Genomic DNA, 62,510 nt, shown 5'->3' on the forward strand with positions numbered 1-62,510 from the left:
TGCACAAAGCTTTACTGCACTGTAGATCAGTTGTTTGGACATAAAGAAAAGCTCCCTCTGGATGAAGCAGAACACTCTGGTGATTGTGTCTGCACAGCAAGCACCAGTGAAAGCAATTAATGTTCTACTGACCACCTATGAAGGCTATCTCAGGACACTATACTGACCATAAAACTGTCCCTACATATGTGACAGCACACATAACCAGAAAAAAAAAAAAAACCTTGTACATTCACAGTGTGACTGAACTGAGACGATGGGCAAAGAGAGGAAGAGAAGCCTGCTTGCAAACAGCGTGTCTAGTTTCTCTAGTAAGACAAGGATACCTGAAAACCCAGAATTCTTCTTGTTTCACTGTCAAGTGTGTATGTTTCCTGGACCAGGTGTTCCCTCTGCTATTTCCCAGCCATACATCATAGCCAGCATCTGCCAGCATAAAGCCGAGGCTGTTGTAATCCAAGTTTGTGATCCAGTTGCTGGCATCTGCAAGCACACCATGCTGCAGAAACACAGCAGGCCTTGCACCTGAAAAATAAAGCATTTATCATAGCTTCCTATTCATCTGGAATTGAATGCCTAAGAATAATTCAAGTGAGTTTAGTTTCAAGTTGCTTTAGATTTGCACTTTGAATATTTAATCTACTTGACTTAATCTACCAAGATTAGCAATCTGTATAATATTCATAGTGCCATGAAATCATGTGTTTTCACAAAAAGCTACTTTTTATCATTAAGAATTTTAAACTAGCAACTTGTTAGTTTCCTAACTAGAGCAAAAGACTCCTTGAAGTTCAAAACAGACAGAAAATATGCAATAAGCAAATATGAGAAAAGCAGGAGCTACAAGAAAAATACAGGTAGCCCTTACAACTGGTTCAAGCTCACAAATACTCAACAAAGCAGCTCAAACACAGAGACAGCTAAACTACTTATGACCCTTGCCCTGCCCCTAAACCTGAGGAAGGCAATCCCATGTATGTGCTACTGAGATCTTTGTTTTCCAGTTCATACAATGCCAAACTAGGGTGCTGAGCTGTGAAAATCTCTGTAACCGGTACTGATATTATCTCTATGCAACTCCCTTGCATTACCAAAGCTCTGGGAGAACCTGAAGAGCAGAACCTGAAGAGCAGAACCTGAAGAGCAGAACCTGAAGAGCAGAACTGGCAGCCAACAAGGGAATCTATGTTTCAAAGGACTTTCTCCCCTTGACTTAAGTAGTTAAAAGAATCACAGTTAAGACCCAGGTGGAATTTAGGAAGCCTCTCTCCTGACTTCCCCATCCTGAAAAGGGAAATGGCACCTTTACGTGGAATACAGATGAAAAAAATTGAAGGTTCTCATTTCTGCACAAAGAAAATGAAATAACATGTAATTCTCTAGAAGAAACATGAACTTCAGAAAATCCAAAGACCTGTCTGCCTCTGGATCTTGCAGTAGCACAGGTGATTTTTTTTTTTCTGCTTTAATATACTGAAGTCTGATAATGTAACTTCAGCTCAATGCCAGAGATTACACAGGAATTTACCTCCTCCAATCATTCTACTACAATACTAAACACATGCAATACTTCCTCCATTGACAATTTAGACTTGGATCTTTCAGCAGAAACAGCCATATCACAACTGTTTTGGTCACCTACACCCTCCTTCCAAGTCATGTCCATAAATGTTTGCTGTGGGTTCCAAAATCCAAATTAGCAATATTCCTCCCTGCTGGCAGCCTTTATACATGTGATGAGGAACCTTGTCGGTGCCTGCTTTTCCCATTTTGTTAAAAAGATCTTGTGGTATACTCTCCCTGCAACCAGAGCAAATCTCCAGCAGTGCCAAACTGGCGCTAGAGACAGTACAGTTCAACACTACTGTTTACTCTGGGCAGTAATACTTCATTGGCACATGAACAGTGGTGCAGGACTTTCAAGTCTAACACTAAATTTGTTTTCAGCAATGTTCACTTTTAGCTTTGGTACCTGCTTCCCTTTTACTAAACTCAGATCAACCAACTTCTGATTTTTTGAAGAACAGGCTCTCCTCAACCTGCTACTTGCATGTTTCATAACATAGGAAGGGGAAAACTGTTTAACCACTTTAATTCTGTCCTCCTATTAGTCTCCAATTTCTGCCAGTTCCTTTTTCACTTTACCAAGCAGTCACCAGATTTGCATGTGAATTGCACAGTCATATGACAAACTGACTTGGACAATAATAATTTTGTATCACCTCTGATACTAAAAACCCCAGAGGGGGAATAAGGTAGGTAGAACCTTAAACTATCCTTTCTGCTATAGTACATTTTGTTCCCTTCACTGCCCACCCCAAGAAGTTGATGAGGGAATTATTTCCGTACCCTTCTTGCCCTTGCTATGCAGTTTGTTTAGATTTTTAGTTAAACCAAAAATCATTCATGTTTTGCTTTAGGTTCTCCGGACATTTTCCTCTTCTTTTTTTTTTTTTTTTTTTTTTAAAGCTGAAGAACTGTAGGGTTTGCTCCAAAACAGCATGTGATATGTAACTCCAAGGGATCCTATTCACATTATGCAGGTATTGCAAAAGAATTATGGCATACATACGCTAAGTCAGCAGTAACACATCATTGGTATCTTTCTGAGAAAAGATATGAAGTCTATAAAAACTTAAGATCAACATGAACTTTGAAATCTTCATTCTTCTAGGAGATCATACTTCCCTAAATGTGCCCAGTAATCCTTGTTTTTAAAATTAAAACACTTTGCAAAACATGAACTTGGGGTCGAGGGTGTGGCTAGGGGAATGTGGAGAATTCCCACAGGTCAGGAAACTTCTGTTTGCTTATGTCATCGATGAGGGATTTGACAAAATCAACAGGTACAAAGGCAGCCTCTCTTTTTCCTATGGGCTTCTCTGAAATTCTTAAGTACAAAGACACCTGCCAGGTTTGACTGGCCTCGTCCATGCACTGATCTTTACACACCCATCTTGTGAGAGACAGCAGGCAGTGCAAACATCCTAACTCATACAAAACCAACAGATAAGGTCAGGAAGACTGTTGCTTGGCCTTTGGCAGAGGAGAGGGGTTTTTCCACAGGTCTTGTTCACACACAAGGCTATAGGACAATCACTAATGTTTTTTCTTTTTTGAGCTCCATGTTTTTACCTCTCATCCTAAGTTTTTTCAGTCTGAAGAGTTCTGATGCAGTCCTTAGAATACGTACAGTTTCTATGCAAACAGGCTGCTGTTGCATGCATGCGATTGTCTGTAGGATCTTTTTATAAGGGCTGGCAACATAATTGATACGAAATTCAGCCACTGCTGTTCAGATACTGTTATTTCTGCATGCAGTGTTCGAGGATAGCAAGTCAATGGCTACATGCCTCTCCCACACACTTTTGTCTCATTTTTAAAGCATCTCATCACTCAGCCCTTGCAAAAACCTTTGTCCATATTGCTCCCTTAAGCCTCAGCTTATTATTTCCTCTACCCTTCTTCTCCCCCACCTCCCCCTCTGTACACCCTCTGCATCCCTTCCATGGTTTTATACCAGCTTTCACAGTAATTCTTACAGCTTGTAACAGTGCTCTGTGGCACACGCCAATGCTCCTCCCAGTTCCCCAATCAAATCACATCCATAAAACAACCTAGTCTGGGCTGCTGTTGTCAACAACCTGTTATATATCCTAATCTGCAAAATATTTTTTAATGTATTGTACTCAAGATGTTCTGAAGGGATTTTCTCTTATTATGTACCTATCTAAGCAGCTGTGTAAAATATGACACATCAGTAGTACGCAGTATTGGTCTGGCTTGTACCTTACTACAAAGGGAGCTTCAGAGAGGTTAAAATTATCAAGCAAATTCTTATTTTATGCAGAAATCAGGCAATAATTATTTTGTGAACATTCTAGTGGGAACTCTTGTAGTTTAGTTATATTTCACCAAAAGAGGCATGTGATCTGCCCCTACTTTTGAAAATAGCCAGGTATTTTTAACAAACTTATTTGTTACAAAGAAGCATTTTTTAAAATGTGGTTTGAGATAACCTAATAACAGTAGAATCAATCTCTTTTTACGATACTTTACTACTAAAAAAAACCCAACAAATCTCAACCTCTATTTTCTACTTACTAGAAAATCCAAGCCCCCTCAAAACAAAACAAAAAAATCAAGCAACAATGAAGGGCTTTTATTAATGTCACAAAAAGGATACGCCAGGAAAATACAACTTTCTAACTCCTTCTCCTTTCTTTACTCAAGTCATTCTACATGTGCCTAATCTATTTCGGCCATAATATTCACCAATAAAACATTCTAACTGCATAGGCCATATAGTCTTTTAATATTTTTCTGGATTATTACAGGGGCAAAAGTTTTATAAATCAAAGAGAGCTTTTTCATTACTTTCCATTTTCCAAGCAGAAATAAATCTCACCTTTGCTCCTCTCAGGGCCTTTTCTGCCATAAGGAATTCTGTTAACAGAAAGGATATACCCGTCTTCTGTTGTCACTTCATATTCCTCACTAGGGTATCCCCTGAAGGTAATAATTTGACTCTGAAGAAAGAAAAGAAATCACCTCGAAGTCACACTTCCAGTCTCCTCAGTTCATTAATATGTGCAAAGCACTCCGAGTTCCTTACAAAGACAGTGATGTGAATAAAGTACGTGGTAGAAATGTGCCATACCACCCGCCTATTTGATGCAGAGAGGTTTTCTTATGAGACTTATCCTAGTACGAGTCAGGAACTAGCAAGAGCACAAACTTTAACCTAGGAATTTGGGAGGACTCCCCAGCCTGACCCCAGCCACTGTCATATTAGTTACTCACATGCTGCTTAGAGTGAGAAAGGAGATTAAAATGTTGAAAAGGAGATTACAGTAACAGGGCAAAACACCTAGATGTGGATTTGTCAAACAAAAATTGGAAGTGTTTGCTCCCAAGGGAAGCAGTATCTTCCGTAATAAACACGCAAGGACAGCAAAAAGCCACTGGCACCACAGCAGCATATGGAAGAAGAGAAGGAGGGAAGAGTTTATCTCTCCTGAAGGGAAAGCCTTCTTTAAAAGCATTTCATTTATATCTGAACTTTATGCCTAATTCTCTGTTATACCGCGAATCATGCTGATCATGTTTTGGCAATGTGCTGAAATGAACACAAACACAGCAGCTTTAAAACATTAAGGTCGCTCTCTTGACGTGTGAGCTGCTGACATTGCCACCTCAGCTCGTAGTTTCATGCGCCATTTCTAACTCACCTTTCTCCTCAAACCTTACATCTGTTGAATAGCTTTTAAGTGACTTTGCTGCCACGCCAAACGAGAAACTAGTAATAAAAACCCCACACATTTTAACACTACGATTTCATTAATAGGTTTATCTCCTATCTCTTATTTCTTGGGCTTTATGTTATTTTCATTTGATGCAACGCCATTAGGACAAAGAACTTGCTATTTAATTGGTTTTATGGCACCAGCCATGCCTTAAGAAAATGTAAGAAGTGCAAGATGTGATCAGAGTTCTATTCTCAGGTTGCTGGGCAAGGAAGAGAAGGAGCATTTAACTAAGCATGCTATTTCTTTTAAATATATCTTTAATCATGCACAGTGACACTGACATTCCAAAGTGATGTTAAGACTAAATTCCATTCAAATGCCATTAGCCTCAGGCTAAAAGACAATTTTCAGTCCTCAAAATTATATTTAGATGATACTTATGATTCTAGCATTTCTTTTCTTATACACCTCAAACATTTCTAGGTTGAAATACCTTCTCACGTGTGTGAAAAAATGGCACAGTTTAGATGGCACACAGGAAAGAGCAACTAATACCAGTTACTAACAGCAAATATATTTTCTGGAGTTGGCTATTGCAGCAGCAGGAGAATAAAGTTAAAAGAGTAAATGCCAAATGGGAAGAAAAGTAGCTGTGAGTAAGAACAAGGGAGCATCATGCTGGCAGCACAAGTATGCTTCATGAACATGCTCTTCTCTACCGGTTAAGAATGTGAGCGACCGGACTCTAGCAAAAAACAGAGGTCTGGATCAAAAAATATGTGAGAGAGATCAGCCGCAGGCAACGGGGGACCAAACAGGACCTGGAAGGAGGAGAAGAGAAAGACGGCGTGCGAACAGCGGGCTGTTAAGGCGCAGCGGGCTGAGCGCTGACCAGTGGCTGAAGTCTCCCCGGGCTTTCACGGCGGCTGCTGAGGGAAGCACCGGATTCGAGCCCGAGGAGCCAGAACGGGGCCGCAGGCCGCCCAGACCCCTCAGCTCCTCTCCTCGCCCCGCTACAACCTCGCGGCCACAGCCGGTGACAACTCTCGGGCACTTTTCCCGCCCCGCCGCGCCACTCACGATGTTCATGTTCGTTTCGGGGTCTACATTTCTCCTCCCTCTGGCGAACGCGCCCGAGCCGGTGATGCTCTGCAGCAGGAAAGCGGCGACCACCAGGCTCAACATCCTGGCCCGGCGGGAAGGCGGCGGGGAGGCCCCGATTCGCCGCGGCGGAGCAGGACCCGACGCCGGGGCTGCAGCGAGCGGGCTCCGCCGAGGTTTGTGTGCCGCCTCCGCCGGGCGCCGCGGCCGGCGCGGAACCGCGTGACAAGGGCGGGGGCGGCCGCCCGGCTGACAGGGCAAGGACGGGGGCGGCCGCGGTCTTGCCAGCAGCGGGGAGGCCGCCGCGGGCCGGAGGCGTCGCCCAGCCCCGAGCGAATGAACGGGCGGGGCCGGGCCGGGCGCCCGGGTGTGTCCCGCACCTCCTCCCGCCTCCCCCTTCGGGTGACTGCGGCCTGGCGGGGCTACCCGGCGGCGGGACGGCCCGCCCTCCGCGGAGAGCTGCTGCCGGGCCGGGACAGACCGGCGCCCCCGCTGCTCCCAGCGCGGATGAGCGCGGCGCGGCGGGAGGAGGGCACTAGGCCGGCGGCGCCGCTCAGGCCATGCGGCGCGGCCTATCGGCGGCGGCAGCGGCCGCCCGGCCCACCCCGCCGCGCCCCGCGGGGCCGGGGGTGCGCGGCCTTGGGCGGCTTGCGCCGGCGTGATTCAGCGTTTCTTAATAATACCTGTGTGGATCCACCCCCCCGGACTCCATTTTCGGAAATCTTTGAGCCCCGAGAGCGGCCCCCATGATCTTCGCTTCCCAGCCCTCCGCGTCTTCTGCGTCTGCGCCTGATCGGAACTCGCCATAATGCTGATAGTGCCGCGCTGCGCTGTCAGGGTGCGTTTCATTGTCTGCCCCGACTCCTGCCGCAGAGCCCGCAGCGGGCCCCGGCGGGAAGCAGCAGCAGCAGCAAGGCGGGACGAAGCTCGGCCCAGCACGGCCTCTCCCCACAGCGGGGGCATCCCCGGGGGACGCCGGCCCGATGTGCTGCGCACCTGCACCTCGGGAAGAGCCCGTCCTTCGTGAGGACTATATAGCGTTGCCGGCGATCACTGTTATTCTTAAACAAATAGATCATGTGTCCAGCATCTTTGAGCATAGTCTCAATATATAAAATCTAATACAAATGGGCTTAAGTTACATGCAGGCACACAGTTCCAGCAGAGTTACCATCTCCTGCAAACCTGTTTTGTCTTCATGCTCTGAGGAAACTAATTGTCACTGTATTTCATATCTATAATTTCCCAGAGAAGCGTATTAATGGTCAGGGGACGTGTGACCAGGCTTGCAAAAACTTGGACCAAATTCAATCCTATGATAAAAATACTCATGTTACTACACCCATAGTAATACAGAAACCTGATATAAAACACACAATGGTAAAGCAGGAGTGTGTCAAGAACAGAAACATTGCTGTTTACTTAGAAAGCGTTAAGGACTTGTGGGTACTGGTGAATGAAAAGCCGGACGTGAGCCGGCGGTGTGCGCTCACAGCCTGGAAGGCCAACCATGTCCTGGGCTGCACCAAAACCAGCGTGACCAGCAGGTCGAGGGAGGGGATTTGGTCCCTCTACACCGCTCTGGTGAGACCCCACCTGGAGTACTGTGTCCAGCTCTGGAGCCCTCAGCACAGGAAAGACAGGGACCTGTTGGAGCAGGTCCAGACAAGGGACACAAAAATGACCAGAGGGATGGAACACCTCTCCTGTGAAGAAAGGCTGAGAGAGTTGGGAGTGTTCAGCCTGGAGAAGAGAAGGCTCTGTGAAGACCTTACTGCAGCCTTCCAGTACTTAAAAGGGCTTATAAGAAAGATGAGGACAGACTTTTTAGCAGGGCCTTTTGAGATATGACAAGGGGTACTGGTTTTAAACTAAAAGAGGGCAGATCTTTTGCATTTGCCGCTGTGCAATGCAGCTCTCCCTGATACCAGTCAGCCCTGCTGCAGCTTTCCCAAAAGTGAAAGCAGCAGGGCTGTAGAGGTATTTCTGAATTTTCCCGTGTTGTGCCAAGCGAGTTACAAAGATGGCTACACAAAGGCATTGCATAACTATTCTCTTACTTTCACTTACTCTGTTTTAAGCACTTTCATGCACTTATTTTATCTAGTAGGCATTTGTGTCAAACCAAAGCATATAGGTGCAACTAAATTTGTAAAAATATGGATACTAGGGCAAATTTCTGCATTCCAGAAGAAAAACTGTCACATTTTCCCATATGTACCAAGCTAGGTACCAAGCAATGTACCAAGGAAAACAGACACCCAGGACAGAGGAAAGAAACCCATAAATGCTTAGTAGCATAGTAAATGGTTAGTGTCCACATTTGATTTTGGCCTTGCAGAAACCTTTCAAATTAATTTTTCTACAACTACCTGCAACATTTATTTTCCATAAAATACGTGAATCTGTGTAGATACCCTAGTCCTTTTTCCTTCCCTATTTGCTGCCTCTTTTCATCACTTACCAAATACCTGATTGCTAGAAGGTTGCATGCTACTCAGGGTAGTAGCTTTACTAACCCTTATCTTGAGCTCTGAAACATCAGCTCCAACAAAAAAAAAAAGCCCATACACACACAAAAAAAATCACTTAAATGAGACACAAGGTGTGTGCGGTACTAAGGCTCTCCAACTTCTTGTAGAAACCATAAGCTTTCATATGTGAGACTGTTCGTTTTGTTTTATTTTTAGAAGTTAAAAGTGAAAGGAAGAGGGACAGGAAGGAAAGGATGGTGGAGATACCAACTGTTCATACCACAGAAGATAAATTTGTATAAGCCAGAGCCGAAAATTCTTGAAAACATACAAATTGGCAGTCAGAGATTATATAAATTTATAAACAAAAACATGGAATACTGTTACATCTTGTCTCTGATTGCAGAGACTGAACATGATGGCAGCAGCACTAGCTCTGAGGTGACAGTGAGGTTTGACATAAATGACCTTCTGTTTTGTTAGGACAGAGGGACAACCTTGTGCATCCTCCACTAAAAACGTCACAAAATGAGGAGACCTGATACTGTCATATACCAGGAACAATGAGACGCCTCGTGAGGCACCCTTACATGCATTTTTATTTGCTTATTCTTTTTGGGGGGACACACACATCAAATTCCACAGATATTAATTATGAAAGGACATTAAACAGTATCTAATTAAACGTATTTCTTAACAAGATGCTCTCATTTTAAAATTGAATGTATTCAAGAATGGAGACAGTTTCTGTGATGTTAATTTTAAAATCTTGTTTATAGGTAAAGAAGCAGCAAACCTTATATAGATAAGTAAAGATAAGAATCTATTAGGATAATGAAAATCGTAGTCTAATGAAGGAATCATTATTAGTCTAGATCTAATTATTACCAAAAAAAGAAAGAATAATAATAATGCAGTTAGAGTACTTATTTGCAAGAAAAAACCCCACAATAATAGTAATATTATAGTTAAAATTGTTAACACACACACTTCTTAGTTTCTATTCCTTCCCCTAGAGATTGCTCCTCTGGGCATTCAGATCAGCAGCTTCAGGCTGCTGGAGAGGATAAGACAGTCAGTCACCAGCCACTGCCATCCTTTCTTGGAAGAAATATGATGCTAATGGTGGTGGTTTCTTTTTCCTCTCCCTAGGATCCACTTTGGGTCATTTTTATATGTGTGCTAACACGCATTTACACCTTTCTTTTTCTTCACTGGTCTGCAGCTTCAGGTTACATCTGAATTTACTGTGTATAGTGAGTGCCATTTACATATGTTAGATACTATTTCTTTGACCTCTCTGTTACCCGTAAAATCAAATTGATCAAGCCAGGTCTGCATTTTATTTTTTTTTTAGCTAAGCATCAGTGAATTATTTATATTCATAGGTGCTCCAGTACACAACTCGTGCTCCATATCTTTGTTAACATGTAGCTTTGTAATAAGGTATTGCTGTTGCTAGCAACAGGCCATAAACTTTGCACTGAGTTTGCATGGCCTCGGGACCGAGGCTGTTGTCCTGACCTGCCTGCAGCTTTGTTTTGCTTAGCACGAATTTCTTCAACTGACTGTCTGTATCTAATTTGTTTTACTTTCGTTTGTCTTTGCACAGTACAACTGCAGTTTCATGCAGAGAGCAAGCAACAAGCAGCTGTTCTAGGTGGAACGAGAGATTTAGGACTCTAACACAATAACATAGCGCGGAGAAATACAGGCCTGTTACAGCAGCAGAGGCACTGTGGTGTGGAGACGCGGGATGGGGCGTAGAAGAGTGCAGGCACAGGGCGATAAGACGTGCAAATGTTATGTGGATGACACAATACCAATAAAACAGGAGCCTAAAGCATGGTGCAAAATTGTGCAAAGATGCATCAGCAGAGGCAGGAGGGGAAAATGACCCTTCCCGAATCTATACAAGATAACCAGGTCAGCCTATACTAGCCTGAAATATTCTCCTTATCATAGGTGCCTCTGGATTTGAACAAAGTAAACACTGGGAGCTATTAGGAGCTGTTGCCACATTCTCCACACCACAATACAATGCATGGCACAGAGCCAGGCTGAAAAAAGCAGCTTAGCGACTCATAAATTTCTATTCCCCTACTGGCGGCTGCTCCAGTTTCTTTTGCAGATTCAGACATAAGCTGAAGTTTCACTTTCTGGTTCACAGTAAATTAGTCACAGACTACGTGAGGGCTGGACCACATAAAAGGGAAGTAATAACAACAGTGAGCAGCACTCCTTTGGTTTTGAAGCTACCTTAAGACAAGTGAGCAGATAAGGAAAATTATGAGGTAAGCAAGCAACCCGATCTCTGAAAGATGCTTTTTTGCTATGCTATGGGAAAATAGGGCTTATTATTTACATAAACATAAGAGGTGAGGGACTTTGGGGATCCAAACAGCAGAAAATATTTTACAGAATATTTACTGGAAGAATCAAAATAAAATAAGAATGCTGTTGAATATTGTAATGTTATTGCTTCTCTGACAAGGGCCAGTCTCTGTGAACAGAACCAACAATCAGAAGAACTGTGTGCATGCAGTTCAGGGATGAAATCCAGGCTGCAGCTGTAGCTGGTGCCTAGCCAAATGGGTGACTGGCATTGATGTATTTGAGAATTTACCTTCTGATCTCTACTACTGCAAGGACCAGCAAACAGGGTAGTGCAGGTTCTGGGCTGCAGCTTGGAGCGTGAGATGAGGGGGTAACATTTTCTGAAGACTGTCATACATACACAGAGGTGCGCACACACACACACTCTTTCTCAAACAGGGCAAAGCCAAGATGTTTATGACAACTTTTGAAATTGCATTTACCAGTTTTGTGTTGAACTAAGCTAAACTGTATTTAATCTGCATCACAATTTTGGTTTTGTGACATTCATGGATATTCATTTTCCACGAATGTCTTTTCATTAATTACTCTCCAGTGTTGTTTTCAGCCACGGACATTTTCATGTTTTTTATTGCCTCAGCTGAGAACCAACACACATTTCATTTGGAATGGGACTACTGAAATTCTTCAAGCTCCTTCTGCTGATTTGGGAGCCAATATCTGTTCCACGGTATTCCCTGTAGCCAAACATTTCTAACAAGATAGTGACAATAGGAACTTGCTCTCACTTCCCCTTCATCCCAGAAGAACTGTAATTACCTCACATACAGCTTTCTAATTAGGAACTGTTGTTAATACCAATGAAAAACATCAGTTTAGGCAGAGGAGATTATTTGAGAAAGACAAAGTCTGTAAGACAAACTTATGCATTAACAGCACTTACAAATACCTTTTCGTCTGACGAATACCTCTGTTATAAAGTCGTGTATAATTCCTTCTTTTTAGTCCACAACGTGAACTAAAGCGTTATCTCCTCTGCGTTGTAAATGTTTGTCCGTGGTAGGTTGTGTGTTAAAAGCTGGTCTGCAGACCCACACGGAGACACAGGCAGGCGATGGCAGGAGGGGGAACCCAAATAACACCCTGCCCCGGCTGCTCCCAGGCCCATCCCAGGAGCCATCAGCCCATCCCCATGCACATGGAGGAGCATAGAGGCACAAGGGCAGGTGGGGGCACCCCAGTGTCCCAGTCAGCGACACGAGCCCCCACCCGGCCCTCCCAGGGCTGCCCCAGGGGACCCTCAGCCCCACGGGCCGGGCGGACACCCAGCACCAGGGGTCCACGGGAGGGCCTTGCAGTCTGAACTGCCTGGGGACATGGGACACGTCATGGGACGCAGGGAAAAGCATTTGGGGATCACGCAAGGCTACGGTACGTTTGGGGAGGAGACCAAAGGCAGAGACACCAGGGATCCGGTTGATTTGGGAAGGGACAAACGTTGAAAAATAGAGAGGGATAAAGGGGCATTAAGGACCAGTTGCATGTAAACCGGGCCTGGTCAGTGTGCGTGGTGCGTGTGTCATGGGGCGAGGCTGCTGGATGTCCAGAGCGAGCTTCTGGGGGTCCGTAGGGCTCGTGGGTGAGTGTGTGGTCTGTACCAGCAAGTGGAGTGGGGTTGCACCCTCGGAGACCTGGACACCCGAGTACCAGCAACTGGGGAGACTGGTGGGATCTCCGACCCAGCTACTGGATATGTCAGTATAATCATAACATTAAAATGGTGCCATGACCTAACAAACAAGGATTTACAAATGCAGGAAATTCAAAATGAAATTTATAATCTAAACCATAAAATATAGGAAAGGGACTGTATCACTTTCTCTATATTTTGGGGGAAGATTTTTATTTGATTACGTCTTCTGGGTAAGTTTCAGCAATTGTTCCCGGGACAGGAAATATATTCCTGAGGCCCAGAGGTGTGCCAGCTTTACCATAGAGACTAGCCCTCCTCTTTGACATCCAGACCACCAGCTCTGTTGGGTGTAAGTGGTGTCCTCATACACTGGAGAACTACTAAAATAACTACTCAGCTCTTTAGACCTGTGGCTTCCCACAACTTTGGCTTGTTTGAAGTATTGTTGACTAGTGGCACTAGGTGAGGTATTGCCTGCTTTTGAAGTACACCATGCCTGGTTGAAAAGCAAGAGTAGCAAAAAGCAAATGGAGTATAAGTAAGCTTTTCTTTGATTTCTTCTAGTACCATTTCCAAGAATTCCTTGAAGAGATGTCTGCTGCAGCTAGAATGTCATTTTACATGGACTTTGCTGAGGCAGGATGTGGATCTCGATGAGCTAGAGGAAACAACAGGCAATCAGATTGAGTTTTTCATAAAATCCAACACCGCAAATTATAATCTACTATCTTATATTTGCCACTTAAAGAATTCAAATGAGGAAGCCCTGAGAAATCTCCAAAAAGCTGAAGAGGAAGTTAAAAAAAATCATCCAGATGAAATTGCCAGGAGAAGTCTTGTTACCTGGGGGAACTATGCCTGGGTCTATTACCACATGGAGAGATACGAAGAAGCTCAAACTTACATAAGCAAAGTGGAAAACAGCTGCAAAAAGCTTTCAAGTCCTGCTCAGTGGAAGATTCAGCTTCCAGAGATCTATGCTGAGCAAGGATGGGCATTACTAAAGTTTGGGAGAAAATACTACGAGAGAGCAAAGGATTGCTTTGAAAATGCTCTGAAGAATGAACCCAATAACCCAGAATTTAGTGCTGGCTATGCAATAGCAATATATCGTTTGGAATCATTTTCTCACAGACAATGCAAAGATGCAAGCCTGTCCCTCGAGCCCCTGAAGCGTGCAGTGGAACTGAATCCAAAGGATACTTTCATTATGGCATTACTTGCATTAAAATTTCAGGACTTAAAGCAAGTTGATGAAGGGGAGAGGTACATTGAAGAAGCAATGCAGAAAACTCCTGATCTTCCTTATTTGCTGCGATATGCTGCTAAATTTTACAGAAGGAAAGGAGAAGTAGACAAGGCACTGGAGATTTTGAAAAAGGCCTTAGCAGCGACACCAAAATCTTCCTTTTTGCATCACCAACTAGGACTCTGCTACAGAGATAAGCTGTTTCAGCTGAGAAAGGCTACAAGATATCCACCTCAAGAGCAAGTGGAGGAACTCATCCGACTTTCCATTTTTCATTTTAAAACAGTGATTGATCAAAAGACAAAATTTTTTTCTGCCCATACTGACCTAGCAAACATGTATGCAGAAGGAAAGAGGTATGAAGAAGCAGAAGAGACATTTCAGAAAGCGTTTCAAATAAATATTTTATTGAATGATGATAAACAAAATTTCTACTACTATTATGGCAATTTTCAGCGTTTTCATATGAAATCGAAATCTGAAGCCATTAGGTGTTACCTAGAAGGGCTGAAAATTGAAGAAGATTCTTATGGAAGAAGTAGGTGCATAAATGCTCTGAAACAAATGTTGGAACAGAAAACTCAAAGAGGTTTAGGAGATGCAACAGATTTTGGTACACTTGGACTCGTTCATAATCTAAACGGTGAGAAACAGAAAGCAATTGAGTGCTATGAGAAAGCCCTTGCATTGTATCCTGACAATGAAGAATATCTGAATGCATTATGTGAGCTACGACTTTCCATCTCAAGCTAAAGCTCCCAAAAATCCTTCACACAAAAAAACCCAACCTCAAATCCAGCGACACTTTAACAGACTCTCAAAAGTTTTTTTTCTTTTTTTTTTTTTTAAGGTTGAAGCTATAACCAGATGAAACATCTGTTGGCATCACCTTCTGGTGATAATGTAGAAACTGCATGTAATGATTGTTCATTTGTTTATTCACCAACAGAGAGCATGCTTGGAAAGACTAAATAATTGCTAAGCTATCTTAGTGTTCAGTGCTAACGCTGGTATAAAGTTTGTGTTTAAGTGATGATCTCTAGAACACAGAACTTCTAAGCTGGAAATCAGATCTTACCTTCTACTGAGAAAAAGATAAGGGAATCGTACTGTAATATTTCATCTATCCACTTGAAAGGCATGCTTATACACAAATGGAATTTCTGATGCTTTTTGAAATATTATAAAAATTTCCTTTTTTCTGTGTTATTTAGAAGAAACATTTTTTGAAGACTTGTTCAGTTTACTACCTTGTATGTTGTTTAACTATGAAAAATAACCACTGTTTGGCTAGTTCAATGGAAAGTTTACAAAACATGTATTATTGTTGCAAACTATTAAAGAGCATTGCATCCATCAACTGTTGCTTCTGGTATCTCTCTGCTGACCAATCCTCATGCTAAGAGATGAAAGAAAGGAAAACAGCCATTTGAAAAAGTAACAGGGTTAAAGTTTTGGCAGGATATGAAAGGGTCAGGAGATAGCCACATTTATTTTCCCCGAATTCTCAGCAAAGTTGGCTTCAGAGGTGTTGTACCAAATAATCTGTGTACCAAACAACATCTGTCTAGTTTACCCAAAACCATGCTCTCAGGAACCGCTACAGCAAACATCTGGAGAGGAAGGAAAGGCAGTCTTTGAGATACCAAAGAAATGGCTATCTGCCTCCATGCTTGTGAAACAAGCCAGGGATAGAAGACACACACAAAAAGTGTACTGAACTGGACATGGAGGGCAGAGCGCGGCTAGAGCAAAGAGCTGCATCAACACTGGAGAAAAGGGCAGCGGAATGCACGAAGCATGTGGGGAAAGGGGTGGGTGCACAAAGAGCCTACACGAGTGGAAGAAAGGGCTGGAAGGACAGAGAGGACGAGTGGAGGAGGTGACTATCTTTAGATATTCAACTGAAAGTCAGTATTGTTTATAACAGGCCAGCCTAATTCCACAGTATTGTACTATTGCTGCATAATAGGTCATGGTACTCAGGGAAAACTAACACTGCGATTCCAAAACACCCGTGAGCCCTAGCCAGTAGCACAGAATGAAGCAAACTGGTGACAGAGCCCATCAGGAAGGATGCACACTTTTGTTCCTGGCCAACCTGGAGCATTCCTGCCCCCGCAACGGCAGTCACCTGTACAGACAGGGTGACAGGCCTGAAAGAGTGTAAAATATGATGACAGATCATGAAACATCATGAAACATCTCCCCTCTTGGCTATCCCTCGAAGAATCTTTCATAATGCAAGCAAAAGCGATCAGGAGTATAACATTGTACATAACACAACCACTCCTTCTTCCTAAGAAAGACTGGGGCAAAATCCATCCTTCTTTTCCAGCCACCTGCCAGCCTCTCTCTTACAAACAAAGGTGGCCTACCTAGGGAAAGAGCAGGGAGGGAAGAGAACAGGAAGGACTCGGAGCAGGACTGTTACACCACTCCTAAAAGCTGGTAGGAACAACAGTAGGGTTGAAGTCAGGTTGACCACCTATGATGTTGAGCTCAGTTATGCGGGCTGAAGGGTACGTTAGGCAACCTCACTGCCCTTCTCAATCTTGAGGCTTCTAGCGTCAGCATCGTTCCATCCAGACCCTCCTGAGGGCGTGGAAGGCAGCAGGGAAGGATTCAAGGAAGAAGTGGTGCAGGTTCCCAAAACCGTGGCACACCCTGCCACCAAAGACTCACCTGCCTCTCTCCTGGAAAATGAACCGTGCAGAAATAAGGAGAAGCAGTAAAGTATTTTCAGAAAAATGTGCGCCTGAAATTTTATGAAGAGTCAGAGCAGCTAAATCTTTTCCACAGCAAAGAAACATGGCTGCGAGGCGTAGCGATGCAAGAAACCTATTTATTGTGACATACCTTCTTTGGGCTGTGGAGGATTGTTCTGGACCGCTGTGCTACCCGGGGATGCTCTGTGCAAACAATGCCTTCTAGTTCCTGCCTAGTGCCTTGTAAATGAGGAGGAATGTTATTTCCCACAGGGTGGTGCTGCTGTAGTGCCTGGCGTAGCGGCGCAGGGAAGAGGCTGCGCTTGGGCTTCGGGAAGTGGACAAAACAAAACCACACTTTTCGCAGTGTCCAGGGCCAATGGGCAAAACCAGAACGCCACAGAAGCTGAACACCTCTCAGTTCGCACCCAAGGATGGATATATCACCGGGGCCTATGCTAGCAGTTCAAGGAAAAAAAAAGGAGTGAAGATAACCCTTCAGGAAGTATTCATTTATGAATCAAAAGCACCTCCTAAATTATATAGAAAACTCTACAGGAATACACCAGAATAGTCACTTGGAAGAAGGTATTATTTATTGAGGCGATCCCAGCTGAGGATTTCATTGTGCTGACCACGAAGTACTGCTACAGCTTAACTTAAACAAGTTCTTCCTTCTCACATAAATTTGTAGCACTTTAGAAAGCAAACAAGAAATTGTTGTTGCAATATAAAATATATTCACCATATAGCAGCACATACAACCTTCATTTTTCAGGAGATAAATTATCATCCAAGTTGGCAGAAATCTTTCAGGCTCAAGGTTTTCTCTTTGTTTCTGAAAACAGGGTTATTTTTCATCAGAAGGTACTTGGCTTTTCCCATGCTGTTTTCACGCAATTTTTCAAGGTACAATTACATGTTCCAAAGCTGATCTGATAAAAACTCTCACTAGAACTTCAGCAACTTCAAAAGAATGATGCTTTCCCATTTCAAACCTCACAGAATGGAAACAGATGGGATAACAAGTTGTGAGCAGTTTCGCTTACTTCCACGTAATTCCTGTTCACTGCACAGAATACAGTGTTACCCCAGGCAGGATTCACCTGAGGTGGGATCCGTCTGTTTCTGTCTCGGACAGATGCTACCCCAGCCACGTCAGACCACGCTGTCGCGGGAAGCCAGGCAGGCTCAGCCGTGCAGTGCTCCGTTCAAGCTCGTATCCATCGGTGCTCAACAGGGCTGGTGGGAACAGGCACTGCTAGCCCGGGAAATTGTTCGCAGCTAGCCCAGGTATCTCTGCCTACCGCTGCGCCGTGCCGTGCCAGGAAATATCCTCTATGGGCAACAGCCTGAATATTAGCATCTCTGAAAAAAACATTGCAGATACAATAAATGGGGTTTTTTTAGAATAGCAGAATCCGGACAATTCTATAATGCACCCCCTGAAACACTTCACATGGCAGGAGTAAGATGAGCTGTTCAGTTTGGGTTGTGTGGACCAGGGGGTAGAAGTTCGGCATAAGGCTTCGTGAACCTGGATGGTATTCCCATTTCTTCCACTTGCAGGCCATTTCTTGTTAAGCTTCCTTCTTCCTCTGTTTCTTAATGGGGAGATTCGTGTTAGGGCTGGTATTTCACAGTGTGTTTTATGCACAGAAAGCATCATTCTGGAATGTAAGCTTTTGTCCATTGGCTTAAGTCAGAGCAGAAACAGTGTTATAAAATCTTGAAATAATTGTACCGTTTTCTACAAAAGGTCTGTGTATAAAACCAGTTGAATGTTTTCTGCTGAAGTAGATATTTAAAACACGAAATGCTGCCTTAATTATAAGTTAAATACAAAATAGAAAAGCCTATGAAAAAATATCTTGAAATAAAAAAAAAAAGCTAATAATGTATTACACAGTATTATTTACTAGGATAAAAATGCATATAGTATTATTCCAACAGGCTTTTAGAATATGCAGTTCTGTCATGAACAACTGCTGGCATGTCATGATGTGGTAAAAAAAGTAGTTAATTTTTTGTAAAGTAAATGACAGTGGTAACTTATACTTTTTTGAAATAGCTTAACTTCCTTATAGACCACACAATTCCCTACTTTCTGATGTGAAACTTTTGCATTAAGATCTAAAACAATATCTTCATCACTACTGATTAATAAAGCCACCTTTTTTTGCCAAATGTGCATATTTTTCCTAACTCATTAAGAAACACTCATAGGTAATTTTTTTATGAACGCATGTTAAAACCAAAATTAGGGCCCAGGACTCAATTGCTACACAGAGCTGAAAAAAAGGTTACGTCATTAGTTTTAAGCAATTTTTGCACTCCTATCTCTTATTCTGTGGTCTGTGCACATAGATCATGCTACTGGCTCTGACCGCATTTCTGAACGTGGCGAGAAATGCTTTGCTTAAGCACGGACAACTGAAGTCAAACAATTTTAATATGTTATATTTGAAATATGCATGAATAATAGAACTACTTGATACACATACGACTCATATATATATAAAAATGCATTATACCCCTATGGCTGTACTCTTGATCTAAATCAAATTTGTGAACATCAGTCTAGGTTGCTTTCCCTTCTGAGGCACAGGGTGGAATAGGACACCATGAGCAACTATGTACACTGCAGGTGATTAACAAAACTACTAGTTCAGCATTGATGAAAATTACTTGGATTCTGAACAATTTGCTAACGAACAGAATGCAGCTTTATACAGCATCAAACCACAGAAATTATCTGCATTGCAGAATGTGAAGTTCCTCCATCGCGGACAACAGTTTCACTCTGGAAATGTAGAAACATCCGATTATTTACCAGACCATCACATCAGCGATTTACCCCATGAGCTACATTCGGTCCATCGCGCCTGTGAAGCAGCCAGCTGTAGTATATTCCTCGCAAGTAGCGGGAGACCAGCAAATCGCAGCTGTTGTGCTCTGGCCATCCAGGACAAGTGACCTGATCGGCTGTTCCGTTGGCACAAACCAATAATTTGCACCACCCTTTACAGCTTCTGGGTCCACAAAGCGACAGACTCACCGCTGCGATACGCAGGAACAGCTTTGTCCACCAGCGTCCTCTTTGCTGCGGAGTGGGCAGTCTCTCAGTCATCTGCTTGCACAGGCTCTGAATTTCTTCAAGAGCAGCTAATTTCAAAGGAGAGCGAGGCTCTGTATTTGGAAAAACACAAGCGTCTCCTCTGGTCTCCTGGGTTGCCTTTGGACATCTTCCAACTCATGCAGCTAAAGCAGGTTTGTCTATCAGCATGCCTAGTGTCATGGCACAAATTTACTCGTCTTCAGACAGCAGAGCAGCCACAGCACCTCTTCCACCCTCCCAGACAAGGATCTGCTGGAGGATCACACCTAGAATGTCCATGTTTAGAAATGCTTTAAAGATATCCAGGAATAAAGGCAAGCAACCACCTCAAAATTTTCCTGTAGGGAGCTTGGGAAAGTAGGTCTAAACCCATTTTTGAAATGAAATTGCAATGTATGTACAAAATTCAGGCACACTGTAAAAATTAAAGCTGCTCCAGAGATACTTTCAGCATAAATCACAGTTTCCTGCCATATTTTATTAAAAAAAAAAAAAAGAAAGAAAAAAGGCTTTGGCATTTGAAACAGCTATTTGCAAATAGTTCAATGCAGACTGATAAATTTGGAGAGTTTTTGGTGGTGTGTGTCATTAGTCCATTGAAACATAGAAGACCAGAACACCAAAAAGCTTATTTCAATTGTTCTATTTTTAAAATAATTTAAACTTTATTGTTCAGTTTTGGTGACTGATTACTTCATAGTTTTCTTTGGATTTATAGCCAATTATAATCTTGTAGATTACCTGTGGAGTCGACATACTGCTTTTCAAATGAATCTGTGAACATTTGTATCTACAAACTCCCATTATGTTCAGTCTAGCTTTCTTCTATTACTGCATTAACTTGGTATTACTGTTGCTGTCTGTAGATTTTAGCCAACTAAAACATGACAGAAAATCTAATTGAGAGATGCCTTGTTTCACAGGAGTAATATCTTCAACAGCATAACACTACACAGAGCCACCTCTGCCTCAGCCACGGCTGTGCAGTGCTGAACCCTGACGGTGCAGGTCATCTGTTGCTGTAGCTCTTTGTATCCACAGCCAAAAATTCAACATCCTTTTGGTCTAATTCTGCTGTGACAGAATAAGCTATTGCTCTATTTGTCCAGATGTGCTGCTTGGTGCCAGTATCACTGGTGAGTGACCACAAATGCGTTTTTTTGATTTTCTTTGCTAGTCTTGCAAAGCACAGTAACATTGAACTGAATATCATAGAAAATCCACAGAGGAGGAATGATGCAGTATAGCTGCCAGTTGTGTCCACAAGCCAACCTGTAGGAAAATAAATCATGGGTTTTTAAAGGCCCACCAGAATTCTGATAATTAACAAATCCTATAATCAACATGAGTTTTATAAACATCTGGAGTTATCACATATAAATACAATCAAAAAATACATGTTTATATCACCGTCACTATACTTTTACCTCCTGCAGCAGAGAGGGATTTGTCCTCAGCAGGCAGATAAGATTTTTATGGGCTTTTGTTTGGAGGCCAAACCCATGAGAAAAGGCACAGCACTCATCACCACAATACTAAATAAATATCTTTCGACTGCATAGATGTAACTGGCAGTCTTTAGGCATGCTTAGAGCGCCCTGGGATTAAATGCTGTGTGCACAAGATCCTCATGCAGAAACATCTAGTGAGCTGTGCCCTAGGCTTATCCATCACTTACTTCCATTTTGTGATATTTTTTTGCTATGGAAAATTAAATTAAAAGCTTCAGAAGTAGAGATTAATTGGGAACTGATGCGAACAGACAAAATATACAAGAGTTATATACGTGGCTGTTTGAAAAAGATCTCTGACCTTTCACAATATTCAAAACCGTGTCAAGTTCTTTCTAAAGAATAACAGGAGTAGAGCTCTCATCCTTACTTCACTGTAATGGAACCAACCCATGGGGAAAATGATGGTTAGGTATTACAGTGATGCGCTTGTGACCAAACAGTAATGAAGCTGACTCACCCACCTGTCCAAAGCAGTTTGGAGATTAAAGGATCAAGTCCTCCACACCGAAAAAAACTTGGAATGAAAAACTCTAGGTTACATTTTCAAAAATGTGTAATTTGACGGTGAAATCTTTTGTTCCTTCTACTTTCTGAACTACATGAAGTGGCAATGTAACTACTTTTAGAAGCCTTATTCCATACGGGTTTGTTTCTTTTTCAGTTCATAGGATCTTTGGGTTGGAAGGGACTTTTAAAGGTCCAACCCCCCTGCAATGAGCACTTATCATCTTCATCTGATAAGTGTTTTCAACCATCTACTTGACTGGGAGTTGTAGGGCAAGGCCATATTTCTACCAGGGAGATGGTGCATTTTGCAAGAAAGCAAACGCTGATGTCAAACTCACTACCTTCTCTCTAGGACTTGCATCAGATACTAGTGGGAAAAATGTAGGGTTGCAGTGTCAGCCTCATGGAACCGGTGACAAAATTCCTGTGGGATTCAAAGGTGGCAAACTCACCTACAATGCACAGAGTAGCTGTACAACCTGATGCTACATACACAGTATGTATGTACACATCATCCCATCAATACAGAGCTTAAGTGGGATCTAGAGTCTTACGAAGGTCTAGGTGTGTTATCTCTCTTCCCACGGGCTACCTCCACGTTCAGTGTGTGTTTGTTGTCCTTCCTCATCTTTTACATCACACCAATAGGTAAATCTGAAGCGGTGATAAGATTATAGGAAAGTCATTCGTGAACTGACCTGCAACAGGCGGGCTCACTAGATATGGTATGGCATGCAGAAAATACACGACACCCAGTGCTGATGATAAGGAAGAAGTTCCCACGACATCTGCCGTCACGACAGGGATCAGTGTTACATAGGCTCCATCGAAGTAGCCAAAGGTAAATGAGAAAGGCACAAGCAAATGGAAGTTTTGGAGAACTGGCAGGAAAAGACAACAGAGGCCATCCATTCCCACAGCAAAGAGGTAGCAAAAGTGCCGATGCTTCTTCAGACACCTGCAAATCTCAAAACAGAAAAGAAAAAGATTATCACTGGACACAGTATCTCGGTTTCTGTGCCCTGGCATGCAGCATTTCAGTCTCTTGTCCACATAGCTCAAATTTAAGTCCATTTTCTTACAGAGTCTTCAAGATGAAAAGCTCAACACTAACAAGCCCAGTTAGAGAAAGCTGCCCACCTACAGAAAGCTGCAGAAACATCTGGTAAGCAGCAGCTCATGCTGCCTGCGGTGTTCTTCGGGCTGCCCTTAGTGAGGGGAGCCGCTCAGCTGCCAGGATTTTGCAGCCCTCTGAAGTTTCAATGTTCAAAGCAGCATTCCATAAGGCTTTGCATCCCAGCTCAACAAGGTGCTCCCAGTATTAAGCAAAAAATATTACAGTATACCTCTTTTAGCTGTCATCCTTTGCACCCGTCCTTAAACGCTGGAGTTAGCGTGAGCTAAGTGAGATGGCAATTCCCGTTCTCCCTGCCCCACAAAACCAATAATTGATTTCTTCCACAAACTGAACAAGCACAAAGAACGTGTCCTTAGAATCAAAATCCTTCTTAATTTAGCCAGTCTCTTACTGAAATTACAGATGCTCGACACATGTTTGGAGTGAGCGGAGTTAGCAAAGCATGGTGAATTCTTACATACTGGAAAATGTATAACCATTTTAGGTCAGTCCTTCTGAGTATATGCCTGACAGTGTTGGGCCAGATCCTTGACCCTTTTCCATAACTTCTGTGCCTCCCCAGCAGCACAAAAGAGATGAAAAGGCAGAGGGAGTAGAGTAAGATCCTCTTGGAAATAGGTATAGAGGATCATGCTCAACATACCTCAAACAGCGTGTTACATTTCCACTGTCAAATGCAAGACCTTTGCGCAAACACATAATTTCTTCAGGAAAAAAAGAAGTAAACTATCAGAATTGAATGAATCCAGAAGAGACAAAAATATTAAATAGTAAGCATTTCTGAAAGTTAGACTGTGTTGGTGTATGGGATTTTTTTTTTAAGTTACATATGCTACAGAAAAAGTCCATGATGTTAACTTTTGTATGTATTACACCTCACTCGCATCCAGCCTCCACCAGCTAAAACTTACACTTGCTTAGCCGTAAGCCATTACCTTCTGTCTGTTAGCCATCCAAAAGTGATATTACCGATGATATCTACGACACCGAGTATGGACATGAGGAAGGCAGCCTGGTGATGACTCACTCCAGCGCTCAAGGCATAAGGCACTAGGTAGACAAAAAGAGGGCTGCAGCCATATGCCATAAATAAAACTGACACTGCCAGCACCATGAAGCCTGGCATCAGTAAAAAGTCATATTCTTTCCATGAACAGTAGCATAAATATTCATGAGACCACGCTTTGATTAAAGGTGAACAGATGGACATTCGTTTTACGTCTCGTTTCTGGTTTTTGGGGACATAATCCTGTTCAAGAAACTCAGGAGCAGTTTTACGGTCCTCCTTAAGAGCAATAGGCCGCATCAAGGCACCACAGACACAGAGGTTTAAAACAAAACCTCCCAGGATGAGTAAAGCTCCACGCCAGGAAAACTGCTCGATTAAGAGCTGAACCACGGGGGCCAGGATGAAGGTACCGATTCCACTTCCTGACATGGCTATTCCATAGGCCAGCGCTTTTCTTTTGTTGAAATATTTGCCCACCATCGCGATGGCTGGAGAATAACAGAGTGCAAACCCAAGTCCTAGAAGAGAAAGCACAGTGCAGATGACTTAATACTAAGCATGGAACACATTAAACCACAAAACCTACTGTCATTAGCATAAATGAAAAGGAAGCTTTTTCTGATGCCCAGTCACAGTGTGAAGAGAAACCAGGATGACTCCTTTCTTCCACTGTCAGGGTCACTGCCTTGACAAACCCAACAGATCATCATTAATCCACTGTAACGAGGCTCGTAAAGAAGTGACAGGGCTCACTTAATAACAAGAACAAGGACAATCAATAAACATCAGAGAAATGGTGTGTCAGCCTCTCCTGGATGCAAGATAAGGTCTTGCTCCAGGGTCTACACAGATGCTGGCACTGGGCACACTGTTCTGATGAGGCACCACTTTGTGTTTCGGTCTGTTGCAACCCTGAACATTAATTTTCAGGTCTCTGAAACACAGTAAAAAGAGTCTGTCTCTGTTACTAATATTCTACAATAAACCTTTTTTCAGTCAGCTAAACAAACTCCATGCAGCAGCTGCTTGGACACCTGACCATTTTAAATCCCTGACTACAAGTAAAGAGTGGGGAAAAGCCTCAGCAAAAAAAAAGACATGTCCAATTTAGTAAACAAATAAAATTCATCTCTTGGACTGGGAGAAAGATTGTGGTCTCTGCTGCAGAACAAGACAACTGATTTTAATCATCAAATGCTTGTCCTAGCACTAAAACATATATTTCTGAATTAGCCACAGAAATTAGTTCCTGAATAGAGTTTTGGAGCACGTCTTACACTGAGGGTAAAACGGTCCCCGTCACCTTTGGCAGAACTTGCCAATAAAGGAGATAATCGCCGGGCGCCGTAACCAGCTCGTCACGTCCTCCTCAAAGGCCGCACTGTGCCGGGTGGGCACTAAGTCTGCCAGGGCGGGATAAGCGGATTAGAGGGACTCCGGGCGGCGGAGGCCCGCTCTGGCACCCCTCAGGAGGCGAGGGGAGGAGCAGGGCAGAGAGCTGGGGTTGGACCTGCGTGCGCAGCAGAGCCGGAGGAGCAGCCCTGAACTAAACATCACCCCTCGGGAGCTGTGAAAATCATACTCTGGCGTACACACCACTTATTTCTTGGCGTGTTGGCACAGGGAAATAGGCCCCAAAAAGGCCAATAAATGTCCTGTGAAAAGTGGAAATGAAAAGTTTGGGGCTAAAAACATTCTTGTACCTCTTAGAAGGAACTCTGCTACTTATTGCCACTCCCCCGTCTCACCTCTGCTTCACTCTTCCACGTTTCAAGTCCCACAGCTTTTATGGATTTAGACCTTCACCAGTTATGCTGCCACCTCCTCTCTGGGTTGGGGCACCACCTCTGGCCTTTACCAACAGTTCACCTCGCCATTAACCAGTCCCCACAGACTGGAATTTCACTGCTTGTAGAATTGGCTCTTTACAACTCCGTGTACAAAGTGCAACTGCTTTTCCACCTCGGTACTCACTGCAGTTCTGGCTGAGGAAGCCTCAGTGGCATTAGCACGGTATGTGGCACAGTCCCTCAAGTTACAAGGAGCCTTTTTATTTGTTATGAACACATTTGTCAAAGATTAACATTGTAGTACAGGAGTGACATGCACTACAATAAGGATCGTATTCTTTTTTTTAAACAAATAAGCTGTTGGCAGGATGTGAACTGCAGTAATTCCACCAACTTGTTACTAAACAGCAGGGGACCAAGTACAAGGGCTTATATCACCGAGGCTACCAGGTCAGTATTAATGAGGAAGGAATGTCAGTGTGACCATGGGCACCTCTCAAGTTCCTCTGTGCACAACAAACACAGGGAGATAGGACAGAGTAAAGATATCTGTAATCACCATACCTGAACACAAATGGAGGAGCTGCTACAGCAACACTACCAACCAATAATTTGTTTGCTTTTCAAATGGAATGTAACACAGGCAAAAATAAGGTGCACAACTGAAGTACCAGGTGTTCGCCCAGTGCTCCTCTGCCCACTTACTCTTATGTTTTGAGTTAAACTATTTTTTAATATGCAAATATTTTGGGGCAGTCTAGAACTACCGTAACAAACTCCTCCCAAATCACAGGCAAAAAAAGGACATCTTTTTGTATATCACCTGCAACAGCAGTCCTTCCTGACCTCCCGTAATTTCAGAACCTTATCCACAGTCCTCTCTCCAACAGAAGTTAAAGAGTTGCTGTTGCAGGGTGCTGCGCTTGGGCTGTGTGAGACTCACGGAGTGCTGAAGCGCTCACCGGGGCAGCCAAAGCTTCTCTTTTTCGATGAAGGGCACAGGTCCGAGTACCTCTATTGACCAGTGGCAGTGGCAATATGACACGAAGAAGAGATCACCCCTCTTGAAAGGAAGTACCGTCATTTTTAACATTCCCATGTTGCTTTCCTGGCAGGAACAAAGGGGCTGAACGCCTCCTACCTGTAAGGACTCCTAACGATACGTAGAGATGTTCCAGGCTCGTGGCGAATGAACTCAGAATTAGTCCAGTAGATGCAAGCAGCCCTCCTAGCATGATACCAACTTGGCAGGATACATGATTACTGATTAAACTCCCAAGCGGGGCTTCAAAGAAACAAATAAGGCTGGCAGTTAATGGCAGGTCCTCACACACTGTTGCAACCAGTCATCGAGGAAAAGGAAGCAATAGGCAAGTAGGAGAAAACAGTGATCACAGCTACACAGAGTGGTCTTCCGACATCCCCCCATCACAACGGTGTGAGCACCAAAAAACTTCTAAAAATCATTTTCCTGAAAGTCAGGATAAAACTGAAATGTAAATAGTAGCTTTCTCAGCAGCCATTTTTAGTAGATCAAAGTCGTTACGGGACAGAGCTACTCCACAGTTTTTGGGGTCAAGAGGGGCCACAGCGACAGCCCACACTGTTCGTTACTCTACGCTTACAACACCGAGACCTTCCTCCAGCTGGAATTTGCACTTCAGCCCTTCATAACTTCAGGCATCCCTCCTCTCTCCTCCCTGGCCATGTGGGCTCTGTGTCAGACCCAAACAGGAGAGATCTCACATCTTTTGGACCATCTCCAGGGCTGCTACCTCTCTGCTGCACTTCTCCAATGTCGATGGCTCCCAGATCACCCTGCTTCTACCATGGGGTGTCATCACCAGCCCTCTCCCTTTCCGCTATCTGCAATGCCAGGACAAGGCTATCCTTATTTCTCTTTCTCCCAAGATATAACCTGGCTGACTCAGTCCAGCTGTGTTCCTGTGCCTTTATAGCAATTCTCATGGATTAACCCTCTTCCACAGGATTAGGGTATGGATTTTCACCTAGCTGTACAGTAAGTAAACCCAATACTGCTGTGTTGATGCATGGCATTTTTAGTAATTTTTTTAAGGGAAAAGACTATTTGTAAACATACAAGTTTGCTAAAAGGAGGATGTCTGTGACTTGATCTGAAGGCAAGATGTCCATCCTGTGCTAAATCTCAAATATGATTCCAATCAAAAGGCAAAAGAAACAAGTGCTCAGTTAGTAGCTCTCAAACACAACTTGTCCCACTAGACCCTGACAAAAGTACATTTCTGAAAACTTAGATCATTTAACAAAACAAAGTTCTGCTTCTTTTCTGTAGTATGAAGACACTCTCTTCCTGCACAACTATGCCGGGGGAAGCAGTTGGAAATACCATACCCCAGAGAGTCCACAGCATCTATCTTTCCCAGCCAATTCCACCAGCTTGTGAACACATTAAAACCAGATGGAGCTGAAGAAAAAGCAGACACATTAGTCTTGAAAGGGTAATACACACCACAGAGCATCGTAGCACAGTCAACAATGGAGTGGATCCAAGCTGTTCTGGCATAATCCTGCCCAAAGTATGCCTGGAACTCCACAAAAAAAATGGAGATGCACCTAGGAAAGAAAACATGAACACCAATCTGTTGAACACAGGATATTTGCCTCACAGAAAACACCGGTCTCACTCTTCAGGGATAAAGAGTATCCACTTGAAGGTCCTCTCCAGCTCCCAGGAAAATTAAATCTGTGGTTTGCCTAAACCTCAGTGAGATGGATAAACTTTTAAACAGTTTTTAAGGGATATTGGAAAAGAAGGGCTACCTTAATGCATCAGGGACAAGACATGAAATGGTGTGTCCAAGTTGAATAATTACAACAGGACTCTGTGTAGGACACCTAGACTAGGGCGATTCAAACAGAGGAGAATCCTTGGTTTGCACTAGCAACAACTGAATCACAAAGTTGGTGTCCAACTATTATCCCAACAGTGGGATTAGACAATTAGGCTGATGTAGAACCTAATTCAGACAGATAACTACTCCAGAGAGATTATGAACATTATAATACCACATTTCTCACTGTGGTATCCGCTGCTAGATTTTTATAACTCATATTATCTTTAACTGAAATGAAATTGAAGTTGTAATTATCACCAGCAATTTATAACCCACATCATGATGTTGCTTCCCTGGTACAAAAAGCCCCATGTCCCCCGTTCTTCACTGACCTGGTTGCTCATTAATGGTGGCATTCACATCTGCACACACTGGCAGGGAAGGACCAGCATGGTACCTATAGAGCCAACACCACCTATAGCTATGTGTTCGTGGATGCACAAGTGCAAAGCAAGTGAAAGGCAACTCCTTACGAACAGAGAATCAGAACACAACAGGAGCCCATGGACCTTCGAACAGTTTATTAAAATGCTTCCAGGAGAGGTTACTTTGCTCTACTTAACGAGTGTTACTTGTCTACCTGCCTCTGTGGGGGAGTGGATTAAAAGGCTGCGTAGTTTCATTCTGGTTTCTGGATCAGCAAGAGATCTCTTTTCCCCTCTCTTTTTTCCTCCTGCAAATCAACGAACTTTCTTCAGCTTTTTTCCTGCACACACTTCATTCATGTATATACTCTAGATGTGTGCCAGCCATTAGATGATTCCTTGGATGTAACACATTTCACATGTGAAAAAGGAATTAAATCCACTAGGCAATCTCTACTGTTATTACAGAATAGGTACATTTGCGTACATAAATTATCACTGTGTCAGCATTTCCATGCCCCTTTTATGCTGTTGTCTCCAAGACCCTAGACTTTAGGTCCCTAAACCTGACAGCTTTACTTTAAAAGAAATAAAAAATTTAGGTAGGAAACACTATTTACATTATACTATTGTCCAACAAGACACTGTCTCAGTGTTCCTCATTTACCAGGGTGCTTATCTCTCTGCTTAATATAGCTTAAATGTCCATGTTCACACACACCAGGCTCCTCTGTCTCCAGTTGACATCAAAGGCACCCAACGGCAGCCGTGGGAGCCATCTCAACCCAGATGTATATATACATCATGTTTATGCAAGGCAGCAGTCTATTCCTGTTCTTTCTATTTTTGAGAAAATATTTTCTGCATATTTTGGATACCAGAAGGGTATAGAGAGGGGCCTCCTCCTAGGTCATGGACCTTCTCAGGCAGGACAGAACCTGAAACGCTTGCAGCAGGAGAGGTGGGTATTTACAGGTTTCTCAGATGGACTCGGGAGCCAAGCAAATCCACTGGGACTAGCAAAAATGAGCATGGCCGTGGGGTCAGAGGGACACAACAGATGCGAAGAGACCCTACACGATTCCTCGCTCCCCAACCAAACACCACAGCCTGAAATAATGCTGCCTGCCCCAGGCTTTGATTCTGCAAAAAATCAAGGAGAGGGTGTTGAGAGATACGGCAGCTGTCAGAGGAGGCAAGACAAAAACCAGAGAGCTCATAATCCCTCCGCCATCCCCACAGCCTTGGGGATTTCAGGATTTTCGTGCAGCAAGAGAGAGGTTTGTACCTAGCCAGGACAACCCCTGCAGCTGTGGGACATCAGGGGAGATCCCAAATCCTCTTCCTAAGGAGAAAAAAACCCCAAAACCAAACCAAAAAAGGGGTAATGCCACAGACAGGTCGGAAAGACAAGAAGCGGCCCCTTTACCTCGTCACGGCCCTGGTACAGATAGTGACGAGGAAGCAGCCGGCAACGATCATCCACCCCCAGCCTCCGTCGGGAGGGCCAGCGTGCCGGGCCGAGGCCATGGCGCAGGCTGGGGCGACTCCTCCCTCCTCCCCGCCTCAGTGGCAAGGGCCGACTCCGGCCGGCACGCCGAGCGCGGGCCGGGGCTGCCTGGCGCATGGGTTAGTGGCCACCTGAAGGGAGAGAGAGAGAAAACACAGGCAGAGAGGGAATCGGGGCACCTCGCGCACGCTGCAACCTGCACGGCTGGGCTAGGGCATAATGCTTCGGCTTCATCGCGTAAAAGCGAGGGTTTTCTTTCAAATGCAGTTTATGAAAATTTGTCGGAAGCACGAGTGCCATCAGGATTTGGCCCCATGTCTGGTATCATTTATTCCAGGGTAATTTGCCCAGTGGTCACATCCTAGCACGATAGTCTTTTTCCCCACGAATGTCATGACACATACACGTAAGTCACATACTTTACTGGTGCCAATCACTGCAGCTCATTCACCTTCTGCGGGGCTCCCCCCGCTCACACCAGTACCTGCCCTGAATTGTATTTTCAGCTGCAGGCTCCACTCAACGTAGCTGTACTTACTTGTACAGTTTAGTGCAAAATTTTTGTTCGAGGGAATACATTGTTCACCTTTGTTTGAAAAAGGAATATTCACTGCAAAATCAGAGCAGATCTGATGATGAAGTGGCCTCCTTGTTCCCACAAGCCAAACCCTAGATGAAGGCTGTAGTCAGGCAGGACAGCAACTTCATTTTCTGAGCGTGGACAATTCACTGAAGGTTAGAACTAGCCTGTCCCCTTCTTCCATCCACTTAAATCAAAGTAGTGTCTGCATCCAGGCCATAACATGGGCTCTAAATGGACACAGCAGATACAAAATGATATCCACTGGACCCTATATGAGTAACCAAGTTGTGTGTTGGAGTAGCTCTGCTAATACTGTGGGTGTCACCAGCAGCTTGGGACCAACGGCCCTTAGTCCTTTCTGCATCAGTGCCTGCACGGCAGGGCTAGACCGAGGGACCCGAGACACCCCATATCGCTCAGTGCAGGGACGCGCAGTGCTGGCTGTCAGTGCTGGGTTTCAGACCGTGTTTTTGCCACCAGCAGGCACCTAACCCCTGGGTGAATCAAAGACCTGTAAGAAATAAGCAAACTATTTGGGATGTCCTTCAATTTTGCTTGGAGAGAAACCTCAAATAGCTTCTGTGTCACTTAATACAAGAGGTGCTGAATATGCAACATTCCCACTGACAAGAACCACAGGCTTCCCAGGAAATGTCACCTGTTACCACACTTAAGAGGGCTGCCAAGCTACTCAAAAGTGCAACTCAAGGCAGCAGTTACGTGGCTCATAATGTGCCCTCTCAATTCTTGGAGCTGCTCAGTCAGGTGATGCTCAAGTCTTGGCTCTGCAAAGCCCAGAGCTCCCTGACCCAAACCAGCAAGGCACCCTAGAGCCAACCCTAAATTCTATCACTACAGGTGGTATTTGAGAAGTATTCATCAGATGCCTTCCCTGAGATATCATAAGGAACATCTCAAAACCATTACAAAATTATTTCAAGAAAGCGTGTCCACATTGCCAAACTCAAAGATGAACAGAGTAGGAGAAAACAGGAACAACAAAACAAACAAAGCCCACAACGTATTGAAAGCTTAGCTGAACTTCTGCTAGGCTGTAAATAATACTCTGTGACAGCACTGTGCAAGAGAATCAGTGGACTCTTTTTAAAAAGGTTTGATAGTCTTCTGATTTAAAAAGGATAAGAAGCGTTATCCTCATTTACCTGCTTAGCTTTCAAAGCCCAAGAATTGCAGCTTATCATACAGGGCACAATCAAGCTCTATATGCTAACACAACTCATCCCATAAATGTTAAAAACAGAAAAAACAAGTGCAATTTTCAAAGACAGGAGTCAAGTCCAAAAGCCAGTGGCTGAGCTGTCATACAAGGCACCTGAATTGCCATGGGAAGTGAACAGCGAAGAGAGCTGTTTGTAACCTCACAACACAATGTGTGCTTGTCAAGGCTTTTGAGCAGTGATTTAAGGTAACCATGGCTGAAACAGCATCCTTGGGGAAAAAAAAAAAAAAAACAGTAAATAAAAATACACACAAAATACACCAAAACTATATTATACTGCCATACAGCTACACAAGCTAAAAAAGCTGCCATGAAATATCTGTCCCAGGTCTTTGTGTATTCCTCAAGTACCATTTATTTCTGCCTGCATGCTAGTCAGCCTGTTATCTATCACTCATTTTACTCAAGGCCAAAAATGTTGTATACCATTTGGAAAGAAAAATTACTGTCCTATTTTCTCTCTTTGTATAATAGGCTTTGCTAATACTTATTTATAAGTAAATATTTGTACTCTAATGATAGTTAGTTATCATTTTAATTATAGTTCTAATAGTTTTCTAATGATTCAGAGACCAAAGCAATGCCCGCTATAAGCATTAGAACATGTACTGATGCATTCCGTATTATACTCTTTTTCTCCATTGCCACAAACGTCTGTTTCATCGTGCTATTATAAAGTCTTTGCAAGGTTTGTGTTATCCTCTGTGTTTATATGGAGTCTAGCACAATAGAGATCTTCACTGCAGCATGAAGTGCTGTTGCAATACAACACTAATGACTTAGAAGAGAGCTCAGGTATGATAACAGGAAAATCTCTAATGCCTTGCCTTGCTCATCACTTCCATGGCTCTTTGAAGACAAACACATTGCTCCACGCTGCCCGGTTATGTAAATGCTTCACTCTATATAAAGAATAGTCCACATCTTAAATGGGATATCTGACATAGCTATGGTTTGGATTATATAGCAATGGTCATATCAGCTCACAAAGGCCAACTAAGAATTCACAGCTGGAGCTTTTGTAAGCAGCCACCAAACCTGATATGCACAGAGGCTCCTAAGTGAGTTTAAAGGGTCCCAGCTGGATGCAGTCTTTACAAGTTCATTCCTACAGCTGATTAGGAAAAAAAAAACCACAAAGCAAATGTGATCCGAATCAGGTTACAATTTCAAACCTCATCTTTGAGATATTCAATTGCTGGGACTTGCATACATTAAAGATCAATGAAAGCTGTGAAATGGATACCAGGATAGTTTGCCTTTTCTGACACAACTTTCTAATACGCTGCAAAATTTGCCAATGCAGCTGACAGAGCTTCCTGGGCAGCCCCTGCAGATGCCCACGTGACCCCAAGGACTTCGTTGGCCTCTTCACAAGCCTTGTGATGTTTTGCTTGAAGGGTAAAGTTCATTTTTTGACCTTACCTGTTCACTTCAGGACAAACACACAGCAGTGCCAGTGTGTACCCGCACCCTCCTTCCCTCCCCACTGTGTTCTGAAACAAACTCTCTGACACAGATGCAGCCAAAATGAGGAAAAAGAAGGTACAACAAATTGGCTAATGCAGTAAAAGAAGAAAGCACATGTGTAGGCAAGGATAGCATTATTCACAAAATCTGTGAGGGAGGCTGAAAGTGCCTAGTCAAAAGTCAGAGGGTGCCGGGCACATGATACAGAAGACACATCCTTTGACTTGCCACTTGGTACACACGTTCTGTATTTGCCCTCCAGCATGCAGTGCTAATTTGTGAGCAGACCATACAGCTCATGTGTTGATTCCCTCCAGACCACAGACAATTTTGCAGGGTTTTTGTTACATTTTGAGTAAGCTGACATGAACTAATGACTGAATCTTTATTTTTAACTAATAGGGTCAATTATACATCCCTTTCTGTACAGCTCCAAGCAACAACTGTCTTCTTAAATATGTGCAAATACTGGATCAACAGGATATCTGACAGCTAAGGGAGTAGTTACATGATTCCTCATGTTGGAACAGTGAAAAAACAGATCATCAAGCAGTATAATTTGATGCAAACCACCACCACATCCCTGTTTACTTAGATGGAAAAAAAAATTCAACACTTTTGTGAGTGTCTGCATCTAACCTAGCCACAGAAAAGCTGATATCCAATCTAGCACCAATATCTATCCAATCTGTGCCGGAGTGGCACAAATAGATTATACCTTGATTTGGCAATAAAGTCTCCCATTACGTTATCCTGCCAAATTCAGTCAGACAAACGGAGCAAGTACCAGTGCTTTGCACCATGTGGCTGCCATATTTTGTATCTAACACTAAGGGCCTCAAAGGTGGATTTATTGTATTACTGCAAGTTCAATATTTTATGTTCTGGCTGATTGAATAGCCCATAAGAATCCATGACAGCCATCTGAATTAACAGGGCACTGGTAAAGTTCAATTTATTTTGCTCAAGGGTTTCCTGACAATCACAAGCAATGCAGTTAGGTGGAGTTTGCATAAGCACATGGTACATCACAGAGGGATCCTGAGCAATTCAGGCCTACATCTGCAGCACTTTCGCAGGATCTTGGCAAGGCAAGGCTTCTTATTTTGGATCTGAGCACTATCTTTCACTGCCCCTTCTGGAGGGATGAAGATTTCATTTCAAGTTCTGATTATTAAGGGTGGAGGAGGAAGTTCCAAGAATGCCAGAAGGGATAATAGTAACTCTTTGATACGCAGAAGTATACACAAAATCTTTCGGAGGAGTCAACAAAATCTCCACATACAGAGCCCGAACTAATTTTAATGCACGTAGAGGAATATCTGGGTGCCAGGACCTCAGCCTAGATCTCCAGCCCAACTGATCAGGCAAGCTTCAGATTAGGTCTGAGACCCTAGTTAGCATATTAGCTGTACATTGACATACTTGGGAAGAATTTGATGACATATCAGGCTAAGCAAACATAGATTAGGTATTTGGTTACATGACCACTTGCTGTTATTTTCACAGAACCCTGCCTGCCAACGTACACATGAACGGCAAATGTTTAATGAGGTTACAAGCAACTAAAAACAATCATGTAATAAGAAATGCCTGGTCGACACAGAAATGGGCCACCCAACCTCCCACTAGTAGGATCAGTGCAAACCTCATCTCTGACTTCACACTCACTTCAGCGAGTGCTGTGCCTGTCGTCGCCACTGAACTAATAGGTAAGTTAAATAATTACCTTCCTTGTTGCTGCACATGTCTAATAGACACTTATCATGTCAACCTGGCCATTTTATTCTGAGGTTAGAAAACTTTGCTTACACCCTGGTGCTGTTTTCTAATTATCCGTATAGCGGATAGTACAGATTGTGGCCTCTGCAAATGAAGATGAGCAGGCAGAAAGCACATACTTTATCTGAGCAACCATGTCCTCACCTTCCCAGCCCTACCTTGGTTTGCTCTCATGTTGTATCTTTTTCTTAATCTTTCTGGTGCAGGATTGCATATCTTACTGCATACCTGCTCTCCACCTTTCGCACTGTAAAGCCTGATCCCCACTGGCAGCGCTGGTTGCTATTATAACACATCTCAGACATGCATAAAAGTTTCTGTTGCTGGACCCATCTGAAGGAAAGCAGGGTTAAAAGAAAAGCTCATGAAAGAGCTCTGCACTTTGCAACCTTTGCTAGATAACTTTCACCCAACCTTTAAGTAAATGTCCTTTGCTGGGGGCTCAAAGAAGATTTAAGTGGGGTGAAGGTGGCACCAAATTCTGCTGATCCCTAAGAAAGCCTTAGTTACCCAACGTTCCCAGACAGCTCACTGAACAGTGACTCCGTTCCTCAAGTTAATACATTAGGTTTAGTTTGGCAGGATAAATAACCTATCAGTTACTTCAGCAGCTCTTTTAGGGAGCCCTGGGAAGAAAACAACTGCTCCTGAGAGCATCTCCCTTTCCCGGTCTGCCCAGCAAGCAGAAAGGAGTGGGTGAGGTTACTAAAAAGGCACTGCTGTAGCCTTGCACCTCATCACGAGGTCCCTTTTGCCAGGGAAAGGAGCACAGAAATCCACGGCAGCCTAGCAACTGGTCGGCACAGCGGCAGGAGCCACTGACCTTTGAAAACGCAGCACGCAGCCAGCAAAGCACTCGCTGCCCCCGCCGCCTGCCCCTCCTTCCACCGTAGAGACTTTCTTTAAACAAATTGATTCAATCACAATATTGCAGCAGTGTGAAGTGAAGATGTGACGCATCTGCGTGATGAAGGATGGAGGAGTAGCAGGTACAGCCACGCTGGCCTGCCGGGGGACCAGGGCTTGCCTTTTTCCTACCTTGTCCAGCTGCATCATTTACAGCGCTGATGGACCTGGGCAGCTCCATCACCTCAAGAATTGCCACCTCACCTGCCAGACAGTTTGGATGCTCTGTGGAAATGCTCCATTTGTAGAAGGATATGGCTTCAGGTAGAAGAACCGACACAAGGTCAGAGTCGTATCACAGCTGCCCCATGGCAGGAGCACGCAGCCCCCAGACCATACTGGGGGTCTCACCACGCTACTTTCTGCTTCTTCGCACAATCCTGGATACACAAAATGAAAATGGCTGTGCATTAAGATGTCTTTGCAATTTCTTTCAGAACTGCATGGAAGGATTTTCTGCAGTTTATCCCAAAAGAGCTGGCCCAAATATGTATCCCAGCATAAATAAGCACAGAATCCAACACTTCTTTTTACCTGTTTGATAATACAGAGATGCACATGATAGAAGAATGAGAAAAAGACTTATGTAGAATTTTCTGTCTAGATCAGTGTAAGTTTTAAATACATACATATACATAAACGGTACATGCCATTTTCTACCTTCACAGCAATGATGGGTTGGGTGAGGCCTGAGAAATTTGTGACAGTCTCTGTGTCCAGAATACCAGGACACACTCCCAGAGCAGGTTCATTTGCACCAATGAATTTAAACTATTTTTCTTGTGAACAACAATGTATACAGCTTTCAAAGTCACTTTGGGAACATTCATGCAGATGAATTTTATTAAGAACAAGTATAAAGCAGCTTAAGCATTGCTAGAGAAAATTCATTCGTGCTTAGAGTGACACGTAATGGAATTGCATATATTTACTACATTTACCCTATGCATCTAGCTCTAGGGCAGTTCTACTATCTTTCTCAACTTTCTTGACCTTAAGATTGTACCAAATGTTAATTACTTGTAGTCATTTGCTACATTCATTCATGTTAACTTCTTGCTTTAATACTCTTGCTTTCTGTTCCCTTTTTTCTGACTGCTACATCTTTAATTAAAAAAAACCCACAAACTAAGAACAAAAAAAGAACAAAACACAGAATAAGTAGCAAAGGATAGAAGAGGGGGGAGAGAGAAAGAAAAAAGTTAGATAACAAGAGTAGCATTATATGTGCTTTGTCACGGTGGATTATAAAACGTGAATAAGATTAAATATTTAACATGTTTTGAAAGAGTTCATTTCTTCCGCATGTCTTGAGGGGTCAAGGATGACCACATCTGAGCACTGACCATTGTCCCCTCTAGAGGCTTGCTAGCCCCTTGACTCATTTCCTACATGCAATACAGTAGAGCACATATAAATGGCAGAGTTTTCGTTATGAGCACAAAAGACACCAACGGTTGCAGAAGCTTCTGTCAACTGGATTGTTAGGAAATGGCACTTTTTCAGCCTCCTTTTGCTTCGCCCCCAGCAACTGCATACCATGGTAGGCACTACAGTCAGCAGTCTGGCAGGCAGCTAAATTCCAAGTTGTTCTTAAATACATGGGAAGTAAAGACTCTTTAATTCTCTACAGCTCTTGGGCTTCAAAGGCTATTTCTAACCTAATATATTTTCTCCAGTAAAGAGCTGTCGCATTCTGCACCCTGGATTAGCTATTGAACTGGAAAAGTACAGCTTGTTTTGATTTCAGCAGAGGCTACTTATCAAGAGCTGTATGATTATGACTTTCATTTGTTTAAAAGCAACCCAAGAGGTCCTTTCCAACTCTATGTTCCTAAATAAAAATAACTCCACTGAGCATCTTAGGGCTGCGACTCTATATCCTCAGCTTTCTTCTCTGCTTAAGGATGTTTCTGCCCAGCCTCTAGACAAAACCAAAGTTTATGCTTTTCTGAGAAGAATGTCAGGTTGGTCTACTGAAGTTTTACACCTTTACACGTACAAGCCAGTAAACCTGAGGATTATGTGTACCTACATAAACAGGATACACATTCAGCTTCTCGGATTTCCATAAATTCGGTACCTTTCCAGCACTGTTACAAATGGTTAACAAGAACCACTTACCTGAAAGTTCATTTAGGGAATTGTACCAGAACCAAAGTAAAAAAAAAAAAAAAATTATAAACAAACAAACAAAAAACAACCTGACTTCTAATTGCTGTCACAGCACTAACACAAGAAGCATATCAAGACAGATTGCAATAACTTTTTACAGTTTTTTTTATCTATAATTTACCTGCATAAATCTGGATGGTTTACTCTGCAAATCTTTCACCTCTTTCACACTTTTAAGGAAGAGTTTCCCCATGACACAAAATAAGGGCAAGATGAATAGCCTGTCTGTACTGTGGTAGTACTTCAGGATTTCTAATCAGGGAGCAGGTGTCAGAGTGCTAGGCATCGTACAAACATCTAATAAAGCTTGCCCGCCATCCAAAACATATCAAGGCAGAGAAGATAATTGTATGAGAGCCCAGCTTCTTAGCTCCCATCACTTCTTCATTTGCTGCAGTTCATGCATATGAGGGAGACGGCAGTTGAAGAGGACAGATTGTTCGGAGCGCAGATGTGGGAACGGGAGAAGCAACGTGTAAAGCAAAGGGATGCTAAACAGCTGGTAGAGGTGCCAAAGAGGGGCATAGATGAGGGGGGTGGCACAAAAGAGGGGCAGGAGTTAAGAAAACTCCCTTTTACCCAAAAGCAAAAATATTCAGAGCAGAAACATTAAAAAAAAGGTAAAAAGTAAAGGTCCTAGAATAGCACAGCATCCATTAGTCGCGCCCCTGCTGAGCAGCGTGTTGCTGGGAAAGGAAGAGCCGCGCTGGCCTCCCACAACGATCGCCTTGCAACACTTGCTCCTTAATTTGTCAAATTTGCCAGAAATGGCTAAACCAAATGGCATGGCTAGAGCCCCAGCAGAAATAGGTACTGTCTGCTGGGTCAGTAGCACTCAGACAACGTAATGTGAACTTCCCTTGCCTCTGGAAACCATTGTATGGGGCTAACAGAAAACCAACAGCCTGACAAGAAGGGGTCTACAGCAAAAGGTTAAGCAAATTATTATGGAAACCTTTTGACCCTCTAACATATTTCCTGGTTAGATTAATCCTTAAATAATGCAGGTTAACTGTAGAGAGTAAAAAAAATACAAAGGAATACATTTGTAGAAAAAACCCTTTGCACAGAAAGCTTGACTTTAGCCTACTTAACTCCACCTGGAAGCGTGCATTTTTGATCAACATTCGGAAGGTCTTTATGCTAACAAGCGCGGTGCTCACCATTTCATTTTTCACTGTGATGAAAATAACAGAGAGTTCAAATATTTCCCTTGAGTACGTGGCTGTTACCGAAATCCGAGCTGAGCCCATCAGCGTGCACACCCTTAGCAAGGGTATGGTCACGCATGTTCCATCAAACACTTATTTTCTCCCTGAAAGCAGAACGCTACTAATTGACTAACTGATAGCCAACAGCCATGCTGCTGCGGCCGGGGAGAACGGTGCCATCACTGTCGCCATTTTAACATCTTTGTTCCCCTTCCAGCAAATAAGTGAGAATAGCCAAAAACAGTTACAAAATATATCAGAAAACCCTTTGGAGAGGAAATGATCAGCCCTGATCAGCCCCCGCTGTCCAACTGCAATTATACAAGACAACTCCTACGACAACATTTTGAAATTTTTGTTGAGGCGTTGCTGATGACATTATCTTACGCTCTCAACACACAGATGTGTCAGAATTTTCTGATACTTGCTATTTTAATAAAAACTCTACATTTTTCAATATTTCTACATTTTCCTAATATTTCTAATATCTATTTCTAACAATTGTTTCAAATACATGCTGGGTAGCCAATGGTTATGGAGGTTTGTTTGCTTGTTTACAGTTACCTATACGTTTATTGATTTATAATTACATTACATTTATCTGTTACTTCTGAGTTTTATACCATATTAATGATGACTAAACATTTTGTCAAGCACTACTCATTTATGGTTAAATTTAAGTATGTGATAGTCAAATCATTTTCTGAGTCATCCCTATCTGTTCGAGGACCTGTGCACTTCTCTGGGTCAGGCACTTATTAGTAACCCATTACATCCTTATAGAAACATTAACATATGACCATAACTGTTTGGAAATTCTGAACAAGCTTTTTATTCAAAGTTATCTTCAGCTGATGCTTTTCCCACATCTGGTATATTAATTTTTCCATCTTTGGGAAAATCTTGCCCTGAGAAAGAATACTACTGCAAAGCTGCCATGGAACATGTGGGAATAGGACGTTTTTTCTCAGACCATTATGCAGCCTGTGGACATCATTGCTCTCCCTTTCTACCATTCCACACCTCAGATTCTACTTTGGTGATAAGGATCCAAAAATCAACCTCTCTTTGGGTTAGCTAGAGATGACCTAGCAAAGGCAATACCAAGCAAATGCTCTTTGATCCCTTAGAAATTAGGATGTTATCTGGCACCCCAGGAGTGCTCAGGCACCAACAGTGCAGCTGTGCCTGGATAAAGCCAAGGGGCTGCAGACTATGGCGACACATCTTCCTGCACACACCTGGGAGTGCCCAAGGCCACCCAAAAGCTGTGGTTGCTACTAGCAATGATGTCTTGTCTCTGATAAGAAATTGATGTAGACGGACACTGGTTCCACCGTATGTCCCCGGTGGAGGGTCACCTATGAAGGTCAACTTTTCAGCCCTTCCGTTTATGGAAAAGCGTTATTCAAGTTATGCAAAACTAATTTGGTTTATAATGTCCTTGAGGTTCCTGGCTGGGTTTTGGTAAAGTGAGGAACTGCACTTAAACAAAGACACCTTTTTCCCCTGTTTTTGAAGCATTCAGTGCCTGAGTAGCATTGCGGGGTTTTTAACAATTCATGTGGAAAAATAATTCTCATTGTTAATTTTCAAGATGTGAATCTTACAGAAGTGCTTTCTAAAGGGAAAGAAGATGACTAATTTTTAGAAAACAAATTCTGTACCTACAGAGCAAGCTATCCAGAAGATTGCCTCTATCTGATGCTCTAGGGCTGCTGTTAGCATCAATTCATCTTCTGCTCCTTCAATATGCAAGATTTATTTGCAAAAACTGATTAGGCATGAGAAGGCAAAGCAGGTTATTTCCTTTCATTCACACAAGCTTATGTTCCAAAACAAAGCTATTAAGATACTTAATGCCATAGGTGCTCTTCTGGTGGAAAATATGCACCACACGATAGCAAACTGTCACTGTGACCATTATTTTTCTTGGGGGGCTCTCAGCTGAAACCTCGAACTCTGTAAAATTAAGATAGCCCTACTACAATGTCAAAGCCACTATTACTTTTTCCTTTTAATAATGATAATATATAATTATTGTATATACAATGGTGCATTAATATAATGCTCAGCAGTAATGGAAGAAAAATTTCTAAATTTCTGAGAAGTCATTCCACAGATCACATTTACTCTATTTAAAAAAAGCATAATATAATATACTATAGATATAGTACATATAGACATAGGTACATACCAATGTGCACATTTCTGTACAAGGTTTATGCGTGTGTCATGGCACACAAACTTCAGAAAATAACGACAGGGAAGCTAGTAAGCTGGGAAGGAAACATCAAATACGAACGACAAGGAAACAGATGGAGGTCAAGAGGAACAACTCTTAGCATGCCATGAAAAAAAGAAAATCTCTGAGCAGGAAGAACATATTAGACGGCATGCACGTCATGCAAACCTGTATCTACTCACAAGTAATAGTTTGTCTGCGTGAAATCACACACTGATGGTTAACAAACAACCGACACACCTTGAGGAGATCAGCATATTCTTCATGCTTTCATTCAGCCTCACCAAGCCATTCGTATTTCCTTGCTTAATATCTTATTTTAGCTTTTAGGGAATCTTCAAAGCTTTGAGGAAAGTGCCTGAAGTTCCCTCTGCTGAGTGAATACTGGTGCAGCTGCTCAATTACATCATTTTCAGGAATGATCAGCGGGAACTTTCCATGCTACGTAAGGGTGTACTTCTGCTAATTAGTATCACAGGCCAGAAATAGAGTTTCTCAATTTTATGTTAAAGAACATTTCTCTCCATGGAGAATGTTTTTGTTTTGATAAGTAAAACATGAAAAAAAAAGCTACCTGTCCTATTAGGTATGTTTTACCTTTGCTCTCTAGATTTTCAGCCATTTTAAAAGTTAATTTCCATTTTCATTTTCTCTGGTGTTCCCATACAGCTCCTCAGCTTGTATCTTCTTGGCTCCATAGACACACAGAACTGTCAGCAAGTAGAATATGACACTACAACTTCGAACGTGCTGATGTTCACATTCAAGGAACTTAAGGAGATGTGACTGGAGAGAATGCTTAAAAAACCAGCCAACCAGAAGCAGCATGGGCTTAGCTTAACTCATAAAAAGCACAAGACCAAGGACTCTGCAGCAAAGGACCCAAGGGTACCTCTGGCAGGAAAATGAACTTGTAAGTGGGAGGGCAGAAATTTTACAGAAGAAAAGTTCAAGTTATGTTAGGAGTAATGAGACAGTACGTAGGAAAACAGGAAACCAGTTTCCCCAGATTGTATCATGTTTGTCTTTTCTCTTCAACAGCTACCCTGAAAAGGCAGATAGCTAAAAAAGAAAGAGGAAAAGAACCCATATGGAGCAGTCAGACAAGACATTAGGGAGTCATCTTGTTAAATGTTAGATAGCAATGATAAGAGAGCCCATAAATGGTGACATTTCAAAGGATTTGAAAAGGAAAAAAAGAGAGAAAGAGACTGATACTATCTAAGAAAAAAAACCCCAGAAATTTAGCTAAGAACTGGTCATAAAAAATTGATAAAAATGCGCCATCTCTTCTTCCTATTAAACCCAGTCCTAATTACAGCAGCTGAGAGCAGCGGAGCACATACAACCACAGAACCAGCCCAGCCTGCCAAAGCTCCAGTAAAACACCCAAACACTCCTATCGGCAAACTCTTAAATGGAAACACTTCAGAAGCAAACTAGGCAGGCTCTGCTGCTTCATGTGATCCTACAGACCAACTGCAGGCCGTTTATCAAAGCGTCTTGAACCACTGCATTAGAAAGTTCATAAAAACAAACACCTGGCTCAAAAATTCAGGAAAAAGATTGTAGAAATAAGTACAGACTTTCAAACTGTTACCATGCTCCCACAAGAAGTTATGAGAAAGTTAAAAAAAAAAGAAAAAAATGTAGTCCTGGATCCTCTATCTCAGCTGCTTTATTGACATTACTGGTCAAGGAGCCATCGTGAAGAAATGCATTTGCTAGCTGTTCAGATTGGACAGTCATATGAGCATCATTTTGTCAAAGTCTTACCACATGTCAACTTGGGAACCAAAAAACAAGAGACTTAAAAGGGGAAATCAACATTTATCCTTTTATCCTGTTGTTCCAGCCGACCTTGTAGTTGTCCCTTAACTAGATCCCATTATCAATAATCCATTTAGTGGGATCAGTTTCACTTTAAACAACTTATTACGTGGAATGACAAAATAAACAAAAATAATTCAAGAACAATCACACAACAAAAATTACATCTACAAACAATGTTTATACACAGAGGATGATATTCCTTAAAATCTTTTTCATGTGAAATTAAGTTTTTTCCTTGAAAGAAAACAGGCCCTAGTGAATTTTTTCAAGAACGTCTTCTATTTATAATGGAAATTCACCCCATCTATAACTATAACTATTATGAGAGCATATTTATCTTAAATAAACTGTAACTAATATGAGAGCATTAAATAATTTAAATTACATCTTCTGAGTTAGCTGAAAAAGTAACCTGGAGTATCCCAAAGAACAGCTGTTACAGGGAACTGTGGATTTATCCATAAATTCCTCAACACCACAATCACAAAAGGATACTCTCGAATTAACGTCAAAACTGATAAACAAAAATTAAGGTCAAATTCAATGAATATCTATTTCTCAGCTGACAGATCTCTCACTGAGCTAAGTTTCCATGTCCAGTTAAGTAACACCTGTATATGTTGGTAGCCTCAAAAACACCTGAAAAATGTTGATATCAACGTTTGCCTGTGAACCTTCTTTCTGAACAAACTTGTTCAACTTGCACACTCCAACTCCTGCATTGTTAGATCACTTGTCTTCTTGAGCAGACATTTCACATTAGGTCAGGCTGCATTCGATAAACTTGATTACAAACCTCCAAGTTCACCTGAAGAAAAAAGAAAAACAACCAACTTCTAATCAGTCCTCAAGTGCCAGCTGATTTCCTTTTCCTCCTTCACAACAGCCTTAAAACATACACCACTTGTTTCACACATTATCCTGCCTGTCACCACCTTCACATCTTCTTGGGTTTTGTTTTTTTCTTTTTTCTCTCCATTTTTCCCCCTACCCATTGTTATTTAGTGCTTCAGTGACAACTGAATAGTCCTTCCATACCAGGAGGCATTGATACACTGACAGCATCATTTACATGCTATATTCTCTAGGAGCAATGACACTAACTTTATCTAATTTTCAAGGAGTTTGTCCAAGAAGTAGCTTCACATACCAGGTTTTCACAACCGTCTCCTAGGATTTTCTTTCTCATTTGGATAAAAGTAAAAGGGTAAAGTTGCCCAATTAAAGAGTCCTCTGCCGATGTGCCCGAGACGCCCATGCAAGAGCTCTTATTTGAAGTCTTTTGTTACCCCATCCTTTCTGACAACAAGCTGAGCCTGTTAAAATGACACTTGTCAGAGTTTCCCTCAGTCATGTGTGGGCTGTTTCGCTGTAGCGTCCACCATAAGCAAAAGGCAGAATTAAGCCATGTAGCTTTCAACTCCCCAAAGATTACTCTCCACTCCATTAAGCTTCATTAAGAATAAACTAGCTGCATGTAATAATTCTATTTATTCTTTCCAACCACAGACAAGCAGCACGCAGCCCTGTCCTACCAGCTTCTCAGCTGTGCACCAACCAGCAGGCTGCCTCAACGAGCTCCAAGCACTCCTCTGTCAAAGGAGCTTGGTATTGTTAAACATGACAACTCGAGGAGATAAGCCCTAAAGTGGACAGGAGGTCTTTGCCTATGTCAATGGACTAAATTAAGAAGTTTTGTGTGGTCTTCAAGAAACTTTCAAAGCCAAACAAGCTTAAGATGTGTGTACAATGAACACTCCAAGACATGACTTATTAAGTACTGTAACAGCCCCAAAAACGCTGTGGCCAGCAGGAAAACCATTTCAATCAGAAGGGACACATTAGTTAAGAAACTCAACAGCACCACAGATTCTGAGAAACCCCTGGAGAGGCAAGGGAAAGATCCTTCTTCCCACATTTGCATTTCACATCTGGGAAATGTGAATCATCACATCCACATTGGGAGAAATCCATAAACTGCAGGAAGGAAGGAAGGAAGGAAGCTTTGAATTAAAAAAAATTAAAGACAGGAGACTGTTTCCATCTTGAACAAAGGGAGAGAAGTCCTGCTGAGGACTGAGAATAAGGAGTTAAATTCCCAACTTTAAGACTACTTTCAGGTCCTATTCAGAAAAGGGGATGCAGGAGTTTGGTAGTTGTTAGCTGAAACATCTTCTCAGTTTTTGTACCCAAAACTTTGCCTCTGGGATCTTCTGCAATGGCTGGGGAACACCTTTCATTTTTAAAATATCCAAAGACAAAGTTTCCTTCTTCTATTTGTCTCCTCTCTGGAACTTTGCTTCCAAATGCGCAATCAAGAACTGAAATGTCTTTTACCATATTTTCATCTGCACTTTTACCTAATGCTTAAAATGAATTCCAGAGAATTTTCTGAACATTAGGTACGCTGTTACTGCAGAAGAAGTGGAGTGTAAATGGTGTGTGTAGGCAAGGACACTGGCAAACTGAAACAGTTGTGGAATCCCAGAAGTTTGGTCGCATCTCTTGGCAAGCTGTAGATATCATTTTGATGGTATCACCAAGTGTCAAGACCAGAAGAGACATTTCTCTTGACAAGCACAGGCCAGCTCTCATCTAACAGAAGGAAAATCTGTAATTCCCAGTCCCTCCCAGATCATGCAAAAAACTTGGAGAATTGGAAAGAAAACGGTGAGAAATTAGTCTCCATAAATAACCTACCAATCAGTTAAAAGAACAATAATGTACATTATAACTAAATACGCACATATGGCCTAGGGCTGCACATTACCATCACTTCTGGTCACTGTTACGACGATCCTCTGGCAGCAACTAATGTACTTAACCATTCAAAAAGCATTCAAGGACAATATTCCCCATTGAAATAGATTCATAGATTCTTGTGAAAGAATAGATTTGAATAGATTCTTGTGAGAACAAGAACAGTTAAAGAAAATAACATTTAATAGTAAAAGGAGCCCAGTTTATCTCAGGTGTATTGTTTTTATATTAATTTTAACTCTATTCACTTAAATAGCGTTACCCAACTTATGCTTTGCATCAACTTGCAAACCTGTTTCTTGGTGCGTACGAATGTGGAGGTACATCCATAACATAGACCAAACGTACAACACATATAAAAAAAGACAGTATCTCCACACATCTGTTCATCATTCTGTTGTTTACATAACACCCTGAGACAATGTTCACACCAAAGCCCAGAAAATCATCTTACAACAAAATATCAGAAAAGGAAAAAAAAAGAGACTGACAATCCTTCAGCAACAATCTTTCAGTGATTGGTAACACTGGTGACATTAACAGACAGGTAACATTGTCTAAAAGCAAACACTGAACTTCATTTACTACCTTCTTACTTCATTATCCCACCGGATGAAGCAAACAGAAACTAATAAATATGACACACAAAACAAACAACAGCAAAAAATGCTGCTTCATTTGTTTAAAGTCCCACGGAAAAGCAGGAAGAAATCCTGGTTTGCGGATAACCTGCAGCTCTCCAACCCTGCACTGCAGCTGAGAAACAACTATTCCATGGCTTTTGTATTGTAGGTAAAGTAACTGACAGAGTTTTACTAATGAGGACTCAACTCATCCCAACTCACTAATAGTATTGTCTCACTCCCTCAAGCCAGTTCCGCAATTCCCAGCGGCTGCAGCCGGGGCAGGAGGTCTGCCACAAAGCGCTGGCTAATCTTACCGCCGAGTAGGTTCTCTTGCTGCCGCAGGGATGTTCTCTTGCCTCAGGGGCCTGCACAGCTTAAAATGCTGCAGAGACAAAAGTGATGGATTTTGCCTTTACAGGGAAAGGAAGGATACCGTATGTATAGCCTCCTGGCTATACCTGGATCCCACGGGACCCTGAGCAGCTGGGCATACAGCACCGCTGAAAACAGAGCGTGCTCTTCCAAAACCAGAAGGATGAGGGACCTTAACTGCAAAGATTCTGTACTCAGAAGATCATAGCTTGCCTTGCATGTAGTTACATCCAGCATCTTATAAGCCTGAGAGAGACAAGGAGACAATCCAGAAGACAACAGTCTCCATCCAGGTATCTTCATCCAGAGCAGCTGAATTGGTGTATAGTCCTACTGGCGACAGCTCTTCCACTTACCACATCACAGCAAGGGCAGACAGCTTCCAAAGAAAACAAAATTATCTTTGCAGTTCAATAAGCTGAATAGAAAACACCTTCATTCTCAGTGGAAATAAAAAAAGCGTGATTACTCTGGATATCTTTGGTTTTGGTTTTAAAGGATTGCACCTTTCCAGATTTCTGCAAACCACAGACTGGGAGCCTACCACCTGCAGGCAAGGGGTAGTTTCACAGCTCACAGACACATCAATATATATCAATTAATACAGCCAACAATATAGCATATGGAAGATGTATTTGGTTTTCATAGGCTGCTGGCAAGAAACCAATTTCCTTTTAGAAAGAATGGATAAAATGAACATTTTTTTTAAATCTGTTTTTTTAAATCTGCATGAGACTCTAAGAAGATAATCCAAACTGCAGTTTTAGTGACCCACCATAGGACAAACAGTAAAGTTAACTCTTTCCTTAACTCTAACACAGTTTCTTGTTTTACGCTAGAATAAAAAAACTCTGTGATTTTGCTCTGTTGAATAAAGACTGTACTGGCAAGTAATTACTCCTTCAAGTTTTGTGAACAAGAAAGTGTATCATCATTCTCTAAATACGAACGCATACTCCACAGAGTTATGTGCTGTGTTTTCTTACTGCCTACAATAGGATCATGACAGAGAAACAAGGCGCCTGAAGTAAGAATGAGAACAAGTCCTAAAACAATGCACAAAAGCATCAATGCTCTCCAGACTGCAGATTATAGAAATTGTACGCTCCATTGACTTTTCAGTCTCACCATACCAATTAAAACAGTGTTATTTGCTTCATCACTTCTGCCATTCAGAATTTAAGAGCAGGTCTACACTACATTCAAAAGTATATTTAACATTATATATAGATGTAAAAGAGTAAATTGCATGCAGGTGACAATTACACTCCCTAGGATTAGAAGCACTCTCTTAAGGGTGACTTAATCTTCCCTCCTAGAATTTCAGGCATCCACCTATCCAGCTGAATATAATCTGATTAATAAAACCCCTAACCTTATGACGCCTAGGTTTATTTTCCAGAAAAATGGGTTTTTGAAACCCTCCTGAAGTTATGCAAACACATAGCTATATATCACAAAAGTAAGATCGTAGCTGAAACCTCAGAATTACAACAGAAATAAAGAATCAGTTCTTCACGTATATAGCTAACTGCATGTTCACACAACTGCGCTGAGACATCTGAGCATTCAACTATGTTTTTCAAGCAACTGCCGTAACCACATGACACCTACTGCTGACCACAATTTGATAAGCAATTACATTTTTTCAGCAGCAGCGATGCCGGCAGAAACAGCCCTTACCTCCTGCTCCCTGCCACATGTTCCCTCCTCCCAGGCCACCTTCTCAGCCCCAGCACAGCAGCCGCCCAGCCAGACAGATCAGAGTTAAAAGTAACCGACAACCAAAGAAGAAAAGGCACTTCCGAACCCGCGGCCGTTCCCCGATGCGGGTCGCCACCAGCCCCACAAATGGCCGTACTAGTACAGCTCAGAGGGTGGCGGGGGGCTGCTTACGCAAGCGCGGTTCGCTAAGGCAACGCACGCCAAACCGCTCCCCGAGGAAGCAGTTGTGTTTGCATCAAAACATCTGAAAAATCTTCCCCCCCTGTGCCCAGTCTGTAGGAGCTTGGCCTAGGAATATGGGTCTGGAAGGGGTCGCTGGGGGTCTCCTAGTCCCCTTCCTCGCGGTCGCGGGCAAGAACCAAGCCAGCAAACCCAGTCAGGACATCTACGGTAGCAAGCCACTCTTTAGGTAAATGAAATACAGCATGCAGCTGGAGCGAATAATGCAAGCTGGAGGAAAATAAGGCTTCTGGGGTTTCCCCCCTTTGCATATCAGGTAGACAAATTCTGATAAAGTTTTGCAAAATAAAGTTACAGACTGTGCTATATTGTCTTTCATCATCACTTTACAACTTGGGAAAGTTAATGATTCAATTTTAAGGACATTAACATGGAAACCCCTAAGGGAAGTGCTGAGAAACCTGCCATTAAAATACACCTTCTGTTACACTGTTGCAAAAGATAGAAAAGTAAAAAATAAATATAACACAAATAAAAAAAATTTTAAAAGCACATAAAATAATGAGTAATATATAGCTAAAAAAATTTACATGAAAAGACAGTAACAGCTAGTGATTGGAGGTGAGTAATAATACAGCCCTAAGTGAGGCATAATAGAATCACTCTGAGCAAAATGCAATCCTGTTTCACTTCATTAAGTTTCATGTTATCCTCCAATCTCCCAGCGTGAACGGAAACGCTTCCTCACGGCCACTGCAGGAGCGGACTTCCAACAACAAGCAGACTCAGCTACCCCAACCAGCTTGTTAACGAAATCAATTCAGTCAAAAGGCTATCACACAAACCCAAATACAGCCCAAATACCTAATTAACAACTTTCCCCTAGAGATATTAAACAGAACATGTCAATAAATGAGTGGAAAATTATCAGTTCAAAATAAGGATAATAATCATTGTATCTTTTGGCTTTTTTTTTTTTTTTTTTATTATTTAATAGATTCCTGAACCTAGCCAGCCTGCCTGTGAACACAAAATTTCCTGTAAGGCCCGGTGGTGCTGTAGGCATGTGTCTAAGTATATTATTGCACACCTGGTTAAGTCCTGCAAGGGACTACGTATTCTCCTGGAAATTAATTATGTTATTTATAACTATGTTATATGTTATTATATACATAATCATGTTAACTGTTTCTGTGGAAGACCACAGCCCCGCTCCTGCAGCCTGCCACTGCGCAGCCTGCGCTTTCAGAGCTCTTTCGGGAGCCGCTTCCCCGCACACGGCCCCGGCCCGGGCCCGGGTAAACGAGTCCAGGCGGCGGCCAGGAGGGTCCGTACCCCCGCAGCAAGGCCTCGCTCTGCCACCTCTTACGGCCGCCTCTGCACGGGTGTGTTTTCCTGCTTGTGCCACGGAGAAATGAATTTTTCCTCATGCCATCTAGGAACTTGAAACGCTGTTCGTTCTTTTACCAGCATTTCATCTAACCAGCACCTTATGCGCATGTATGCGCATATATATACGGTCCCTTAATTTAATGGTGGGGTTTACATTTATTTTTAGTTACGTTTTTAACGATTCCGCAGCTCTAGGGTCCATGATGCAGGCAGAGCACGAAAGCGACCCAGCCGAAGCCCCGCCGGAGCGCACCGCGCTGTCCGCGCCGCTCCGCGCCCCCCTGCATCTCCTGCGGCGGGGCTGCGCGCCCCTGCCTGCGCGCTCCGCCCCCCCCCCAAACCTGCGCACCCCGCGGGCTGGCCCCTTCCCTCCCTGCAGCTGTCGGGACAAGCCCCGCCGCCCCGCGCAGCTCCTACCTGCGGGCCGCAGCCCCCGCGGAGCGGAGCGGGGCTTGTCCTTGCGCGCTGCCCCCGCGGGGCTGGCGGGGCCGCGGGGCGGGGGCCGGGCTTTACGCCGCCAGGAGGACTTTGCACCGCGGATGCCCCGCGCACGGCGCAAGGAGGAAGGGAAACTCCGCGGTCTCATCTCCGCTCCGTAAGGAGCTCAAGACCCCACAGGAGCCCCCCCGGCCGCCCACCTCGCCGGCTGGCCAGCAGAAAGCCGCCGCCCCCCGGCGCTGCCCTGCGGCGGGACGCGGTGGGCTCCGCCGGGCACTTCCCCGTACCGCGGCTCCGGCGCGTTGTCGTCAGAGGGACCGGGAATCCTCCTCGCGTGATACCTTCACCAACACGAAGGGGCACACGAAGGGGCGTCTCAGCGGTGCCACGGGCACCTTCATCGCATTAAGAGGGTTTGGTCCCCGTCCCCCGCCCCAATCAAGGCAAAGCCTGTGCTGGGATTTCTGGATCGGTGCTCTCAGGCACTCAGAGGGCATTTTTGAAGTGTTCCTCAGTCAGGCAACACTCAAGAGTGGAAATAACACCAAAACTTGTACGTAGGGGTGTCCCTCTGTCACATACACGAGCCCTGCATGCCCCATACACCATTAGGAGTCATGCTGCCGTTGCTCGCTCTTTTTTAAATTTTCAAACTCAATTCAGAACCCCAGACCAGGGGAAGGACTCACACAGACTTCAGCAGGCTTTGGACCCTAGATTCTTGGAACAAGTTTCAAATTCCAGCAGCCTTTTGTTTATCCAAGGAAGATAAACTAAGTGGGTTTTCAGACAAGATCTGGAAAACAGCAGGTCTTTGCTCAGAAGGGACATTAAACATCCTGTGACACTTTCCATGAGAACAAAGATAAAATGGGACCTTTTCTTACCCTTCCCAAACACTGTCACCAGACAAGGGCTGCCTGGGTCCTGTCTTTCACCCAGGACCTTGCTGCCTTTCAGCGCTGCTATAAAGAGCAAGTGCAAAGCCGCCCGGAGTGCAGGAGCAGAGCCGAGGAGAGGGTGGCAGGGAGGCGTTTGCTACACTGCCCTTCCAGGGCGAGTTCAAAATCCTTCAACATAAGGAAGAACACACAATTTGGGTAAGCATGGCAGCTTCGGGGTGGATCACTAATGGGAAAAGACTCCCCTTTCCAGGTGACAGAGCTGCTCTGTACAGAACAGTGGCACGAGGCAGCTAGGAGAGACCGGTCTGCCGGTGTTTCCCCCTCCTCCTGCACCCCGGGGTGCAGCTGCGCGCTGGGCAGCCCACACCAGCTACGCACAGCTTCCCCAGCGCCAGTACTCCCACTGCGGCTGTAGAGAGAAGGGGGTAGGTTTTTCCCCACCAGCTGCGTGGGTAACAAAAACTTGTTCTTGAACAAGAAGAAAGGGCAGCTCTTACTTTCTTGGTGAATTTTTCATTTTTTTTTTCCCCCTCCATTTTACAGTTCTGTAGTACTTTGGAAAGATTTTTAACCTTACCTGGCAGCGCCTCTGACAACTCCCCATCAGCAACGGGAACGGCAGCGGTTATCTATGTTGGCTGCTGACATTTTGACGCCTGGGTCAACAACAGGTTATGGTTTCCTGTGTGGAAAGAGTATGGTCAGCGCACCAGAGAACCACGTCGTGTTTTGTACATACCAGGAACACACAGAGGGGCAGTAACACTGCTCATACTCTGCTGACCTGGCCATTGGCACTATAACAACTTTAAAACACACTTTTGTGCTATTTAAATTTTATATAAATTCATTTTCGTCACTGAAGTATTGCAAACTAGATATCACCAAAACAATATGCATGACTTCATTTGGCTCTTTGGAGCGACACTTTAACAATAACAGAAATACAAGCGTTTGGTTTACATTCACATTTTACACATTCATGACAGGCTTCCTCTTTGTCACTGCTAGAACAGATTTTTCTCGTGCAAGTTTCAACTGCTGACACTGGATCCGTTTTAGTGCTCCATTTAGCAGTTTGACAAGCAACACAATATAACTCAGCTGTAATGACCTTAATCCCTCCAGGGTTGCAGGACTATGCATGTTGCTCCTCTAGAACTGCTGTAATCGCAATATCAAAGGAGTACATTCCCTCACCTGGAGTCCCTGACCAGGCAAAGACAACACATCCAGGAAGGAGCTTGTTTTGGTTTGGTCCCTGTGCAAACAAGAATAATGGCTTTACACTGTTTTACACTTTCCAAAACATAAAAATAATCAGAAACTATTATATAGTGTATACTATGGAATTTAATGGGCAAGAGAAATGCTTTTACAGTTTGGGAGGATGGTTAGGTGCCATGGTACAGTTGATGAATGGCCTTCCTATGCATGTATGTTCTTAAAGTACGTTCTTTAACTGAACCTTTATATACAGTTATCTGTGGTAAACTGAAAACCCCACTACCCTCCTTCCTCTGCCCTCTTCTTCCACCTCCCTGATACAGCCAGCCGACAGTATAGGGATATACTGTAATGGCATGCTGAGAGCAATATTTTCTGATCTGGCCACCAACATTTGGGTCTACAACCTTTGGCATCCTATAGCCAAGGGGACACAGCTTCCCCAACATCTCTGGGAATTAAGCCAAAGACATCACAGGCTGGAGAAACTGTAGTCCCCACAGTTACCTCGGTTCCCCCTCTGCAGCTACAGTCCAAATCGTGCCGACGCCAAGGCGAGAAGTACTCAGTCACCACTTGTGAGCAGAGGGTTCTTTCTGAAGGTGAAGTCAAGCTCTGTTGCTTGTACAGGGCTTCCGCAGAAGATCAGAAGACTCTGATGAATTCCTCAAAATACGTGGCTGTGTAAATCCATATAGGGAACCTGGGTTAGGAAAAAAGAGGGTGTGTAATTGTTATTCCATGGCCGCCTCGCTTTTTACATGGACATTAGCAATTCCTGGAACACAAGACCACCATATGGCATCGGACTGCAAGATGCATTTAAAAACAGCCTTGCTTCTAATGACACCCAGAACTAGATTGCAGATACGTCTTGCAACCTCTTTTGCCTAATCGAGTGTATCATCTTCCAGAATCTTTGGAAATTTTGGCACAAATATCCTCTCTTTCTTGATATAGACTAAGTATATGCAGATCAATACTTCATATTAGTTGAAGAAGAGGATGACTCATCTCCTTTTAGTGACTACAAACTTCCACATTTCAAACTTCTTGCTGCTGTTTTTCTGGGATATCCCTTCTGGTCTGTCCTTGAAATCCTTGGTCCGAGCACACGCAGTAAGCTTTTTGGACATATTTGTATGTATTTTACAAAGATCAGCACTCCAGCTAGTCAGAATTTTCCAGTGCAACAATTTTTCACTAACAAACAGAGATTCACCAAAACAAATGTTCTATGGAAATGTGGTTCTGTGGCTACATAAAGGCAGGAGCTAAGCTTCCTGCTAGCAGGCTTTTTGGTGGAAAAAGGGAAATTTCAAAATGTCTCATTTTCATTTCACTTCAGAGGAAAAACTTAATTACATGTTGGATTTTTTCACAGCATGGGGATAATAAATAAAATTAGTTGTACTTAGAAGCAAGCCTTTGCACAGCCATTCCGGTCTCTCTTCCACGCCCACTTGACTGTGGATCAGAGGTTTGGGCTATTTCAATCCATACAGGAATCAGACACCACATACAGCCTGTAATCCTGCTCCAGTCCCAGGAGAGCTAACCATTTCCATGGCTCTACAACTTTTCATGGCATTATGTTTTTGTTCTCCCTGCTGGATGACAAGCTGTGCTTTTCTGTAGAGCTGGTGTTAGCAGCTTATCCCGCTCATCACCAACACCCTCGCTTGTACCAACTCTTGGGGAAAAGCACAAGCTAACGAAGGCTGAACTAGGGTCCAAAGCCTACAGGCAGTGCAGGTTGTCTTCACCCTACTCCTCGAACTAGCCCATGATACCAAGTACAAGAAGGTGGTGAGCCACCACCAATTCTCCACACCTCCACAGCACAGAAAACCGGTCGCTTGGCAAAAATTGGCTGTACCTCAGGCAAAACTCCAGCTGGCACTTGCTGACTGCTGGGGCCTCCAGGGAGAGCTCCTCGCCCCTCCCAAGCTGTACTGTGCCTCTGGACTTCTCTTCCCACCAGCTCACCTGTAAAATGCACAGCTTAACAGCTAGGACTACTTCCAATTCAGTTTTTACTGCCTAGTTGTTGTATTTGCTGTGTTCACAGGCCGGGGGAAGAATTCCTTTGCTTTAAACTTTAATATATTCCTTTAAATAAAATATGCCCATTGATAATATCTACAGCAAACAGAGTTAAACACAGAACTATTGACATTCCACCCAAAGAGAAAGTTACAGGCATCAAAGATTTCTGTTTTATTTTGAGATATATCAGATTAGTTCCAGGGGCACTTATGCAACACAACCTTACAGCCGATTTTTTTTTTTTTTTTTGGACAGGGCAGGGTGGGGGCTTGGTTGGTTGCTTTGGTTTTTACTCTGTGCATGGTGGGGTTTTTTTCCCCATTTGTTTGCTTTTCTCTCTCTGATTTAAGCACGTGTGGACAGAGACCTAAACCAGAGCCAGCTAAAAGTACATCAGAAACTACCTGCTCTGTCTAGCAAGGTATTTTGGTACGACGTTGACTCTCCGTGGACGCGGGTACGGGCTGGCTTGCGGGTACTGCGCCGGCCTCGGGAGGGGCAGGGGCTGAAGTCGGGCTGGCGAGGCCGTCTGGTGGGAAAAGCTGCATCAGTGCCCGACCCTTCTTCTTCTTCTGCCCGTTTGGTGGGACAAGGCTGGAGGCATCACCCCCTCAAGGGCTAGCAGGTCAGCACAAACCAGCGCACCTTCTCACCGGGGTTTCCTGCTGCAAACACACGCAGGTGCTGCGCGAGGTCTGGGGACTCAGCCGCGGGCCCGCAAAGCGACAGGGACCGCGACCTTTCGTGCGTGCCCGCGCGCAAGCGTGCTCCCAGGTAGGCCTGGGTAGAGGCATCCTTCATTCCTCTTGGATGATGAACACGTGTCCGCATACAGGCTTGGAGCCTAATCTTACCTGCTCAGAACAGAGAGACATGGCACAGTATTATCTACCATTTAGTTGCTGTAAAACTAATGCTGCTAATTTTATGTCTGGTGACAGAAACTGGGTTCTTCTTTGATCGATTTCTCACTCAAGCCTAAGTATTGCTTTACTAATTAAGGTATTTTGCTAGTTTGTTTTTAAAAGCAATTCTTTGATGTTTGTGTATTCCGCCTTTTTTTTTTCTTGCGGCCAGAAGCTCCCGGCACTGTGTTGCCAGTCGTAGGCCATCACCTTCCTACCAGAGCAGGGTAGGTGGAAAGGTCAGGGGCTGAAAGGGAACTGCCTCTAAATTATTTTATTTCCTCCAACAGGTCCGCAAGGCAAATCGGTTAGAAAAGGAAAAGCCAGGTCCTCTCTTACTCTTGTGAGCAAAGAGATTTCAATTGCCAAGCCTAACGATCTCCGTATACAGGTAAGAGAGACTTCTATAATGTCTTCATATCAGTAGTCAGTGGACTCCAGAGTGGTATTAGTAACAGCTCTTTTTCTCTTACACTGATAAAGGCACTTATAATTGAAGGGTTGGTACCTGAGAACTTTAGTGATGTGCATAAAATGAAACTTAAAAATAATTCCCATAATGCTGTGAAGCAGATGTTCATGGAAACCTGACAAAGAAGGTTTTATAACCCTTTCAGGCAAGAGAGCCAAGACAGGGACATAGGTTATATGGCCGGTTGAAAATCAAGCTCCTAATAGTGGAGAAAAAGATCAGAAATTGAAAAAAAGAAGTCTTACTGACAGAAGCTAAGCTGACCTTGATGATTCTTTCCATGAATAAAAGGGGAATTAATTTTCAGGGGTTGGTGCCTCTTTTTTTTCTGCTTAATTTTTTTTTTTAATGCGATTTCTCATGTGATGAGAGCAAGGAGTGGAAGGGAGGGAAGACTTAGAAAGTTCAGTTCCTGAATATTTTCTGTCCTACCTGTAAAAGAACAGCTGTAGTGTGAGCGGGGTTATGGGTCAGTCTGCAGCCATCCTCAGAAAGCAGCTTTCGTTTCCTTTGCACCGCTCTCCCCCTCCGAAGAGGCGGCAAACCGGTGATGCGTAGGGAGCTGCCACACTGCGCAGGCGAATCTGCCGGAGGGAAGACTTCAAACCTCCTGTATTTGAGGAGGAGGGATAACTTACTTTAAGCTAAAAAAAGAAATTACTAAAACACTGGGAAATTTGGGAGTGGTTTTGACTTGTCTTGTAAATATTTCTGGATTTTTTTGTGCACAGCTTTTTGTAGCCAAGTGCAATATGCTGAATGCTAGCTGGGTAACAGCATGCTCCATGCTTAGGACATAGGAACAGCATGTATTTGTTTGCTTATTCAAATAACACTAGGGGTGAGGTTGCTCAAAAAAACAAAACAATTCTGCTAAAAGGAACTAAAATTTCTTTTAAGTACATTCAGCATTTTGTGATTCATGCAGCCAGCGAGCTTTGAAAATTGAAAATTCATTTGTTCATTTAGTTTTTTTAATCAATATGCAGTATTTCACAGTTAATTTTTAAAATTATAAAAAGAATAAAAATAATTTTCAGCTACAAGAGACCCTTCTCACTGTCCAAATCAACTCCAATAATAATTTTTTATTTCAATCTCCCGGGGAAGCCTATTGCAACCTTCTCAGAGGAGAAGCTTCTCACAGCTTCAGTTACCCTGCCCACATTATACTACTGCATTTCACAAAACAGAACTTCCCAGACCATTTTTACTGTGCTGCCTCAGTTTGCCATTGGGCTAAGGGTATGCTGAGAACCAGGCTCTTGACGGGGTGATGCCAGTGGGAGAGCAGAGGGGGCACATTCAGCAAATGTAAAATGCTGCTCTCCCAACACACTATTACATCTGCCAGTTAGTAGCGATTTACCCATTTACACAAGAATACTGGGACTGCAGTCTCCAAGTGATGCAACTGTTACAAAAGCTTGTAGGAAATAACATTCTGATCAGCACGTTTTCCTATGGGCTTGAGGCGTTAATTTCCTCATCCTTACTGGCACGCACATATTCCCACTTCCACCCAGCGTAGCATTTGCACTGGGAACTCCTGCAAGCTGAGACCAGCTATTTTATTTTTGTGCAATTGGCTAACGCATATGAATGCGAAACAAAAACCACAACCACCAAGAAACCCAACCAAGTTACAACACGCCAGCAGCCACACCATCTGACGCCTCTGTTGCGACCATCTTCTGCACTAGCAAACCAGGGGCTGTTCTTGATGCTCTAAGCATTGTTCCTCAGTGCTTTCAAGGCAGCAGAGAATATGCGTTCCCTCACAACAGGAAGTTCCTCACACAGAAGAACTTAAACCAAAGAAGTATGCCACTTGGAAAAAAAACCTAACCTATTATGTGAGAAAGTGGTCACACGGTTAGCTGAGATCACATACTTGCGGATGGGCATAAACGGAGATCTCTGCAACAGGCAAACTCAACTCAGAACACACCTTGCCAAGGCTGCTTTGGTACGTCGTGGTTAGAGGGTAGCTTTGTACTACACACATCGTTCAGATTTGCTCAAACTTTTAAGCAGAGAGATGGGTGGCTCATCCATCCAAAAAGCCGGAAAACAGTGAAGTGGTCAACTTGGAAAGACACTTGTGAGGCTGGAAGTGCTCTGATCATCGCAACAAAATACGCAAAACAACTTAGGGAGTGACACGCTGCTGTTTTCAGTACATCACGATGCCATTTCAGGCTGTTTGCCCTCCATCTTCGTCTTAAATCATACCTTCAACTTGGTGCTTCACAGTTGCATCTACAGTGCTCAGAGATAAACCAGGCAGGACCAAAGCGCTCCGCTCCGGGGTCTCCGCCGCGCTGCTCTTCGTAGGCAGCTGGGGTTCAGCCCGGGGGAAGCTGCAGGGGGCTGCCGACCCCTGGCTGCAGCCAGCTGCCTTGCACAGCTGCACACAACAGCGAATTGCTGAAGGCCAGCAGAGAAGGGCTGTGTTTCTGCCAACTCGATACAACTGGTTTTGATGTAAAACAAAACAAAACACCACATTCAGAGGCCAGTACATCCCCTACTTGTGTCTCTCGCGTACCGAGACAAGCAATGTTTGAGAGCAGGCTATTGCCTGCGCTAGAGCGCACATCTGCATCTGGCTAGAGCCCCAAGGCTTCAGCACAGGCCGCTGGGCTCTCCACACAGGGGTACTCGACCCGAGTAATAGCTATTAACTGCTTTAGCTCACCACCACCCAGCCCTACTCTTCCTTCACCTCTGAATTAGGAAGACATGCCGCCTGCCATTCTGTCGAACAACCTGATCTCTGCTGCCCATCTCACACTGGTTGCACTAGCAGAGAGTTGGTTTATTGCTTACCCTGCAGTGCCCTCCCCACCTTGTCCATATCACTCCAAGAAACCTCTAAAGATGATGCTGCCATGTCCCTTTCCACGGCTCAGTAGCTTCCCCTCTTCCGACCCTCAGCTTTTCTTACTCATTTCTCTTCCATCTCTCCAGGTGCCAGTACCTCCTCTTGCTCGAGGCGATTCTCAACTCCCAAGGCAGTTGGTTCTCTTAAGTTTTACAGTTAGAACCACAGCTTTTATTTTGCTTCTTTTTGTTGGGATTTTTTGGGGGGAGCCAGTAGGGGAGGTTTGAAGAGCAGACTTACTGCATAGTTCCTACATATCCTCCCCCCCCGCCCCAACGCCCTAATAATTATGCAACTAGTAAGTTCCAATCAACACCAGTAATACTTAAAAAATCAGAAACTGGATTCAGTTTTTAGGTTTAAACAAGCATTTATTTTCCAGGACATCCTGGAGATCAAATGTCCTCTGCCTCCCAGGTACTGAGAGGTAGCAAGACACAAAGGAGACTGGGGTCTTTTTCAGAGCCTGTATTTCATTTAATCCCAAATTCAAAGACACCTTGTACTTTGAAAACAGATCCCAGTAGAAGAACTCATCCTACTGGAAACAATCATGTGTGTTTATTTTGTCACCAGTTCAACCCCACATGGTCTTCGCATCTCCAAAATTCTGCTGTGTCCTGCCAAAAATCACTTGCAAGTATCTTGTGACAGTCCAATGGGAACGTAAGTGCTGATAACAGTGAAACACCAGGACAGCTTTGCTGAGGTTGGAACGCCCTGCAAACACCCCACTTGTCCTAGAAGTCAGATTCTTGTACTGCCCCCACGGACCCCATGCTAGTCTTTGTCAAATCTGACCAAGTAAATACTCTTAATCATCTCTCACTCTTCAGACAGCATTAGCAACTTTTCCCCAATAATTTAGTCCAAAAACTTTACTTTAAAACATAGACCCTTCTTCCTACTGGATGTAATTAGACTTTTTGTCAAAACCCTTAAAAATTGGGGTTTCTCAGCAGGAGGAAGAGAATGAGAGTAGCATGTGTTCCAACATGCTTCGAGTCCAAAAGAAGCAGACCTTGGCACACGCCATCACAACTGAGAGCTGTCATTTGTCACTCATTCTGCTCCAACTTACCTTAATGGTTACCTTCACATGTTTCAAAAAGAGAAGCTAGATTAACACAGGCTAACTTGTTTCAGCATAAATTGATGAGATCTCTTAACAAGTGCTTTGAATACATACTAAATCTACAAACTCACCTATCTTCCTTAGGGAAGTCTGCTCCTTCACCCTCACCATTCCCAAAACAGAGATCCAAGGATCTGGGTATTTCTAGGTTCTCAATACAACTCTTCGATAGTGGTGCAACAGAGCTTTGCTTGCTCAGATTTCCAGTTTGTACCAGTTATAGTAGAGGTTCATCTATGTAGTCAAATAAGACTCTTTTCAGACTCTTCAGATACCTCTGGATGAGGAAGAGGGGCAAAGAACCCTCCCATCAGATGACTATAGACAGCAACTGGATACAAAACACAACCCAAAAAATTAAAGACAACAGTGATGCTCTTAGAACAGCCCCCAAGGTGCTCCCCTATGGCAAAAATATTGGAACGGTGCTAGAAAAATCAATCACACTGTCATTTGTCCATTACCTTAATTAAGGAGGAGGTACATGGGAAGATAACAAAAGCTGAGATTATTGAAGGCAGGCAAAGCCTAAAGGTAAAGCAGCAAATTACAGTACTAGCAGATTCATATGATGATGCTGGTAGGGAGGGAAGGAAGAGGGAAAAAAAAGTCAACTGTAGATTTCAAGGTAACAAAGAAATACTTCTGCAGTAGGCTTTTCTCCCTCAGGAAAGGAAGAATTTAACTTACAACACCGTTTGCCACTTACACGAGGCTCCTGTAATTTCTCCTACTTACTGACTTCTCAAAACTCTCCATCCTATAATTTAGTTTGCTCATTTTTCCCAACCACATGTACTTATTTGTGTAGTATATGCTTCAGAGTATTTTTTCCAGTCTTTTAAGTACAGCAACTTATCTATAAAGTATTTTAAGTTTCAAATCAGCATTTTGAAGTTAAGTTTTTATTTTGTGCTTCTCTCAGAACTGCTGTGATCAACTTACCTGACGGTCCCTGGAATCTTACAGCTAATGTTGGGGCTACCAGAACAGTACTTTGCTCCTTCAGCCACACAGCCTCAATTTGCGCATCTTGCTTAGTCCATATATATATATATATATATTCCTGTGTGATTTGGAAGGGTTTCAATTTTTTTTTTTTGAGAACTAGAGGATTTAATTTTTTAAAAAGTAGTATTTTGTATTTGTTTACTTAACATTATAGTCTTCCTTCACATAACTCTAAATGCTAAGAATGCAAAAACACCAAAGTGATAGATATTCCCATACCAAATTCCCTTCAAAAACTGACCAGGGAGAAAAAGATGGAATCTTTCTCTAAAACAGACCAACCAACCCCACAAATTGCCCCGAGCTCCATTCCTTTACCAAAGCATATTTATATTGTCGGTGT

General features: G+C 43.3%; 3 protein-coding genes across 3 annotated transcripts in view; 1 reads left to right on the forward strand and 2 right to left on the reverse strand.

Annotated features, from left to right (window-relative positions):
* The window catches only part of LIPA (lipase A, lysosomal acid type), a gene marked incomplete at both ends in the record, with an annotated part of 12,341 nt that extends 5,907 nt beyond the window's left edge, over window positions 1-6,434 (reverse strand). The window contains 3 exons of the mRNA XM_082002408.1: window positions 327-525; window positions 4,409-4,529; window positions 6,330-6,434. Coding sequence (XP_081858534.1) covers window positions 327-525; window positions 4,409-4,529; window positions 6,330-6,434 — 425 coding nt within the window. The remainder of the gene's footprint in view (window positions 1-326; window positions 526-4,408; window positions 4,530-6,329) is intronic.
* Window positions 6,435-10,580: 4,146 nt separating this feature from the next.
* LOC309406693 (interferon-induced protein with tetratricopeptide repeats 5-like) lies at window positions 10,581-15,459 on the forward strand (the record flags this gene model as incomplete). Its single annotated transcript, XM_082001973.1, has 3 exons — window positions 10,581-10,672; window positions 12,167-12,220; window positions 13,419-15,459. 3 exons carry the CDS (start codon window positions 10,581-10,583, stop codon window positions 14,854-14,856), a joined length of 1,584 nt encoding a protein of 527 aa, XP_081858099.1. The 3' UTR covers window positions 14,857-15,459.
* A 5,479-nt stretch (window positions 15,460-20,938) lies between these two features.
* SLC16A12 (solute carrier family 16 member 12) lies at window positions 20,939-31,006 on the reverse strand (the record flags this gene model as incomplete). The annotated part of the gene is made up of 6 exons (XM_082002531.1): window positions 30,558-31,006; window positions 28,379-28,482; window positions 27,029-27,172; window positions 24,024-24,615; window positions 22,649-22,908; window positions 20,939-21,201 (listed from the first exon to the last, which is right to left on the reverse strand). Exons 1-6 carry the CDS (start codon window positions 30,656-30,658, stop codon window positions 20,939-20,941), a joined length of 1,464 nt encoding a protein of 487 aa, XP_081858657.1. The 5' UTR covers window positions 30,659-31,006.
* Window positions 31,007-62,510: the final 31,504 nt, after the last annotated feature.

Source organism: Phaethon aethereus (assembly GCF_964289735.1).
Source record: "Phaethon aethereus genome assembly, chromosome: 7".
Classification (NCBI taxonomy): domain Eukaryota; kingdom Metazoa; phylum Chordata; class Aves; order Phaethontiformes; family Phaethontidae; genus Phaethon; species Phaethon aethereus.